The sequence below is a fragment of the Pseudochaenichthys georgianus genome, chromosome 4 (genome assembly GCF_902827115.2).
Source record: "Pseudochaenichthys georgianus chromosome 4, fPseGeo1.2, whole genome shotgun sequence".
Taxonomy (NCBI): Eukaryota; Metazoa; Chordata; class Actinopteri; order Perciformes; family Channichthyidae; genus Pseudochaenichthys; species Pseudochaenichthys georgianus.
Genome location: NC_047506.1, coordinates 13828580 through 13899477, shown reverse-complemented (window position 1 = coordinate 13899477; position 70898 = coordinate 13828580). Strand labels below are relative to the sequence as shown.

At 40.8% G+C, this 70898-nt stretch overlaps 2 protein-coding genes across 4 annotated transcripts; both read right to left on the bottom strand.

The window, feature by feature from the left end:
• Positions 1 to 55435: 55435 nt before the first annotated feature.
• On the bottom strand, positions 55436 to 61930 carry ptger3 (prostaglandin E receptor 3 (subtype EP3)). 2 transcript variants are annotated; one of them, XM_034081677.2, is made up of 2 exons: positions 60890 to 61930; positions 55436 to 60136 (listed from the first exon to the last, which is right to left on the bottom strand). In XM_034081677.2, exons 1-2 carry the CDS (start codon positions 61892 to 61894, stop codon positions 59792 to 59794), a joined length of 1350 nt encoding a protein of 449 aa, XP_033937568.1. In that variant the 5' UTR covers positions 61895 to 61930; the 3' UTR covers positions 55436 to 59791. The 2 variants fall into 2 exon arrangements, with proteins under 2 accessions (XP_033937568.1, XP_033937570.1); XM_034081679.2 differs by having other exon boundaries at positions 61577 to 61930.
• A 965-nt stretch (positions 61931 to 62895) lies between these two features.
• zranb2 (zinc finger, RAN-binding domain containing 2) lies at positions 62896 to 67467 on the bottom strand. Of its 2 annotated transcripts, XM_034081676.2 has the most exons (10): positions 67139 to 67462; positions 66411 to 66463; positions 66203 to 66311; positions 65902 to 65984; positions 65747 to 65823; positions 65481 to 65636; positions 65183 to 65379; positions 64643 to 64702; positions 64070 to 64219; positions 62896 to 63844 (listed from the first exon to the last, which is right to left on the bottom strand). In XM_034081676.2, the coding sequence occupies exons 1-10, from the start codon at positions 67192 to 67194 to the stop codon at positions 63787 to 63789; spliced, it is 999 nt and encodes a 332-aa protein (XP_033937567.1). In that variant the 5' UTR covers positions 67195 to 67462; the 3' UTR covers positions 62896 to 63786. The 2 variants fall into 2 exon arrangements, with proteins under 2 accessions (XP_033937567.1, XP_033937566.1); XM_034081675.2 differs by having other exon boundaries at positions 62896 to 64219; positions 67139 to 67467.
• Between the last annotated feature and the right edge of the window lie 3431 nt (positions 67468 to 70898).

Below are 70898 nucleotides of genomic sequence, written 5' to 3'. Positions count from 1 at the left end.
TGGGCAGATCAGTCAAGTGAACGGTAGCTGTGAAATAACTGTTCCTTTTAACTACCATCCATCTACTTAATTCAATACATATGCTACTTCCACTGCTATTATGGCACCATGCACCCAAACCACATAGAACACAGATTTATATTCCCACATGTTTATGTGATTAAGGCTTCAGTTTATGATTATCTTTTCAGTATTGTTAATACATTTTATTGTTTGGTCTATACAATGTCAAAAACAAAGTTTCACAGCTTCACAGACAAAATAACTAGAAGTTATTATTTAATACATTAAGACATGAAAAACATACAAGTACAAATTATATAACGCAATTTAGATGGTGGATATAAAGAACAGATAAGCAGCACACTCTCACTGGAGAACTGACTAGAATGTAACTGAAGCGATTATTGAAAATTGCTGATTCATTTTCTATCGATTGAGTAATCGAAGCATCTCTCATGCCAATAGGGACTAAAAGTGATTTTAAGATCTAAGAGGAGAGATTTGCTTTCCAGCAGGGTTCTGAAATAATCCATTTACCTTTTGTGGTACCACTTTACAATAAGACTAGCCTCATAAAGGATTCATAAAGGGTTTATAATTAGGTTATGAATTAGGTTGTAAACACTTTATTAATCATTAAGAACCATTTATAAACCAGTTCTAACATAGTTTTCATACATCAACACAGGCTCACTATTTGGCAAGAGGAATAAGCCTTATATTGGCTACTTAGCGAGAATCAAATGAGTAACAGATACCAAGGATGCTGGCTGATGAAGAAGACGAAGTGAGCTAAGTAGCCAATATAAGACTAGCAGTAGATAAATGTGGGCTCACTATTTGGCAAGCAAACGGTCACAGTTGCCCTGTTTATCTCATGTCTTATAAAAGCTTATTAATGATTTATAAAGTCTTCACAACCTAATTAATAAAGGAATTACAAACTATTCGTAAACCCTTTATAAGGGTAGTCTTATTGTAAAGTGGTACCCATTTTGTTTCGCCAATAGAACTAAGGGAAATTACGTGTTCAACATAAATCAATAAGGGCATGACTTCTTTTCGCTTTTCTGGGGACATTATCATTTTGGACATGCTTTTAAATCAGGCCTTGTGTCCTGTTTATCCCAAATGTCATAAATTATGAGATAGTAAAAAACGCCAATTTTACGACAGAGGGAACAGTTGGGAGCAGAGCTAGATACATGAGTATGTATCACTTTGGTAATGGTACTTAATAGAACTCTGGTATTGTAAAAGTACTCAGTAAGCCTGGAGAAACTGTACACACACACTCCTAACGGCAGTTTCATATCAATACAAACCTTATTGCCTTCATCATGGACGTTCCAATCCATATTTCCATAATGAAAGCAGCCCTTTATTGTGGAATATGCAATTATCTGATTTTGCTGGCATGTGCAAGCTAAAGCAATTATCCTCCATTTGGTCCAGGATAGGCTCATTGCAATTCAGTTCAGGCTCAGGTCAGGAGCATGAGACCCTGTAAATTGAGAGAAAGCAAAATGCCTTGAAATATTTAGAGGTATGAGCAATGAGGTCAGAGGATATTTTTTTCTAGTTTATTTTTTGTTGTGGAATATTAATGGATGAATGTACAATGTGTTGGTCTTAATGTTTTTTGAGTTGAGGCTAAAATGTTCTTATTTATTGTCCCATGCCATACTATTGCTTGTTTATTTATTTATTTTTCGTATTTATTTATTTATGTTGCATAAACTCGCTTAGTATTGATTTTAGCTTTCATGCAACTACAGTACAGTGACAGGGTCTGACATGATGAGATTGCTGAGGCTGGAGCACAGTAGTCCACCACTAATGGTAACACAATAACCAAAGCCAATGGCCTCAAAGCACCAAGCCAGCCGTCTCTTTTAATGTAATTGGTTTATGATTTACTGAAACACACGAGTCACCAACAACCTTATACCTAACGCGCTGTAATGGAAAAACTAGCCCTCTGTTCAGAACTGCGGTCAACTTTGATGAGTCCAAAGCAAATGTATTACCACCTGGGTTCATATTCTATACCGGCTTTCATTGATTTATCCCTTCTGCTGTTTCATTTCATTTCAACTCCATCTGAAAAGCCAGCACCCATCCCTTTGTGCTTGGACAACCTGCAAAGTGTTTAGCATCTTGAAGGCTGAACTGTGTCCTCAAACATTTGTTGCCAGGGCAAACAGAGTTGCTATGCAGGGCTCAAGTCCAACAAAGTACAAACATCCTTCGTTTCGACAAACAGTCAGGGTGAGCTCAGGATGGTATCTATTGAGTGTGTGGATGAATGTCAGTCAACGGTACTACAATGCTTATCCTACTGCAGTAAATGGGAACATTCAGTCAGATTTTCCTGCTCTGGGTAATATCAAACATCTTGTAAATGTCAAACGTTTCAACGTAACCAGACTTTTCCTCACTGTTAAAAGAACCACATAGGCTAAAGCTTAATCTGAAGATATGGATTCTCTTTACAATGATCCATTCAGTGCATTCGGGAAAAAGAACACGCTTGAAATAGCACTGATGCAGCTGCTTTGTCAGAAATACCCTGGGTGAGCAGAGACGATAATGGTATCCTTATATGCTTAAACCAAATGCTTCTCATTTCCTGAGATGTGTTTTTTTTCTTCTATCTACTCTACTTGGGGTTTATTCCCAAGCGCTTCAAGGCCACAGAGCTGCTTTGGCTACTGGGTTGAGACTCACACACAGTCACACAAGAACTTCCCTACTCTGAGAACCGTTATGCTATCTACAGCTCAAGGACAGATGTCTAATAACAATGTGACCGTGTGAAGACAGATTTCTAACTTTCCCACTCCTTCTCTATATAAGCTTTGCTAACATATTGTATGGCGCACACTCACGCAGACTATTCTATGCTCTGTGAGACCTGTGTCTATTTTTATTGTATCTTATGTATTTGAAGCTTCAAATAAATAACTAGAAAGACAGCTCTGTCTGATTCACCATTTATTTGTTTTGATCACTTTGACTTGTACTCTCCACGGTGTTGGGTCCTAGATTTCCATAACAAGTGGCGTTGTCGGCAGGATCTCTGCAAGTTCGATTGGGGACACCTACGGACGCTGGTGGTTGCTAGCTCCAGGATCCTCGGATCCTCCTCTACCTCGACAGAAACCGTACGGGACGAGAGGACCAGCGCCGGGGGTGGAACCGATTGACTTCACGAGATCCAACGAACTCAAAAGGCTTTCAATACTCGGTGATGTATAGTGTCTAAATTGTTTAAAGTTAAACGTAATTAAACTCCATGACATTTATGAGAGGGACTGCTTGAAAGTAGGATATTTGGGATATCCGTATCATCGACGGATGAAAAAAATAGTGTTTTGGTAACACGGGTGTTTTGGTAACACTTAAAGACTTTGTTATGGGAGCAAAGCAGGGTAGGGGGTTTGTACACCCTCCTGAGGGTCCGATTGTGGATGTCATGCGAGAAAAATATGGTGAGGACAGTCTGTCTAAATTAAATATATGGACGGAAATGTTCGGATTTCCTAAGGGAGGTTCTTTGAGTAAATTAAAAATCAAAAACCTGGGAGATAAATTAGAAGAGTATGAAGATGGAATGAAGGGTACAAATAAAGTTAAAGTAAAAGACTTATAGAAAACTGGACACTCACAGAAAGTGTTTATAATACTGGGGAGTAAAAAAAGGCAGTTGGCCTTGGGCATTACATAAAATATTAATGTTGAAGATGAATGTGAAGAAAAGAAGGAAAATACATTATTTCCAAAACCATGTAAACCCCAGACATCTCTGTGTCCTTCCATTGCAGGCCTGAATGACCTCTCCTCGACTGGGTATCCTTCCCTCCTCTGGCGTACAACCCTGGCAATCCGGTTGGCACACCTCAACCACCTCCACCGCCACTACAAGCCCCAGCCATGCAGTCAGCGTCAACTCCAAGCTCGCCACCCCCATCAGGCCCAAGTAGATGGGGACAACAGCGGGATAAACAAACCCGATGCCCTAGGAGACCAAGCAGGTGTTTGGGAGACACACCTCAGTAATGCCTTTCTCAACGGACTCACAGACACAGCGCAAGCTACGCAAAATGCTGGCCGCTCACAATACCGAGGGAGAGGCAGAGGAGGTTTTCTGAGGCAGAGGACGAGAAGCAAGACCTTCATTTGACGAAAGATGTTTCAAGTGTGGCAGTGTTGAACATTGGATTATGGGACTGCTCACAGAACACTGGCAGTGGAGGCAGAGGGTGACAGCAAGGACGGGGCCACCATTCACAAAGACTGACCTACGATGGGGAGGAAGGGGCCCAATCGAGCGAGACGGAAATTCAGCCAGCAGCATCTAACCAGGGAAGTCACACACACACACACACACACACACACACACACACACACACACACACACACACACACACACACACACACACACACACACACACACACACACACACACACACACACACACACACACACACACACACACACACACACACACACACACACACACACACACACACACACACACACACACACACACACACACACACACACACACACACACACACACACACACACACACACACACCATGCTATTGAGTAATTGGAAAATGTAGAAGACATGTCTGTGGTTAAAGAGGGTACATATTTGAAATATGACAGTGAATGTTTCCATTAAGAAATGTCCCACACTGACTTTGGCTGTCATGGGTGTTGATGTTACATTTTTGGTTGATTCTGGGGCTACACATTCTGTGGAAAAAAGGGCAGATTTGCCTGAATGCAAATTTAGTGGTAGATGTATTCACTCAATAGGAGCTGCTGGGTAACTGTAAAGGAGAAGTTCCTGTACCACTTCAGAGTAAAGATAACAGTGATGACAGTCATCCATTTCCCACATCAGTAAAAAACAGTTATTTTATCATTTGTTTGCCCAATACATTTACTGGGCAGAGATCTGATTCTCCGGTTCGGCTTGGACCTCATTTTTCCACAAATGAGGGTCTTAAAGTCCGACAGCCATCTCCTACGATGGTTAAAATAATTTTTTTTTAAAAAGTGTCATTTGATGATAAAGAACTGGTGAATGTGTATCAATGGTAATGGTTGCTGACATATCCTGATTCTCAGGCGTTGTTGCGTTTGACTGATCAACGTGTTTTTCCACCTGCTGTGTGGAGGCTTCTCATTTGCATTGTACTGCTAACGTGGTTGAAGGATCCGTGTAAATGCTATGATGAGAGTTTTTCTGTTAGAATGTGTGAATGATGAGCTCATGTTTAAAACTATGTATTGGAGTTTGCTGGTTCTGTTACACCCACACAACACAAACCGTGTCAAATCCCAGGGGCGGTCCACACATTTCACTAGCCAGGGGCCCCACTGATAGATGGAGGGATTTGGGTCCAATCGTTAAAGATTGGGAGTCAGTCACTGATTGGGCACCTACACACACAGAATATGTCATGTACTCTATGTCACGTGACGTGTATCAAATGAAAATGTGCACGAACGTAGCCGTTCTGCGCACATTGCTGTTGGTTGAGGATGATGAGGTAATTCTCATATCTCTGAGCTTCCTGCCGCGCTTTCAGATGTGCCATACTCACTCTGGGCAGCTCACAGATATGACGTAGGTTTAATGTCCACGTTCCGTCCCGTACCCATTGAAACGTGAAGCTGTTGATGGCATTCGGCCAGTGTTTACCTCTCCGCTTAAACAAGGGGTCATTATTCCGTGTAACAATTCCCCGGTCCGCACTCCAGTGTTTCCTGTCAAAAAGATCAGAGACAAACCTCCTGACGAATGGAGATTTGTCCAGGATTTACGAGCTGTAAATGCAGCTGTGCATGCACGCTCGTCCCGAATCCTTATCTGATTATTTCCCAAGTTCCTGCCTCTGCAACATTTTTTACTGCCATAGATGTCTCAAATGCATTTTTCAGTGTTCCGGTACACAAAGACAGTCAATTTTTGTTCACATTTGAATATAATGGTAAATGGTAAAAAACTCCAATATGTACAAAGAACAGTTACATTTTTGGGTCATGTCATTTCAGGAGAGGGGAAGCGCTTTCAGATAAGCGTATTGCATCATTGGCTGCTCTGCCAAAACCTGTCACTAAGCGACAGATGATGTCATTCTTGCGTATGTGTTCATAACACACGGCTGTTGTTATGCTTGCTGTGATGTTACATTAGTCCGTTCTCTGCTTGTAATTATGCCGTTACAAGCTTCAAAGTTGTATTTATCATCTGAATTTGCCGAAACAAGTTTAATATTCTGAAAGCCAATACTTTGTTTATTCGAAAACAGATGAAAACAAACTGTCTTTTATACAACATGGAAGTATTATACAAGAAAAACTACACGTTGCTTTAATCCCATGTAATTGTAGAATGAACACAAGTCAGGTGTCTTGAGTAGTCAAAATTACCTACAAATCATTGTACACATTAGTACATATTATTTTACACTTGTTACCATTGTGTGTCTATTTTTATGCAGCTCTGTGTGATTTTGTGGCTACAATTCAGACTAATACACTACCAGAAGTGGAATAAGTACTCAGATATTGTACTTGAGTAAAGGAATAAGTACTCAGATCTTGTAGTGAAATTATAAGTACTCAGATCTTGTACTTGAGTAAAAGTAGAAGTACCAGAGTGTTACAGTAACAGTCCTGCATTCAAAATGTTCCTCAAGTAAAAGTAGAAAAGTATTCTCATCAAAATATAGTGAAAGTAGCGACAGTAAAAGTAGTCGTTGTGCAGATTGGTCCATTTCAGAATAATATATATGATATATTTTATAATGATTGATCATGAAAGTGTTCTCAAAGCTGGTAAAGGTGTAGCTAGTTTGAATGGCTTTGTATACTGCAGGGTAGCTTGTGGATTTACTCCAGGTGGAACTACAGTCTGATTTAACACTTAATTATATTTCACATCATTCATCCACATCTGTGAAGTAACTAAAGGGATTAAATACATGTAGTGAAGGAAAAGTACACCATTTACCTCTGACTTATGTTCACTGCCAACCTAAAAGTACCTCAAAAATAGTAATCAATAATGTATTGAAAAGTTATTTGCTGGTTTTTATATCGGCTCAGCCAGGTTATATGGGAGGCCCAGTCTACGTACACTCTAAAAACAAATTGGCTTGGCTTAACAAAGAAAATCAAGGCAATAGGTTGCATCGATGTTTATTGAGTTAAGACAACTTCTAATGAAATTGTGATAAAGCAACAAAGTTATTTGGGTTAGGGGAGAAGGCTTTTCCTCTACAATCAGAGGTGTTTTCAATTACCACTTACTTAATAATTGGTAGCATAAACACAAGTTTTTAAGTTGATTACTCCAAAAGTTCCAACTTGTTTTACCGTATGATTTAAATTTAATCTTAAGTTGTATGTACTTAATTACCACATGTTGAACATGAACACATGTTTTTAAGTTGACAACCATTTATAAATTAAGTTGCTCCAAATAATATTGTATTCAATAGGGTTTTTCTCTTAGCTTTTTCATGTTTTTGCCTTTAAAGAAATTAATTAATTGATTCCACAACAAAAATATTAGGCAATTCACTTTTTATTTTTGAACTGCAGGTGTTTATTTCAACACATGATGTTTCAAAAGGAGAGACTTCATTTAGTTTGAACATTGCCTGAAGACGGTTGACGAACTTCTCATGGTGTGCACACCTAGACCGGACTTAAAAGACGTTCCTCTGACCAACGCTGACCTCATTTTGTATGTTGATGGGTCTGCCTCTCGCGACCAAGGGGGCACTAATCGGGTGGGTTTTTCTGTTGTTTCAGATTCTGCTGTACTCCGTTCTGGATCACTTCCATGTCACCTCTCAGCACAAGCAGCAGAGCTCATCGCACTAACTGAAGCCTGCACGTTTGCAGAAGGCAAAACCGTGACTATTTACACGGACTCACGATATGCTTTCGGGGTAGTACACGATTTTGGGGCTATTTGGAAGTGTAGACAATTTCTGAAATCTGATGGCAAACCAGTACTTAACCATGTACTGGTTGCAGGCTTACTAGACGCCATTCTGCTCCCATCTGAGGTTGCAGTCTGTAAATGTGCCGCACACGCAAGCAGTACAGACCCAGTTTCCCTAGGAAATGCGTCTGCTGACTCAGCCGCAAAGGCAGCTGCTCTGATTCCTCTCGCACCTCACGCACACTCAGTTGTTAAAATCCCTGTCTCCTCCTTCACTGACAAAATGTCATCACTGACTTCCATGCAGCAGCTAGCTACGCCAGTTGAGAAGGCTCAATGGAAGGCTGCTGGGGCTGTTTTTGACCCAACCTCCAGCATCTGGGTTGGTCCAAATTCCAATCCATGTCTTCCAAGACATTTTTTCCCTCATTTCGCTAAGTTGACACATGGGTTGGATCATGTGTCAAAAGGAAAAAAAAAAGTTCATAAGGGGGTTCACAGTAACAGCTCAAAAGCACTGTGAAGCATGCCTAATTTGCATTATGCAAAATTCTGGTAGACCAATAAAGGTTACAGGACCCGGAGCACATCCACCTCCCACCAGGCCATTTGAGCACCTAATGCTGGATTTCATTGAGCTTAGCCCATCAGAGGGTAAGAAGCACTGTCTGGTGGTGGTCGACATGTGGTCCAAATGGGTTGAAGCTTTCCCAGTAAAAGCACAGACAGCAAATGCTGTGGCAAAGGCACTACTGAGGGAAATCATTCCTAGATGGGGACTACCAGACAAAATTTCTAGCGACAGCGGTTCACATTTTGCTAATGAGGCCATTACGCAGATAGGAGAATACATGGGCATGGACATCAGAAAGCATTGTGCTTATCATCCACAGAGTGGGGGTGGGGTGGAAAGAGAGAACGGCACAATAAAAAACAAACTAGCAAAATGCTGTGCAGACACAGGTCTGTCATGGACACAAGCTCTGCCCATTGTGCTGATGTACACGCGGATGCGGAAAAGAACACGGAGTCAACTCAGCCCATTTGAAATCCTTTTTGGGGCTCCTCCACAGATTGGACTCAAGGCTCCAGGATGTCCTCTTCCCTCCACAACTTTGTGTGAGGATGCTATGTTGTCATATTGTGTTAACCTATCATCCACTTTAGCAGACATCCGACGTCAGGTATCCGCAGCCTTGCCTACCCCTGCCACTGGTCCGCTTCACCGCCTGTTTCCATAGAAACCGGAGCACAACAAACTACTTTCAGTCCTATACCCAAACTGATTTGCTAACAAGAACTGAGCCCTTAAGGTGGCCTCGGCTGGCTGTGGACCATGACTCCTCTCTGTGAAGCAATTAGAAAGCAGTCTGTCACTTTGTGACATCAGGGCATTTGTGGCATGCAGACATTTACATGTCCAATAAAAGGTTTGGACTCAATTGGACCATAAAAACTGATGCCAGCGGTAAAATTGTTTGATTACTTTATTGAACCACATGCCCAAATAGACCAACATTCTTTTGTGACTGAGTATGAATTACAAATATTTGACAGTTTAAACTCTTTTAACCAGTCAAAGGTTATAGAAGTGTGTGTACGCTACTGGAATATTTATTATTTCAATCCCCATGCTGGCTTGAAAAGTGAATAAGTAACATTTCCTTACTGCTGAACAACCTTCAGGACTTGTCAATCTGAAGCTGGTTTGTTCTCGGCAGCTGGGAATGCTGTGTAGCGTCTCAATATGAAGCACTGCTGAGAAAGAACATACAAGGCCTGCAAACAGTGTGTCATGGAAAAACAAAGAATATATGATCCGTTGGAAATTCCTGGAACAGATATTCTCTTTACTCCTGTCAGTCGTAAGCCATAACCCCCTGGTTTCAGTGTTTCTGTAAATAATGCCAGACCAGGAGCACCAGCTGTTCAAATTAAGCCTTGTTATAATGATTTAATGTTAAGTGTCTACTAAGTGGATGTTGACACATAAAGATTTAACTTTACATTTCACCAATTACCCCAATAAAATCTTAAAAAGTTCTAAAGACTAAAAATGACCAAAGAAATTGGCTAGGTTAGAACAAACTAAAAAACCCCAATCACTTTAAATATTTACACTTACACACTAGCAACTATTGGGTCGATTTTAAACGTGTTAACATACTTCATTTGATGACAAAATGCTTGCAAAACTGACACGCAAAGCTATGGCGGTAAACATGGTTAAGGTGACAGCTGCTTTATATTAGTCAGTGTTTACATTTGCAGCATATATGAATACACGAAGAGATGGTACAACAAACATCTATCTGGTAACAGCTAGTCTTGAACATGGATGTTTGAATAACTGGAAATCTCATTTCTCATCCGTCTGCACAAAGCTTTAAACCAAAAATGGAAACAAGAGTTATTGTTTTTTTAGTGCTTAAAATATTTTCCAAATTGATGACAGGCGATTTGCTCGTCTAAAAGCTTGTCAGTTGCATGAAGGATGAGTTATCATGTTTACACATCTGGTTTCTCTAAACTGTCCATCTGCGCTGTCACAGACATCTCGATATATTTCACATTGGAAAGCCAGCACCTTTGTGTTTTCTTCAAGACTGTTTTTCTTAAGTGCAGGTTCAGAGAACATTTGATGTTTTTCTCACATTTCATAACAAAATCAGCGTGCTGTCGGGAGAGAACAAGCTGTTCAAAGTAATTCATTGTTTGAACAGTTGCCAACATTCTTCCCTGACTGCAGAGAGGAGAGGAAAGCAGTTCAACAAACCTTCAACAACAGCAGCAGGGTTCAAGCCCCGACAGCAAACACCCACCCTCTTTAAGTGAGAGGTTTTACTCTGTGGGTGAATGTTGTTTTTCAGAACTAACATGTTGTGTGATCATAGTTAACAAACGTTAATTAAGTAGCAACTTGAAGTGTGCCTGTGTAGGTGGACCGGAGCAAATCGGCCTCACAATGACAATATTTTTAGATATAACAAATGGGATGGAAAAACAAGATTGGCTTCTGAAAAAAAGCTAAACTTAGGTTCCAGGAAAGGATTATCAGTATAATTATCTGTATTGGAGTTTTCCTTACATACACTGCAAAGGACATTTTAGACATTTCATGATTAGAGGGGAAATAATATCACATCTTCTATAAGAAACTTTGGAAATAATTGGGCCATGAAGGTCAAGTTAAGCACCTGAGCTGCTGAGAAACATAAAAAAGGAACTACAGAGTAAAACATCTCATTAAAGTCTAAAGATTATAGTGATAAAAGTGACACATACTATTATTGAATAGAGAGAATTACAATTTAGATTAAACATATACCATTAAAGAAGTAGCTTGAATCGACATAGAAAAAGAATGAATGCAGATATTTATCTTTATAAATTTAAAACTCACCCTAATCAAGTTGGATTTAGTCAATACAAGCATTCAATTGATTTGGATTAATTTTGGTTATTTCACATTTTTAATCTGTATAAGTAAAATCAATAACAGTCAGTCCTTTTGTGTCCCTTATCGTATTAGTTCAAGTTTACTCGATACCATTTGTCCTCATTGCCCAGAATCACACTAGTTGTGTCAACAGCTCAACACTAGGAAACCTTATCAATGGTGCGTCCCAGCTCAAGCATTTCTTTTTTACAACTATTAATGATCTAAGTCCAAAGTGCCAAAATAAGAAAGGCGCTCTCCATGGTCCTGCAGAGCGGGAGCTGTCCAAGTTACTGACCCTGGTTCATTAAAGGGTAATAACACGTTTAACTGGGACGTTCCGGGTTAATGATGGGTCTGTCTCATTACTGTTTGTGTGGTTGGACAAATATAGAGCCTGAACTCTCTTTGCTGTCTCCTGTGTTCTTACTCAGTACTGGTTTTTGTTGTTGTTTTCTGTGTTTACCTCTCTCCTTGTCTAAGACCCTAGATATGGTGTAATTAAAGTTTGCTTTTAGTTTCAGGGCCGGTTAAGATTGGTTTTACTGCTGTTAAACACACTTGATTAGAGGTGAGTGTTTGTCCCTTCTGTGTTTTGTTTGTGGCTCATTCAGAGAAATTGGGTCCTCTTTTTACCACAAAATGATTTTATATTTTATATGTGTGCTTAGTTAGTTTTTGTTCAGGAACCTCCTGTACATCTTGTTTCCCTTACCAGGCATTTTCTTAAAGAAAAACCAGTGTGAAACCACTGTGTTGGTTTACAGAAGTGATGTTACTGTTGTAACTGTATACCAAATGTGATAGACCAATCTTGTAATAATGCTATACTTTCATTCACTGAGCCTTCTCAGATTTTTTTATGGAGGCCCACATCCCACTGTTCAGTCCTCTGAGTAAGACTACATACCAGACTGCTTTGTTATAGTTTGTTTGCAACAATATCAGCAGGTAGTAGCGCACTTTGCTTTTAAAACAAAAAACAGTGCCACTAGAAGAAATGTTGTTTTTCTACATGTTTCCATGATAATGCATATTGAACAAGTGTATTGGTCAGGGTTCGTACGGTCATTGAAAACCTGGAAAAGTCATGGAAATTCAAAATGCAAATTCCAGGCCCTGGAAAAGTTATGGAAAACAATATTTTTCCCAAAGTTTTGGAAAAGTAATGGAAATGTAACTAAAGTTGCGTCAAATATAATTTACATTTTATCTAATCGCCGAAATAATCTGCGGTCGCGAGCTGTTATGTGCCATCATGATGCGCATGGTGTTATTTTTTAATATATGAAGCGCGTGCTGTGTGCTCGATTATTCCTGCCTGTCGGGCCGGCTGAACTCTGCTGCTCCGGGATGAGGGTCAGCTACATTATCTACGGTGCGTTCGTTAACTATGCGGAGTCACTGTGGCACAGACTGCACCGCTGGTGAACAGCTGTTAGAACGGCCGTTCAGGTGTTCAGGGCAGAGCGGCAGAGCGGCAGAGAGGCAGAGCGGCAGAGCGTGATGTGAACTGAACAGTTTTTCTGTCGCAATATTATTTAAAACCTGTTAAACCCCAAGTTTGTTTTTTTCACGACACTGTGTCTCAGGGGATCTTAATATTTAAGAACCTATTCATATGTTATACCAGATTAACGGGAATAATCTCAGCTAACTGACGATACAAACCATTTTTACCAAAACAAAACACAAGTCTCATAAGAAGCATCTAAATGACCCCTTAGCGAAAAATGCTAACGGACATTGGCACAGAACTCAAGATAAAAGTACCCTTATTACTTATCGTAGCTGCACATACAAGATATCCGATTAAAGCTGAGGTTCCACAGATTATTTAGGTATATAGTATCATCACTGAGTGATCCGGACTCGCGACAGGGGAAGCAAACACAGACATCACAACACGTACCTTTACGGAGCTTCTAGGGAGATCGTCTCACCGTAGCTGTCAATCTGATCAAAATACGTGTTCAATGGCATTAAAACCAGAAAAAACGCGGCTGAATCGGTTAATCCATAGGTTTTTAACGTCACTGTATAAAAAAATGATCTAAATCTGTCTAAAAAGGTCAAATATCACTGGTTTTGCATCAATCTTGATACAGGGTACTTATTATATGTTGTACTTTGGATTCCTAAAGCTTTTAGTCTAACCCATCATCCAAGGTTAGTTTTCACTATAAGTACAACATATTTTTTGGACGGACACTATAATTTACAGTTTTTTACCATGTTCAATCTGAATTTTCTTTAAAATAAAAAACATCTATGTTGAATCTGACTTTTCTACATCCAACTCACAGGTTTATCATTACTTTGAGAAAAAATATTATTAATTTAACCCTTTTAGAAGGGAAGATATGGTCATTTGTTCTGGGAATGTCATTTTCGAGCCTGAAACCTGAAAAACAGGCTCTGGGTTTAACAGGAATCGTTGAGCTAGCTAGCTAGCATACATTGTCACAGTGTCAGTGATCTGCTAACGTTAGCTTTAGCCTTCGTTTTCTAATAGTTTTTTTCAGAGGTGGTATAAGTATAGATCTTGTACTTAATAAAAGTATAGTAGCCTACTCAGATCTTGTACTTGAGTAAAAGTAGAAGTACTCAGGTATTGTACTTGAGTAAAAGTAGAAGTACCAGAGTGTAGGAATACTCTATCACAGTAAAAGTCCTGCATTCAAGTAATACTTGTTCCTCAAGTAAAAGTAGAAAGTATTCTCATCAAAATATAGTGAAAGTAGCGACAGTAAAAGTAGTCATTGTGCAGATTGGTCCATTTCAGAATAATATATATGATATGTTTTATATAATGATTGATCATTCAAGTGTTCTCAAAGCTGGTAAAGGTGCAGCTAGTTTAAATGACTTTGTATACTGCAGGGTAGCTTGTGAATTTACTCCAGGTGGAACTAAAGTCTGATTTAACACTTGATTATATTTCACATCATTCATCCAGATTTGTGAAGTAACTAAAGGTATTAAATACATGTAGTGGAGTAGAAATACACCATGTACCTCTGAACTGTAGAGGAGAAGTGTAAGGATTTGCAGTACTCCCTCCTTCTGCTTCCCTTTTTGTTTGTTTGTCTGTGTTTGTCTCCCGGGCTGGGCGTGGCTGACCTACTTCTGGTTCCTGCCAATTCATCTCCGCAGCTGCTTCTCATTCATCCTGATCATCTACTCACCCACACCTGCTTATTAACCCGGTCTCCTCATCCAGTCGTCACCAGTTCGTCGTCAAGATTACACTGGTAAACGTATAGAGAACCGCAGTGATGCGTCGTAAAACCCGGAAGTAAGTTAGCATTTTTAGCACTTCCGGTTCCTTCGTCAAAAAAGCAATGCATTTTCTCCATAGGGTTTTGGAAAATAGCTCGAAATAAGGTCTGTGGTTGACACAAATTTAAGAGATAAATCACGTTTTGTTCTACGACAGTAGATACATCAGCAGTGACCCCACTGGTGATTTTTGAAGAGTTTACGTGTCTGAAAAACGATGGTTGTTACCGAGTGGCTGAATAGGACTACAGAAATTGTCGAGGCCGTTGTACGTCATTACGCCTACACACGTAAACACTCGCGCTAAGTTTGTTTTCCCCTGTGCCACCTGAATTGCCCTCTGTTGCTCCTCAGACTATGCCATGCTTGCCACAATTGCCTCAGGTCCCTGATGCCCAACAGATTTGAGAATTTCAGGAACAGTAAGTGTTTCCAAGCTGTAGTGTTCCTCTTCTGGCTCGGGGGAGAGAAGCCAAGACATTCCTGAGAACCTGCCCCCGAGTCTGTCCCTCAGCCAGTCACGATCTTCGGAGGTGGGCTCTCTTGTCAGCGGGTTGAATGAGTTATTGGTTGGAGGAAATAGCTCCTCCACTGAATGCATACGTTTAGCTGCTTTTGGCTTCTTCCACTGACAGCCAGTTAGTGCAGCTGAAACTGTGGATGGCAAAGATGGCTAATGCAACTGCATGACTGCATTTCCATTCTCCACGTGGGCATTCACATTTTGTGGAGAGAATTCCCTCTTCTCCTGTAGATACTTGTAGTGGTGGGATTGTTTTATTATTTAAAATATATTTATATTTGTAATGCCTTCCCAATTATCCCTTTAATTGTTTATAGCCTACTGTATGTTTATTTCATGGATATTTCTGTGTTTTCTGGTGTGTAATATTTGTAATCTTGGGGCCTCTTCTTTTTAACATCTACATGCTACCACTGGCTCAGATAATGAAGAACAACTAAATCAGTTACCATAGCTATGCAGATGACACACACATTTACGTAACCATTTCACCAGGAGACTATGCTCCATTTCAAACACTGAGTAAGTGCATTGAACAAATCAATGACTGGATGTGTCACAACTTTCTCCAATTAAACAAAGATAAAACTGAGGTAATGGTTTTTGGAGCCAAGGCAGAACGTATAAAAGTTAGCGCTGAGCTTCAGCCTGCAATGTTCAAAACAACAGATAAAGCCAGAAATCTAGGTGTAGTCATGGACTCTGACCTGAGTTTCAACAGTCACATTAAAACAGTTACTAAATCAGCCTACTATCACCTAAAGAACATATCTAGGATTACAAGACTAATGTCACAGCAGGATTTGGAAAAACTTGTCCATGCTTTTATCTTCAGTAGACTGGACTACTGCAATGGTGTCTTCACAGGTCTCACTAAAAAATCTATTAGAAAGCTGCAGCTGATTCAGAACGCCGCTGCTCGAGTCCTCACTAACACTAAGAAAGTGGATCACATCACTCCTGTTCTGAAGTCTTTACACTGGCTTCCTGTGTGTCAAATAATAGATTTCAAAATACTGCTGCTGGTTTATAAAGCACTGAATGGTTTAGGCCCAAAATACATTTCTGACCTCCTGCTAAATTAGGAACCATCCAGATCTCTCAGGTCTTCAGGGACTGGTCAGCTTTCTGTCCCCAGAGTCAGAACTAAACATGGAGAAGCAGCGTTCAGTTATTATGCTCCAAACATCTGGAACAAACTCCCAGAAACCTGCAGGTCCGCTGCAACTCTGACTACTTTTAAATCCAGACTGAAGACTTTTCTTTTTGCCACTGCTTTTAATTGAACTATTCATATCTTAAACTGCACTGTAACTTTTATCCATGTATTTTTTCTTTTAATGTTTATTTTATTAGCTTTTCTTTTTAATGACTGGTTTTAAATGCCATTTCTTAATGTCTTTCATTTTTTGTAAAGCACTTTGAATTGCCATGTGTTGAAAAGTGCTATATAAATAAACTTGCCTTGCCTAATAAAGATTTCATGTGACACATAAAATGGATTTGTTGATGGGAATTAATGTGAATAAACTCTAGGTTAACGGTACTCTTGCTATAACTACTCACCGACACTCGATAAACCTTCTCCCTCATGCTAGCCCTGACAACACCGGTAAGCACACCTTCATCTAGGCTGCACTGTTTTACGTGTCCTGACTTGTAGTGGTTCTCTCCTCTATCTACACTCTTCTTGTCATCTTTGTAAAACGATTTCAGACTGGTAATTGACGCAGCCATGACTTCTAGTTAAATTCAGTGTGGCTAAAATGAAAAGCTTTGTTAAAATATGTCAAAAAGGGCCTAGATAAACGGGGTATACAGTTTAAAAATGTTAATATATTTAACGTGTTCAAAGTGCAGTTTCAGTGCAAGTCAGTTGAAACGATCTTAAGTTGGCGTGACGTTGAAGTCGTGCGACCCTGCTGCTGTACTGGCTTGTAGTTCGTTTATAGCATAACGTTAGCATTTCGCTTTTGGCGACTAGATTTATGATTCAAAAATTATAAAAGTAGGGGAGACATGTGGAGATTATCCGGCTGAACAAAACGTGATCCCTCTCTTAAATGTGTGTCAACCACAGACCTTATTTCGAGCTATTTTCCAAAATCTTATGGAGAAATTGCATTGCGTTTTTGACGAAGGAACCGGAAGAAGTTTACATCCGGGTTTTAGGACGCGTCACTGCGGTTCTCTATTGCTTTCGAGCTTTGCCTGACACAACTCGGGAATCAGTTTTTGTCTCTCTATCCAGAACCCATCATCACCTCCTCCGCTAGCCACGTCCAGCCACTTCCTCGTCGGATTCATCCGCTCTCCACGCTACCAGCTCCAGCCTGCTCGCTCCCCTCGGCTCTGAAACCCCTGCTCGCCACACTCCTGTCTGGTAGGACAAACACCTCCTACTCCAACCTACTCGCTCTCGGGAGCGTACAGACTCAGGCTCTAGCCACCTCTCATCTGCCTGGCGATATCCCCAGCTCACTCCGGAGCCTCGGCTGAGGATCTCCATTCCCTAGTTTTTTTATCCCCTTTCCTGGACTATATTAACACAGTTAGTATCCCCTGTCACGATTAGAAATAAAACCTTTTGCTACAAACTCCTGTTTTTCTGTCCGTGTTTGTATTGTGGGTTCAGTCCTGAAAAGCGATCACGGAGCTTAAGAAGAAGAACAAAGTAGCAAAATATTGAATATTGAAAATATATTTCTATTAGATGTAACTCTTTGGCGTTTCTGTTATTATTACCTGCTGCTTTAGTTGTTCTGACTGCTAAAATCCTGTTATTCCTCATTTTAAAGCCGATATTCCGTGGGGTTGGGGGGCTCGGCGGACTGGCCATCGGGACGAATCCCGATGGGCCGGTACCGAAGTGGGCCGGTCGGATAAGTAACTAGCACATCCCCCATAGGCGGCGCGTGAGGCTCAGGTTTGAGAAGGCTAAATAACTTATTTTACCTGACGCTGCCCGCCTCCGGCGTCTATAGAAAAGAGATCAACTCAGTGTGCGGAGTTTAAATCTCTCAAGTCATATTACAGGATAAAGAAAATACAGTTTAAACTGCCGTATGCAGAGAAGACGCCGACGTGTCGCACTTATCATTCATATTACATCATCAATCAGATCATCGATCATATAATATCATAATATATCATATATTTCCTTATCTGAGTCAGCTTCTCCAGCCTCATCTGGCCGTGCAACACTCAGTGTCACAGACTCAGGGGCGGATCTACCGGGTGGCATGGGGTGGCAACTGCCACCCTAAACAATAGCCTTGCCACCCCAGCTGCCACCCCAGTTGGCATCTTTGTTTTGAAAGAAAAGTTGTGGCTCATCGGACATTTATGAGCGAAAGTCTCTAATGTCCGAGTGCAAGTGAATGCACCACAAGATGCACCTCATGTAACCCCTCCCCCGGTCCTGGCGCGAGAGTGGAAATATGATTGGTGGCGAATTCACTTGAACGTGGGACGGCGCAAAACGAGAAGCCTTTCGTTCGGACCCAAGCACTGAAGGAATGAGGTAGTTGCGGTCTACAATGACAGAGAAGAGAATGTCAAGTTTGGCTGTACTCAGCATTGAATCAAAACGCACTACAGCTGTTGATCTTAATAAGTTTGTGAGGCGTTTTGCTGAACAAAATAGTAATCGCCGCATTCAGCTGTAATAGACATGCCAACTTGATGCTCTGCTCACGGATGACTCGATGAGAATAACAAACTATTAAGATGATGACCTTGTATGCGTGTATATATTTTTTTCTTTGAGGGGGTCTGCCCCCAAAAAACAGTTTTAAGTCCTGAGAAAGTAAAATAAGACGGTGTGTAAAACTACACTGCCCAGCCAACAGAAAGTAACCACTTTGATGTAACTAGGCCAGCAGGTAAGGACCTTCCTGGATAATAACTGCAGCGATGTATTTGTTTTAGCTGAATACACGTTTTTTAACCCTAACTGATGCAGTTAGTCACTTCTTTAATGTTTGTTCTTTCTGATGTAAAGTCAAGGTTGTGACTGTATATCAATAATGATATAATTACTTGTTTTTAAAATTTGAAGGTGGGTGAGCAAGCATCTTGATGAACATTCATCATTAACTCCTCCAAAAAATATAGTTTATTCAATAATAAATGAATATGTGAATCATAACAGTTCTTCACTATATCTGTAAAGCGTCTTTGAGCACCTGTAAAAACGCTAACAAATTAAATCTATTATTATTATTATTATTATTATTTATTAACAGTGATTGACAGCTGATAGGAATAATATGATTGTTAATAGTATCATATTCATTCAGACAAACATCGATGAGACAGTTAATGAATACTTATTGCAGCAGTCTGCATAGATTTGGTTCCCCTGCTGGTCTAAGAGTGAGACAAACTCATTCAGTTATTGTTCAGTAAAAATTCATTAAATTACGTCTGCCACCTTATATGTAAGGCTTTACTGATGTGCCACAATAATAATAATATCACCTATGTGATTGAGTTACATGCTAGTGGGAGTTGGGTTTTCACTTCAGTCTTTTTTCTTTTGATACCGGTGATATTCACATTCGGGTGATGCCAGCTGCGTAACCAATGTTAGTTGAACAATGCCGACAAACAACTTTGGTTCGGTCCACCTGTCTTTGTCCGTCATCCTTGTACGTAACTGCGAAACCAAAATGTTCCCAAACCGGAGACTTCAATGATGCTGGAGGATTTTCAGCTCAACTTTATCTGCGTTCGCCATTTCGACAGTTCCTCAAATTACTGCTACATTTGAACGCATCCCTGTGACCAGCTCTCATAGTATGCCTCTCGTCCAATGAAATTACTTGGTCGCTCTATGATATAGATTACTTCCAGAAAGTTGTTCATGTTCTCAATTTTTTACATTTAACGCTATATTCGTTCAGTACACACGTATACCGAACCGAAGGGCCCGTACCGAATAATTTCAGTACGGGTACGTGTACCGTTACACCCCTAATTGATTGATATGATTGCGATTTAAATCAGCATATACTTCTGTCACGGGATGCCACCCCTCAAAATCTCCTGCCACCCTCTTGCCACCCCATGAATATTTGTCTAGATCCGCCCCTGCACAGACTGGATGCAGAAGTATTATTTAACACATTATGTTGACGAAACACTCGAGACAAATGTAATTAAAGTCAGATCCACTCGTGTCTTAGACGTGAACACGCTCTCAGCTGGAGAGAGAAACCCTGGCTTGATTTACCGAGTTGATAACCAGCGTCGTAGGACCGCTTAGCGATATCTTGTTTGTTAGTTTTTTGTTGTTAGTTTGTTTGTTACTCAAACATATCCAGGGTCTGTTGAACTGGCTTCGTAGTACAGGGCACAGGTGGCGAGCAGCGCTAATGTCAAAGACACAGACATTATACATTATATTTGTATTTTACCAGGATGCAGTGACACAAATATTTACATATTTACATTTACTATCTACAGCACCCTGACATCCCCCACTCCCCCCGTTGACAATTTACTAGCGGTACCGAAGTGGGCCGGTCGAGAGTCCCGGGATGATTTTTAGTCCCATTCCACCACTGGCTACATGACCATATGATCGCCCATATTGACGCACCTCATTCCTAAACTTCTAACAGATACAACATAAACCGATCCTTCAGCCTCATATGAGCTCTCAGACACGTTCAACATTAACCTGTCATCGCTGTCTGAGCTTGCTGCTGTGTGCGCCATCGTGCGTTTACATCTGACTGTATATATATAAAGGTTTACATGCAGATGCTGGGATCCTGGACGGTGCAGCTGGAGCGCTGTGCCCGCAATGACGTCACCCATCATTTGGCGGGACTTGAAGAATCCGCGAGAAGATCCAGAAAATTGTCAACATTGAAGGCAGATTAATGGTTATCAAAGTACAAATATCCAAAATCAGTTCAGTAACGGTTTTCAATGGGACAATATGTACTCCAAATTGATGGGTTTGGATGATGGGGGAAACCCGTGTCACAGGCTCTTTAAGCCTGCTTTAGATGCTGTGTCAAGTTTGGGATCTAAATAGTTTGCTCAAAGCTGCCTTACAGCTGAACCCCAGGAATCAATCAATCAAGGAATGACTTGAGCCTCTGGTTTGTGTCACTGCTGACGCTTGCTGACAGCTTTTTGGCGTCACTCATTGACTGCCAGCACACACTGGGCCTGAGGAGATAACAAGCTGCAGGGCCCTCAATGGTCTGAACTCCTCAATGGGCCATTGAGCTGACAACATGGTGGACTGTGACAAGTTTTTCTACTCCTTCTGAAAATCCCACCTGCTCTGGTGTGAGACTTTCATTAAAGGATTAGAGGAATTTACGAAGCCAGCCATCCCAGCTGACGAGTGAAGCAAAGGAATTATTCTACTTTTATAGTCTGTCAGACATGAAAAAGTAGTGAATTAAAAATAAAAAGGCTCTAGGTAGAGTGCCAACTTCTGCCAACCCTAGAATTGTAAAACGATCAGAAAAGCAGGCGCTAAACAGCTGCTTCATTTATCATTATTATGGTTACAGCTGCAGAAATATAAACTATTTAGTTCAGCTGCAGGAATCCTGGACCCACACCCACACATTTTTTTTCTAAAATGACCTTTAAATGATAGTTTAATTAAAATGCTAATTTCACATTGCAGACATATTAATAATGTGATAAATATAAAGCATGACTAGGGCAGCTCTGAGGGAATGTGATAAGCAGATGTTAGCATGCTAACACACTAGATGGAAAACATAGTGAGTTAGCATGCTAACATCTGCTAATGAACACAATTTACGGTTGAGAGTGATGAATGCCAAGAATCTGTGTGAATTCTCCAGGGTCATGCATCAATCCATCTTCTCCGTGCCCCTCCTGACAAATCTGTACTTTCTGCAGTGATAATTATAGCATATCCAGATGCTCCAGGGGGACTCCAAGGAGACTAAAGTGGCCCTGTGCCATTTCAATCATCCTCATGTCGTAATTGCAGACTGGAAATGCTTTCTCATCTATTACACTTTAATACATACTAATGGATTCCAAGCTTTCTGATCATCATTCAGAATTGGCGCAGAGGGCACTGAGTCTTCAAGATGTTTTTAGACAAATGTAAAGCTTAAAACGATAAGTTGTAATTGGATGAGGGGTTATTTAACTGAGTCATGGTGTGTATACTAGCTGGAAAAAGTGTTATGGTTTATTTGAGTACAACTATTTGATAGTTTATTTTGACAATTACAGTATGAGCTGACCACTGCTGTGTTTATGTGAATGTTTAATACTAACACGCCGACTTTACAGAGAGTTTTCTAATCAAATTCGAACTATTTTGCAAAGCAGAAACCTCTAGATAAAATGATTTTGGAAAAAAATGTTGGTCCATAAATACCTAATACAAATGTTCTCATTTAGCATTCTAGAGAAGTAACTGCTGATGAGAAGTAAACAGAAATGTGCAAGGCAGTATATTCATATTTCTCGGGTAAATAGAATGTGCCTGCAACACAAGACTGTAACATATGTTACGATATCCTGATGTATGCTTCACTTACTGCATAACAAAATGTAGGGGAGCAGCTGAACCAGTGGAGGACTAAGGGATGGAAGCCTTTAAAGTAAGGTGAATGAATTAAAGTGGTACTCCTCTTCTAACGGATTGCCTTTTGTCTGCAACAAGACATTGCAAGCCCGAAGCCAGTAAAGTTTCATCCTGTCCTCCCTTTGATTTATTACTATACCCCTGGCGGTAATGAACCTCTGAGAAGTTCATCAAATGGTCCACTGAAAACTATTGGTGCACAATTACTTTATTCCATCTGTGAAAACCCTCTTTTATTGGGCCGAAGCATCGGCTTCTTGAGCTTCATGGGAATTAGGAATGTAATGATCCATTTATATGAATTGCAACTCTAATCTGACAATATTAAATTGCAAAATCTACTGGTGCCAGGAAACTAGGAACATTATGTAGAATAGAGAAATTACAATCAGCAAATGGACAACATGTAGGATCTTGTCTCCCACAGACTACTAACATAATGTTAATGTCATTCCAGAGGTCATCTGTCAATCAAACAGTGTGGACAGTATAGAGGTGTTTTGTATTTCTTTAGTTGTTCTGTATATTAAAGAAACCCATATCTCTGTCTGCTGATTCATGGCAGGGTTAACAGTTTTGTTTTAGTACTGTGCGTTTACAATACTATTAATGTGGATTTAACAGTGCTTACGGCCCTTTTCATCTTGTAATTATTCCATAAATCCATCGTTCTATGCTAGTTATGAGTAAAAAACACATGGCACAAGTTTTAATGCCATGTGTTTGAACCACAAATCAGTACAGAAGCAAAACATATTTATAAATTGCAAATAGGAAAGATTTATTCTGATAAAAATGGAAATTGCGTTCCATCGACAGATGATAAAATGTGTCACTTCTGTCACACACTGCTCTTGAATCTTGTTTCTTTCCTGCTGCTGGTACTGGCAGCCCTACACAGTGTGATTTATGATTTCTGCGTCACTTGATTGAACTGCTTTAGATACATAAGTGTCACATAATAAAGGTCTTCAAACACAGTCTAGCATCTGGCTTGACTTCTGTGTTTTTTGTAGAAATAAATGAATCACAGACACTGTCATCAACTATTTTAATAAACCACTAGCATACAAATATAAAGATACAAACATTGACTGTAAGATATTCTTGAACAGGTGTATGGATAAAATATATATCTATATATATCTTCTTCTTATTATTATAATAAGAAAGCGTATTCAGAGGAGCTCAACCCCGACGCAGGGAGCAGGGAAAAGCAGCAGAATGGTATATATATAATGACACCACAAAGCATTCAAAGTAATGATAAAAAGACCAGTAATCACTTAGCTTATCAATGCTCCCTCTTTGATTCAACTCAGCTTGTGGTGTTATTATTAAACAGGAGTGTATTACATTGTGTATTGATCGGTAATATGTTACGTCCTCAGCTCGCTTAGGGTAAAAGGGAAGCAACACGAAACCAGGTGTTCTTGGTAAGAGGTTGATTTTAATAATAAACTCAAAATAAAGATGATATAACCAAAAATACAGGCTCGTAAAACCAGCTATCTGTTCACAATAACGCTACACAAAACGAAGGCTACAGATTATCACAATCATAGCACACTATGGGCACTTAAAGAGCCTGTGACACGGTTTTCCCCCATCATCCAAACCCATCAATTTGAGTACATATTGTCCCATTGAAAACCGTTACTGAACTGATTTTGGATATTTGTACTTTGATAACCATTAATCTGCCTTCAATGTTGACAATTTTCTGGATCTTCTTGCGGATTCTTCAAGTCCCGCCAAATGATGGGTGACGTCATTGCGGGCACAGCGCTCCAGCTGCACCGTCCAGGATCCCAGCATCTGCATGTAAACGCACGATGGTGCACACAGCAGCAAGCTCAGACAGCGATGACAGGTTAATGTTGAACGTGTCTGAGAGCTCATATGAGGTTGAAGGATCGGTTTATGTTGTATCTGTTAGAAGTTTAGGAATGAGGTGCGTCAATATGGGCGATCATATGGTCATGTAGCCAGTGGGACTGGGACTGGGACTAAAAATCATCCCGGGACTCTCGACCGGCCCACTTCGGTACCGCTAGTAAATTGTCAACGGGGGGAGTGGGGGATCAGGGTGCTGTAGATAATAAATGTAAATATGTAAATATTTGTGTCACTGCATCCTGGTAAAATACAAATATAATGTATAATGTCTGTGTCTTTGACATTAGCGCTGCTCGCCACCTGTGCCCTGTACTACGAAGCCAGTTCAACAGACCCTGGATATGTTTGAGTAACAAACAAACTAACAACAACAAACTAACAAACGAGATCTCGCTAAGCGGTACGACGCTGGTTATCAACTCGGTAAATCAAGCCAGGGTTTCTCTCTCCAGCTGAGAGCGCGTTCACGTCTAAGACACGAGTGGATCTGACTTTAATTACATTTGTCTCGAGTGTTTCGTCAACATAATGTGTTAAATAATACTTCTGCATCCAGTCTGTGACACTGAGTGTTGCACGGCCAGATGAGGCTGGAGAAGCTGACTCAGATAAGGAAATATATGATATATTATGATATTATATGATCGATGATCTGATTGATGATGTAATATGAATGATAAGTGCGACACGTCGGTGTCTTCTCTGCATGGCAGTTTAAACTGTATTTCCTTTATCCTGTAATATGACTTGAGAGATTTAAACTCCGCACACTGAGTTGATCTCTTTTCTATAGACGCCGGAGGCGGGCAGCGTCAGGTAAAATAAGTTATTTAGCCTTCTCAAACCTGAGCCTCACGCGCCGCCTATGGGGGATGTGCTAGTTACTTATCCGACCGGCCCACTTCGGTACCGGCCGATCGGGATTCGTCCCGATGGCAAGTCCGCCACTGCACCCAGCCCACGTAAATTGTCAACGGGGGGAGCCTCGCTGCGGGGAAACGGTGGACCTAGTGTCCCGATCGGAGTGGGAATAATAATAATAATCCGTGCATTTTATCCATTAATTTCCCCAACATTGTGGTAAAAAAAACACACGTTTAATCCATGTTGTTGGTGTACTACAACTACAAAAAGCATCGGTTTGTTTTCTCATCAGGAAATGCAGACCGGCTCAAACAAACGATTTTTAATCATCATCCTCACGATCATTTAATGTGTTCATATGTTCGCCGAATTGACATGAAAGCACTAATAAATGTAGTTTCATCCACTTGAGTTTATAACCACAAAAATAATCGATTTGTTTTTATATCACATCCGACGGGAGGAAATTCAGCAGCTCTCACTCCCGATTTTTAATCCTAATGTAATCATCATCTTCACCACGATCATTTATGTTTATGTCGCCGAATTGACATGAAAGCACTGACAAATATGAATATACTGTAGTCAACTTCATTAAAACGTTATTAACGTGCCTAATCTCAGTAATTCACCATTTCTACTCATGACAACACACTTTGTCCGTGTTTGGCTCTCGAAGCGTTCCCGCATTGACGTCACTTCCGGCTTCCCCCAAAACTTCAAAATGAGTCAAGGAATTTCCCCGCGATGTTCGAAATTATTGATATTTAACGGAACGGTATCGCTTTTTCTTTTTTAAACTGACGGTTCGAGATTACTAGTAGCCCAATATTTCATTGCACAACAGTTGTTGGGATGGTGTCACAGGCTCTTTAAGGCTAAAATAGTGAGGCGTCTCGCACAAGTTCGACGCCGTCACAAATCACAGAATACACACAAAACACACTTAAGCACACACCCTAACTAACCACTGTAGCAGAACTAGCACAGAGCTACACAGAACTCAGCGAGACACCCGCTGAGAAGCCAACTCTGGTTATTGGTAGCTCTATTATGAGACACGTGAATTTAGAGACCGAAGCCTCCACAGTCACATGCATTCCGGGGCCCAGAGCGGGCGACGTTGAGTCGCATCTTAAACGCATCTTAAACTGCTGGTGGAGACCAGCGTGGAGACCAGCGTGGAGACCAGCGTGGAGACCAGCGTGTCAGTGGACAGCGTGGAGACCAGCGTGGAGACCAGCGTGGAGACCAGCGTGGAGACCAGCGTGGAGACCAGCGTGGAGACCAGCGTGTCAGTGGACAGCGTGGAGACCAGCGTGGAGACCAGCGTGTCAGTGGACAGCCAGTGGGTTGGTCCCTGCAGAGTACTGGAGAGGGTGGGGGGAGTGTTTGTGCTGTGTTTTATTTGTTCCTCGTGTGCGAGGAACTTTGTAGTGGGGGGGTAGTGTAGCGATCCTGCATAGGATGTTCAGGGTGTCACTCAGGCATCCCCCGTCTCTCTGCCAATCATAGAGCTGCACAGTGATGCTGGTTGAGGTGCGGGCCTGTGGTTGGGGGAGCGGACGGGGGAGGGCGGGGAATTGTGACGTAGATATATATGTGTAGGGGTAGGAGTTAAGTCAGTGTGGGAAGTGTGAGGTAGAACCCCCACAATGTACATGTACCTGTGATCATCTGTAAAGAACATCTGTTATTAAAGTCTAATAACGAGAAGCCTGTTTCCGACTCACCTTGTGAACGTTACAATACAGTAGGATTGTTATTCACGTCGGTGGTAATGATGTTCGTTCGTTTATGCCAATCAGAATGCACCAAACTTAATGTGGAGTCGATGTGTAGTTATGCTAAAACAATGTCGGACACCGTAATCTTCTCTGGTCCCCTCCCCAATCTGATCAATAATGACATGTATAGCCGCATGTCATCATTTCAGCGCTGGTTGTCTTGGTGGTGCCCAGCAAACAATGTGGGCTTCGTAAATAATTGGACAGCCTTCTGGGGAAAACCTGGTCTGATTAAGAGAGACGGCATTCCTCCTACTTTGGAAGGTGCAGATCTCATTTCGGCAAACATTTCAGGGCTTTGTGGACTTAATCCATGACAAACTGGAGTTGAGACCAGGAGGCGGAGTCGCAGTCTTACACGCTTCTCTGCGCTCTCTCCTAGGCAGTCACCCATAGGAATCCCGAACCCAATAAAATACCCAATATTAACGGTGTGTGTGTCTGCCCAAGGACAATTTAAGGTAAAACCTAATAGAGGTGTCAACGTCAGGGGAAATCACCGCCTATAAGTAGCCTGCGCCACGACGCATGCGTCATTCAAAATAAGCACCTCTTCTCGCTTCACCATAGCAAGGAGGGCCGTCTGGTGAGACATCTCACTTCATGTTACTCTGAGACTGGGGTTACGTAAGTAACCTATAGTTCTCATTCATAACACTCCGTTCGATGTCTCACTATGGGATATTGTAGCTCCCGTATTGCCAGACGAGCTTATCTCGAAGATCACCGATCAACCAGAAGTTAACAGGTGGAGTCCCGACTCAACAAGGTGCCCAGCACTGCTCGGGCCACGCTTGGAGCGGAGACGTCCAGCCTGTAAAAGCGGACAAAAGTGAGTGGCGAAGACCAGCTTGCCGCCGCACAGATATCCTGGATGGAAACACCCTTGAACAAAGCCCAGGATGTAGCCAGGCCCCGAGTGGAGTGAGCCTGCAGACCCAAAGGTGCTTGCAGCTTCTGACTCGTATAGGCCAAAGCAATCGCCTCCACGATCCAGTGGGATAGTCGTTGCTTAGTAACAGGCTTACCCTTGTGAGGTTTAGCCCAGGACACAAAGAGTTGGTCATTAAGACGAAGCTCTTTTGATCTGTCCACATATGTGTGCAAAGCCCGGACTGGACACAATATATCCTGCTGCTGCTCCCCGGAGGAAACCAGTTGCGGAGGAAATGCCTCAATGTCAATCGGGGTACATGAACCAACCACCTTTGATGTAAAGGCAGGGTTGGGTTTCAACAACACTCTCGTTTGCCCTGGGGCGAACTGAGTGCATGAGGGATGTACAGACAGTGCATGGATATCACTGACCCGTTTAGCAGATGCCAGGGCCAGTAACAGCACTGTCTTGAGTGACAGATGTTTCATGTCAGCTCCCTCCAGGGGTTCAAATGGGGTCATTTTGAGCCCATTTAAAACCACTGCCAGGTCCCATAAGGGCACCAGCGACCTGGAGACAGGGAGGAGCCTGCGCGCTCTCTTCATAAAACGGCAAACCAAAGGATGTTGGCTAGCCGTCTTACCCTCAAAGCCCACATGGCATGCAGCAATAGCAGCCAGGTACACCTTGATCGTGGAAAAAGCTCTGTGTTTATCGATCAAGTCCTGTAGAAATGATAAAATCACCCCGACAGGACATTGAAAAGAGATGTGCCCTTCTTGAAGGCACCACTCCTCAAACACCCTCCACTTACAGTCGTAAAGAGACCTGGTGGAGGAAGCTCTCGCACTCTGAATAGTATTTATCACCTTCTGAGGGAGTCCCACTGTATTCAGATTGTACCACTCACGGGTCGCACTGCCCGCACAACCGCTGATATATCCCCGCCAGCCCGTATATTGCGGGCTAGGGTGGAAACATCAGAGTACGTGTGTGGCGTTGCTCTTTCACTCTGGCCAGAGTTAAGGGGAACAGAACCAGGGGTGGGAACGTGTACAGAGGACCCGGAGGTCAATCGTGTACGAGTGCGTCCCCGCCTAACGGTGCGTTTAAATCGTGCATTAAAGAGAACAGCTGTCATTGAGCATTTTCTCCCCTTGCGAACAGATTTAACGTGGCTCCGCCGTAACGCACCCACAGCGGACTCTCGATCCTTGGATGAGGAGTCCAGTCTGCATAGAGTAGTGCACCTTTTGACAGTAATTCTGTCCCTAGGTGCATAACACCCGGTACTTGTGTCGTTCTCAGAGAGAGGAGACGTCTGCCGCTCCAAAGGATCAGTTTGTGTGCCAGTGTGTGTGACTGGAGACAACGCAAACTCCCCTGGCGGTTCATCCACGATATCGTGTTGTCTATCCTCACGGGGACATGAAGTCCTCTGAGAGAAGGCAGGAAGCATTTTTGGGTGGGGAACACCGCTAAAAGCTCCGGGTAATTTACGCGTGCCCGCTGGAAGTCTCTGTTCTAGAGACCTCTCACCGGGCGACCTTCGTAAGTCCCCTGTCAGCCCGTCTGACCTGCGTCCGTGGTGACCACCTTCCGTGAAAGGACTGCACCCGTAGGCGCGTCCCGCACTGGAAAAGTCGGGTGTAGTGCCACTACGCATTTCATAATCACCAAAACTCTCCGTAAGCCGTGGCGTTCGGGGTTTAGTTTTATTATGAGGCCCATGTTGAGCGGGTGCTTTACGAGGACATTCTCCTCCGTAATCTGACTCCGCTCGGTGGGCCTTATAGATAAAACCCTTCTTTCTGGGAGAGAGAGAACTCTTCTCTCCAGAATGTGGGTTGACTCTCACTGGGTTTGTGAAAACAGATAAATTATAACTGTTTTGAGAAGCCCAGGCAGACATAGTGAGTATCTCCTGCTGTATGCTCCTTAGAGCCAGCTGGGATGTCACTCTTATGGCTCCGACCGGCACTGCGCATGTGCGTGACGGAGGTGCCTTTTCAGCTCCAGCCGGTACTGCGCATGTGTGTGCCGGTGGTGCCCTCACGGCTCCAGTCGGCACTGCGCCTGCGCGTGCCGGTGGTGCCCTTAAAGCCCTGGCCGGCACTGCGCATGTGTGTGGCGGTGGCTTCACGGACCCGTCAATAATCCGTCCTTTGAGAGATGCCGTAGCTGCTCTTGAAAGGGGAAGGATTGACGGGCCGTTCTTTACAGCTCTAGCCGGCACTGCATACGCACGTGGCGGTAGAGCCCTTACAGCCCCAACCGGCACTGCGCATGCGCGTGGCGGTGGTGCCTTCACAGACCCGTTTATTATCTGCCTTTTGAGAGAGGCCGTAGCTGCTCTCAGAAGGGGATTTATGGTTAACGGACTGTTTATTGTCTTTCTTTTCATTTTTTTGGGCTGCGCCCTTGGCCGGAGCCTGGATGCGTCAGCGGAAAATGGTTTATTCAGACAATAACGATGTGACATGTGTCTTGTGCGGACTTGAGGATGGCGTTGAGGCATCTCTCGAGGCGGCGGGGACACATTTAGAGCCGGGGAAGGAACTTCCAGCTCCGTCACGGAGGGGAGAAGGACCCGAAGTTCTGGGTCGGCTGTGCCTGGGCTACAGCCGGAACCGGAGATTTTTTAGGCCAACTCGCCCTCGTCTCTTGCCTGGGCTGGGGACTCGGGGCGGGCTGCGCCCTCTGCTGTCCTGGTACTTTGAACCCAGCAGAGAGTGGTGCAGCGTGGGCGAAGGGCCGCCGTTGCAAAGGGCCGCCGTTGCAAAGGCCGCGGCTGGACCCTTCGAGGGAGACAAAGGTGGAGAGCCTCGTCTTCCTTCTTTTTCGACTCGCACCTCCTCTGCATGGAAGCGAGAGCGGAGCCGAAAATCCCCTCGGGAACGATGGGCATGTCAAGCACATCTTCCTTTTCCCGGTCTGGGAGGTTGGTGAGGTTGAGCCATCTAGCTCTTTCCTGCACCACCATGATCCCCATTACCTTGCTCGTGGCCTGGACGGCGCAGCGTTGGACACGGAGACAAATGTCTGTGACCGCGGCTATCTCGTCCAGAGTGGCCGGTCCAGGATTGCTCGACATATCCTCACAGAGCTCCGCTTGGTATGCGGTTAGCATCAAGGAAACGTTCAGAGCCCTGGCGGACAATGCTGCGGCTCTGTAGGCCCGTTCCGTCATGGTAGACTGGAATCGGTCCGTTTTCGCTGGCAGCGTGGGGTTCCTGCTTGGCGGCTGGCCCATCCTCGGTAGGAGGTGGGCTGCCACCAGCGGTTCCATAGGTGGTATGTGGAGCAGGCCAAGCCTCTCCATACCGTCACAGTCAAGGGAGTGGGCACCCTGGATTGGGGCCTTGTTGCTAAAGGGCCGGTCTCTCCACGAGACCGACACCTCATCCAACATCTCCGGGAAGACCGGGAGGAGTTGCCTCTTTGCCCTCGTTGTTTGGGAAAAAAGTTTTCCCTCGTAGCGGGACCTGGAGGTCTCCTTGGCCACTTCGGGCCATGGGATGTCTAGTTTGGCCGCAGCGCGCTGACACACGGCTTGTAGGTCCATACTGAGACAGGGCGAAGCTGGTGTGCTGTCGCCCGGGGGAGCAGCCATCGCTCCCGGCTTTGCAGCCTGAGTCGATGACATGAAGATGTCGTCTTCCTGCTCATCCGAGTCAGACAGGAGGAACTCAGAGGTGTACTCTTCGTCCTCCATGCAGTCTAACTCCAGGACATCTTCCGCGGGTGAAACCGTGGTGAGGTCCAGTCAGGAGCCACAGCTTGGTATAGCGTGGGGCCCCGTTCCCGCATTTCTTGCCGCCACCGGATCTCGGCCTGATATGGCGCGGGATTCCGGTTCTGCGGGTGCCGCTGTCGGTGAGCCCCAGACCGCAATGAGGGGCTCCATCTCTGCGGCAGACGTCCCCGTGTCTTGATTGCCGGTCGGCGGATCAGTGGACATGAGGGGGTCCCGTCCCGACAGGTTAACTTGTTGCGCTAACCTTCGGTGGAGGCTCTTCACGGTGAGGCGGGCACAATGTCCGCACGAGCCGGGGTTGTCGATGGCCTCCTGGGCGTGTTCCAGCCCGAGGCAGGACGAACAGATCTGGTGTGAGTCTGTGCCTGACACTTTCAACCCGCAACCGCAGCGCCGAGCTTCCGAGTTCCTGACTCCTCTGGTGTGAGGGGGAGAGGCATCCATCTCGTTCGCCGTGAGGCGTGGAGAGGGTCCGCTCATGACAGGTACGTTCGAGAAAAAAATGTTTACCGATCTGTCTTTAATCCGGGGGAAAAAGGACAGCGTGGGTCTTTTTTCTCTCAAGGATATTACCTGGTATGGTAATATTCCTGTAATCCTTTTCTCCTCCGTGGAAGAGAGAAGAAAAAAGTGTCCTCGCTACCGTGGTGTCGGTAGTGAGGGAAAAAACACAAGTTAGCAACTGGTGTGTTGCTAACTTGAAGTCAAAACCTTACCTTACTCCAGAGGAAGAACGGCGAGGTTGACTATAATACTCTTCTGTGAGAGAATCGGGTAGCCGGCTAACGCCCGTCGACCGAAAATTAGCTTGGGTTCAGTCTGTGGACTGTTAAGCTAGCCCGGCTACCGTTCGAGATGTGCTCTGAAGCGAGAAGAGGTGTTTGAATGACGCATGCGTCGTGGCGCAGGCTACTTATAGAGGGTGATTTCCCCGGCCAATCAGGATTGGCGTAATGAGATTGATGCTTCTGTTTGCTCCGCGATGAGGCGCATCCCATAGTGAGACATCGAACGGAGTGTTATGAATGAGAACAGGAAGATTAAATATGGTCTCTTAAACATAAGATCTCTAGCATCTAAAGCAATATTGGTAAATGATTTAATATCAGATTATAATATTGATATATGCTGTCTCACTGAAACTTGGTTGAGACATGAAGAATATGTCAGCATAAATGAGGCCACTCCACCCAGCCATAATCCTGATTTATCCGACCATTTCTTAGTAACTTTTGAAGTACTATTACGAGACTACAAAGCATTAGTCAAAAGCTCTTGCAGCAGAAACCTATCTGTTAGTGCTATAGCCAAATTTAAGGAAGAGATTCCACCAATACTTAACTCGATAGCATGTCTGCATGTAAGGGAGGAAACTTATACAAAATGTACACCACCCCAAATTGATCATGTTGTTGATAGTGCTACAGATGCGCTGCGAATAAAATTAGACTCTGTTGCTCCTTTGAAAAAGAAGAAAATAAAACAACATAGATTAGCTCCATGGCATAATGCCGAAACCCGCAAAAGTCGAGACAACTTGAAAGGATATGGCGTTCCACTAAACTTGAAGAATCTCGTTTAATTTGACATATTACTCTCAATGAATATAAGAAAGCACTGCGTAAAGCGAGGGCAGCCTACTACTCTTCATTAATAGATGAGAATAAGAATAATGCAAGATTTCTTTTCAGCACTGTAGCCAGGCTGACAGAGAGCCACAGCTCGATTGAGCCTTCTATTCCCATAGCACTCAGTAGTAATGATTTTATGTGCTTTTTTAACGATAGAATTGTTACTCTTAGAAACTAAATTAATGACCTCATGCCTTTGACCAGTATAGTGTTATCAACAGCTCCCGGAAACGTAAGTTCTAATATTACACTAGATAGTAAACTAGAATGCTTTTCAGCCATAAACCTTGAACAATTACATTCAATGATTCTCTCTTCTAAACCATCAACGTGCATGTTAGACCCAATTCCAACTAAGCTGTTGAAGGAAGTTTTCCCATTAATTAGCACTTCTTTATTAAATATTATGAATATATTTTTATTATCAGGCTATGTTCCACAATCATTCAAAGTAGCAGTGATAAAACCGTTTCTTAAAAAGCACAACCTCGATCCAGAGGTTTTAGCCAACTATAGACCCATTTCTAATCTTCCGTTCCTCTCAAAAATTCTTGAGAAAGCGGTCGCAAAACAGCTGTGTGATTACTTAAAAAACAATGATTTATTTGAAGATTTTCAGTCTGGCTTTAGAACACATCATAGCACAGAGACAGCTCTGGTTAAAGTCACAAATGACATTCTAATAGCCTCAGACAAGGGACTTGTCTCTATTCTTGTTTTGCTCGATCTCAGTGCTGCATTTGATACTATCGACCATGATATCCTAATGCAAAGACTAGAGCACTTAGTTGGCATACAGGGAACTGCTTTAGGCTGGTTTAGGTCCTATCTATCTGAACGCTCTCAGTTTGTACGTGTTAACGATGAATCTTCCACGCAAACCAAAGTTAGCCATAGAGTGCCACAGGGCTCAGTGCTCGGACCTATTTTGTTCACATTATATATGCTTCTGTTAGGCAATATTATAAGGAATCATTCTGTAAACTTTGATTGTTATGCGGATGATACTCAACTATATTTATCAATCAAGCATGATGAAATGAATCATCTAAATAAAATGCAAGACTGCCTTAAGGACTTAAAAAACGTGGATGACCTTAAACTTTTTGATGTTAAACACGACCAAAACTGAAGTTATTGTACTTGGCCTGAAGAATCTACGAAACAAACTATCTAAAAGATATATTAACTATGGATGGCATTAATTTGGCCTCCAGTGAGACTGTAAGGAATCTTGGTGTTATATTTGATCAGGATTTATCCTTTAACGCCCACATCAAATCAATTTCAAGGACCGCCTACTTCCATCTACGTAACATTGCAAAAATCAGGCATATCTTGCCTCAAAACGATGCAGAGAAACTAGTCCATGCATTTGTTACTTCTAGGCTGGATTATTGTAACTCTTTATTATCAGGGAGTACCAAGAAGTCAGTCAAGTTGCTTCAGCTGATTCAAAATGCTGCAGCTCGTGTACTAACCAGAGTTAGGAAAAGGGACCACATTACTCCTGTTCTGGCTTCCTTACACTGGCTCCCTATAGAACACAGGATAGAATTTCAAATTCTTCTTCTCGCCTACAAAGCCCTTAATGGGCAGGCGCCATCTTACCTTAAAGAACTCATTATACCCTACTGTCCTACTAGGGCATTGCGTTCCAAGAATGCAGGGTTGTTGGTTGTTCCTATGAGTCTCTAAAAGTACAATGGGAGCCAGAGCCTTTTCTTATCAAGCTCCACATTTGTGGAATCAGCTTCCAGTTTGTGTTCGGGCGGCAGACACCCTATCCGTTTTTAAGAGTGCGCTTAAGACCTTCCTTTTTGATAAAGCTTATAGTTAGGGCTGATTAGATTCAGCCCCTATAGTTTTGCTGAAATACGCTTAGTTTGTCGGGGGACATCTTACTACTTCCTTCTCTCTGTCTATACCTGTGTACTCTCATGCTTCCCCAAATGTCTTTCTTTTTGGTGTCTATATACGCCGGGATCCGGAGTCATGGATGATCCTGCGGTCCTGTGTCCTGGATCGCGAGCCCTGGATCGCGAGTCGTGGCTGTGGTCCTGGATCATCGGTCCTGGATGGATATCCTCGTGGATTCATCTTCCTATTATACACACATGCATTTCCAAACATTTGGACTACCTATGTTGCAAATGTATTATCTTTTCAATTTACACACGGCATCTATTGCACGTCTGTCCGTCCTGGGAGAGGGATCCCTCCTCTGTTGCTCTCCCTGAGGTTTCTCCCATTTTCCCCTTTAAACTGGGTTTTCTCCGGAAGTTTTTCCTTGTACGATGTGAGGGTCTAAGGACAGAGGGTGTCGTATTGTCATACTGATATTCTGCACAAACTGTGAAGACCACTGAGACAAATGTAACATTTGTGATATTGGGCTATATAAATAAACATTGATTGATTGATTGATTGAGAACTGACACAGAACGTAAGGAGAGCACCGAGAGCCGTCTGCCACAGATTCAGACCTCTCCTGTCTAACTGAGATGCACACACTCTTGTAAGAGTCCCCGGAAGGTGTGGGCAGGGATTGGTGAGTCGGGCCCGACCTGCTCCAATCCAGATCTTCGGTCACGCCTACCAGAGGAGGGACAGGAAACTGGCATCCAATGGCGTCCGGGCAACGGCACATCTCATATACATATAACATACATGATACACAGCTGAAAACAATCCCAGACAGGTTACCGAGCAGACAGCAGCAGCAGCCGTGACACCACCCCTCCCTTAAGACACAAACTCACAGTTTTGTTAACCATGCCTACTACCAAACCTACCTAATCATTCTGAAGGACTCTACACACAATACACATAACGACCAGGGTCGTAACAATATTATAAATAAAAGATCTTGGGATGCCATGACTGTAAAATCCTACCTGGTTCTGCAGTTTCAAACCAGAGCGCACAGACTGGAAAATATGTCCTGCAGGCCGGGAGCCTCAGCCCATTGTAAAATAATTGCTGAGCCATTGGTTTTGATCAATAATCCTGTCAGACCCCAACAGATATATTGTGTCTTTTTGATATATTTCAATAAAAGCGTTCTTTATAAAGTACATGGTCAAGTATGCCTATTCATGTATTTCATCTTTTGCAGGAAGAAATCTTTTTTAAAGCTTTCATTTCTGACAATGCACATTACTACAAAATAATTGATTGAAAGAGCGAGTTTAGGAGAAGTGGGTCATCATACTTTGGTACTGGCCTCCGTTGACCATCAAATGTCAAAAACTTCCACTAATTATTCAGTTGAGCTATATGAAGGATAATACAAGTGATCAGGAAGGATTTGACCAAATATTTCACTTGAAATTGCAGAGTCTTGTTACTGTCATCCTTGAATGGCATTGTTACTCAGCTTTAAAATAAACTAAACTCACATTATAAATGTAATCACACAATCCGCCCTTAAATAGAATGATTAGAATCTGCATCCATGAGAGCATGGGAATGTCAGGAACAATTGCTCCTGGGAGCCATTATGCCTTCTTGGCAGGGGATAAATGCAATAAGACAAGTGGGCTACTGACTTTGCTGCAGACTGCCAGACAGAACTTAACTTTGATGCTTGAGATTCAACTGATGCCTTGGTCAATGAGGAATATAGATATGAAATTGCCATTTACAGGGCGTGGTAGGCATCTTAAAAGGAATGGTATGCTCATGACACTCATTTTTAAATAATTATCATCCGATAAAACAGACCAGTCTCTGCCAGTCTCTCTCTTTTTTTTTTTAATCCGATGACATTATCAGTGATTTTAAACTGATTATATACCGAAATAACATCAACACTGTGGGCGCCGCCATTTTCCGGACGTGACGTAAACCATGCGTTTGGTTTTCGAAGACACGTTGATCTCCATGTTATTTACTGTAGTTTCTCTCTTCAAATATGCCTCACTGTATCGCGAAATATTGCCACAATTCTGATAGGAACAATCCACGGAATGCTCGGTTCCATCTGTTGCCAAAAGGTAAGCGTAAGAAGTACATTCGGAGGCAGTGGCTAGCGAAATGTGGCCAGCCCGAACCGAAAGATTCACAGGCTCATGTATGCAGCGAACATTTCAAATTTCCGGACGACTACTCTGAGAGTATGATAAAACATAACATGGGATTTATGGAACAACCATTACTTAATGGAGATGCAGTACCATCGGTCTTTCTGGTGTCATCACCGACCAGGACACCAGTTCGGCCAGTAGAGAAATCGCCCTCTGCAAGTGTGAAGCGACGGAGGAGCAGAAGTAGTGCTCGGAGTAAGAATAAGGTATGTTATAGCGCATTTCCATTGCAGCGGCTAGCCCCATTTTAACGTCCTTTAGCGTCCAGGCCAGGACAGTTTTTGGTGGCCTTTCCATATAGCGTAGTACCGGCTAGTGTGTATTTTACCCCAGTTTTTCCGGCCCCATAAAATCGTGATTCTATGGCCAGGGACAACGAAGCTGAGTATGCTAAACTAGAGAGGGAATCGCTAGCAAGGGTGGTACTACATGCATACATATAGTATCTTATATCATCTTCCCATTATACACACATGCATTTCCAAACATTTGGACTACCTATGTTGCAAATGTATTATCTTTTCAATTTACACACGGCATCTATTGCACGTCTGTCCGTCCTGGGAGAGGGATCCCTCCTCTGTTGCTCTCCCTGAGGTTTCTCCCATGTTCCCTTTAAACTGTGGGTTTTCTTCGGAAGTTTTTCCTTGTACGATGTGAGGGTCTTAGGACAGAGGGTGTCGTATTGTCATACTGATATGTATGGCTGAATTCCCCCATCCAATCTCTTCACATTGGTCAAAACTTGTTCCTCTGCTGACGAGTCCGAACTGAAATACTCCACCATGTTTCCGTGTGTTGACAAAGTGAACGCATGGATGACGTCACGACCATCACGTGACTACTGAAAATGGCAAACATGGCGGCGGCCAGACGGAATATACAGGTCTTGATAAAAAAAGAGCTATAAAATCATTATTTACCGGGGAATATCGCTGATTTCTTCAGGGTATGGTTTAAACATAACGTTTCACTAAATACTGAAGTTTTGATTAATTATCTAATGAGTGGACCATTCCTTTAAGTAGAACAATTTAAGTGACTCCGCCATCTGCAGTGGGTGGGACCAATCCAAAAGAAAACAGGATGTAAAGCTTTTGTTGGATAGGAGTCCAGACAGAAATCATCGACAAAATGTTCTTTCTTTGGAAATGTGTTTTATTGTTGGGAGTTGGTGCTGATGTCGTCAGAATATCAATAACAAAAACCAGTCTGTTAATGCGAAAGTACCGAGAGCAAGTAGAGTGTAGGCAGGGTTAAATGAAACGCTGGTGGTTTTTGCTCTATGGACCGGGCCCCATGGAAGCGATCACTCACCTTATGTCCCACTGAGCAACTTTCATAGAAATGAACAGTCCCGCCTGCAACGTTGTGTGGAGTTCTTTTATATTTCCATGGCTCAACCTCCCGGAAAGAGCATTTCAGATGCTCCGTTCAAATAACTCCTGTTCACCTGCATATCTTTATTATTTTCTTAGTTTGATGGCACCAATCATTTATTTTTTCTTAGAAATGCATAAATCAACGTGGAAACCTATAAGCCAAAAAATATTACTGGATCAATAAACCTCTGCACACTATTTGTTATACTTGATTAGCATGAAGGCGTTTAAAAGTCGTTGCTTATGCTCCAGAACAAGGCATCCAAATACAGATGGTAAAAAGGTTGGTTTGTTGTCAGAGAACATCGGCTCTTTTTGATCCCATGCCTTTAATTTGATACGTCTGTGAAGCAAAAACATTCACAGAGAAGATCAATTTTCCTTTTCCCCCTTCTGAAATAATGGTCAGGTAATTTATTTATCAAAATGAAAATCCATTTGTAACAGCAGCAGAAAACAAGGTACACAATGGACAACTGAAACTGGGCAAACCTGACAGAAACTCGATGTCTACAACTACTGGGCTAGTTTATGCAAAAACAATCCATCTAAACAGAAGAGTGCTGAACAGCAGCAAACATAAGCAGGATCATGGAAGTATCAAAAATGTATCTATGAAGACATTTTAAATGAAGACATGTACAAAGATGGTTTTGTAGGACAATTACAGATTCCACCAAGGCACTTGATCTGTCAATTTACAAGTAAAGCCTGCAGAAGGAGGAGGTCAGAGAAACTGAAAAAGTTTTGAATTTAAAAGTAGGAGACTAATGTTTGTTTCCTGTGTCCTGCATTCAATGTTGGTTTCTATGAGCTGTGCCCTTGATCTTTCATAAACTTAACAAAACAGCCGACTACTTTTATCCGTCCAGCCAACTGCTATGTAATATTTTATTTTGATTCCATGATTAACAAGTCGCAATTCTCGATGAGTTTGTATTTCGCGACCACCAGCCTCCCTTTTAAAAAGGGGCGAGCATGATGATAGAGAAATGGGTTTATCTGTTTGTATCAGTGCTTTAAAAAGCGGAATCTTTTCATCAGATAAAAATTCCACTTTTCACAGGGTCTTTGTCATTTCACTGCTGCAACATTTTACAGTCACTGCCAGTCACATTAAACCCTGGGGGTAACAAGTCTAGACCCTGACTTCCCAGGAAATCCTCCTTTAAACTTGCACATCCCTCTGTGACGCTGGAATGTCAACAGAGAATTGTAGACTGACCAAAACTGCAGGAAAGTTGGACATGAAGTCAGCGAGAGACCTTGTAGGAAGGCACAAATTGGCAGTAGACTCAAAGACCTTGAGCGCTTGGAAATCACATGCGGCTAAAAATGCAGATGAGGCTCGACCATGGCCTTGTATCCAAAGACTTGTTCATGATGGGGGACGCTAATGTCAGTCTGTTTCAATAAATGGTCACTAAGCTCGAGGTCAAAGCAACCCCCCTACACACACACATGTTAATGAACATACACTTTTATTTTACACACTTGCATAACCTGCATTAAATGTGACCTTATTCGCATGTACTTTTCCCCTTACATAAGCACACTGTGCAAGACAAAGCAGTGAAAACGGTTAGCATGGTAATATCGAAATTATCACAGAACACATCTTTTTATATTTTTAAGACCTGGTAATACATAAATTATACAAACGTATATGCAACATTGAATTTAAACCAATGATCTTCTTTGGGAAGCATTCATTCATTCTCTTGAAAGGATGCTATACCAACACTTACCAAGTTAATCATAAAATAAAGACATTTAGGTACTGCAACAAACATCAGGATGAGTTTTCTAAATGTGTTTTTTTGTTAAATGATGTTAGCAGTCAAGCCTGATGTTTCTTTACAAATAAAATAATGATCCCAGTCAGTTCCACACATACAGTTGCACTATTTTTTTATTTAGAGCCTAGGACTTAATTAACACTTTTCATTGCCAAAACTACACTTTAGCTATTGTGCATAGGACAATAAAGCATTTTTTTTTTTAATCTTTGAGGTTTAAACTGCCTGGACCGATGGCGCCCTAAAGTATGCCCTTCATTTGAATAAAGTCACATGTTTTATTGTGAAGTATTGTCTGGGGCCAAAATCAACAAACTGATGAGACTCAGATAAAGAAGATTCTTGACACGGGCTAAATTAGATAAATGTTTTCATCGGAAGAAAAACAAATTAACATCCTGCCAGTAAGTCAAGCGGACCGGATGTGAGACATAAGGCTTCACGTCACATTCTCCATGGGAGAGATGAACAATGACTGATAGTCATTAGGAAGAAGAGGTGACGAAGAAGACGAGTGTTGTGGATGGATGAGACATCAATTGATTCAGAGTAAAGGGATGTAATGGAACATGAATAATCTGATCAGCAGTGCTACAGCTTCTTTAACAAGTGAGGCTGTCAGATCACACAGTGTGAGTGCGAGTGCGATATTTCTGTCAATCTGGGACAGTGTGTATATGTAGGTGTTAATCTGTTAACTGGGGTGTATCATTTTGTTCTTGCAGTCTTCCTCATTTATTTTCTCTTACTTATTTTCTCACAAGTGAAGAGCTGACACTTGTCTTTACACTCTCACCCAGCCCAGAATTACCCAGGGTGTCGAAAGTTAGTTGAATATTTTAGATTTATTTTCCTCGCTCCATCTATTTAGTTGCTGGTGGTAGGATTATGTCAGAGTTGAGGAGATGAACTGTCTGTTAAAGTCATTATTTTTCAGCAAAAACATATAAACCACTTGCTAATATTTAAATGAAATAGAAAATCTTTAGGTTTTTATTAATGTTGGTCGGACAAAACAATAATTTTACCTTATCACATCTGAGTCAGGAAGTTGTTTAAGGCATTTAAAAAATAAATAAATAATGTTTTCTGACCAAATTATGAACTAATTGAGAAAACAATGGCAGAATTACCTCTAGTAAAAATATGATTAGTCATAGCAAAGAAGCACCTAAACAATCTACATATTTTTTATATATGGGCGGTGGTGGCGAAGTCCATAGGGACTTGGCTTGGCAACTGGAAGGTCACCAGTTCAAGTCCCGGAAAGACCAAGTGCTACCGAGGTGTCCCTGAGCAAGTCACTGTTCCCTACACGGCTCCCCGGGCGCCGTACATAATGGCAGCACACTGCTCCTAACACTAGGATGGGTCAAATGCAGAGAAACCGTTTCGTTACATAGTACCTGTACTACGTAATGACAATAAGTTGAATCTATCTATCTATCTATATAAAAAAGAGCTAAAGAAAACTGCTATCCTTTTCCACCCTTCAATTATTCAATGTCAAACTATTACTGCCATAGTCCTTGTGGCCATCTTTGTGTGAATGTTGCTATAAAACATATAGTATACAACAGTATACAAAAACGACTCACAAGAGCTTGTTGAAGTAGATCTTTTGATCTTTTGCTACCTTGAGAGTATTTGTAGTTAAATGAAAGAGTTTCAAACATCTGCAAAACACATTTAGCATGTGTATGTGGATTATATAATTTATACAGCATCAGGCAGGCATATCAAACCACTGGCATATTTGTTTAACAAATTACACAAATAAGCAAAAACTGTTAAAAAGCACTTCCATATACTTCAGTTTTGTATTATTAAGGCAATAAAAGTTAGATTCTGAGCTGTACTAACCCCCTAGCCGTGCTGAATACTAAGAGGCAAGAATGTAATTAAATGGAAAAAATTATGACATTCATCAAGAAGCACAAATATTGAAATGAAAGGCTCTTCCTATAGTTTATGCCTCACGATACAAATTGTGTATTATTGCGAGATGGATCGTCTTACCCTGCTCTCCCAACTTACTTATCTCAAGAGAATTCAATTAAAATCGACTGTTTTTCATTTACAGCTGCTACTTCATTTGCAACCTACTGAACAAGCATCTCTGTGACCAGCAGTGTTTGTACTGAGCAGTCATGAATAACACTTATCTAAGTCACTTTGGACAGGGAGTAAAGCAGTAAAGCAGTGTGTAAATGGCATTTATGTTTGACAAAAAAACTAAGATACTTAGATACAGTTAGGACTGTCACGACTGAACAATTTATTTTGCAATTAGTTTTGTTGATACCGGCCCTTAATGAGTTTTCTCTTAGTTCAAGGGTGCACAAAACTATCATGATATTTAATGAACTAGCACTTAAGCATTCAGTTGTTCAGTGATTTGTTTTGTTAATTAAACTGTTTAAAGTGTATTTTCTCCTAGAATTTCAGCTACAATTGAGTCAACACAGTTACTCTAAAGAACAAATAAACGATTATGGATTTGAGTGCTCGTTCATTAGTTTCCAAAGACTGATTTAGTGCGTTCTCTTTCACACATTTACATTACAACACATCTAATAATATAGCTCAAAATATAAGAAAAATATATATAAAATATAATTGTAAAGGAATTTATGGTATGTTAGCATTGGTCTATGATGTTGTTCCTTTTTTCAGGTAAGTTTATTACTAATAGTCCAAATCAAAAAATGCATTACCAAAGGATGCATAGAAGAAATACTTATTAGTTGTCTGTCATTAAAAAAGAAAAAATCCAATAAAGATAAATATAGCACTTAATCTTTTTTGAATAAAGCTTTTTTCTTCCACGAAACCCGAGTCAAACCCTATACTGCATACACGCCATGACAGACACACAGTTGTGTTTGTGACAAACACACACATTGTCCAGAGTCAGACTGGACCAGTCCCAGCAGTGAATGTGGATAAGAAGCGTTATCCTCTAACAACACCTTCATCTGAGACACAGAGGGAAGATAATTGAATAGGAGCAAGATCTATAAGACAATATAGTTTGAGTGTCCTCAGAGGTTTTCTCCAAGAGATTGTTATGAGGTTTGGAGTTTTATGAGTCCTATGATTGAATGTGAGCGGCTGGTTGTCATGACGCTACCAACCTTTCTCTTCAAGTGAGTCCTTTTATATCAGCAGCTCAATGATAAGCAGAGGTAGTCAATGTGTAATCGCAAACACAATTTCATGTAATTGCTGGACAATCATACAGTAGGTAGGACGATATTTCTGGAAAAAAATCAATTTGTGTTTCAACCAGATTAAAACCCTGTTCGTTGAGTTCCACCTCCTGCCTCCCGTTTTGTTGCCTGAACCGAACTGCTGCTGCATGGTTTTAAATATATTGGCTTTATCTTTCTGGCAGTTGTTCGTATTGCTTTAGCGATAACAAAGAACCTCCTGTTCTCGCACTTACAACTTCAAAACATACAGTATGGAAAGAAAGAGCAGAGTATTAACTGCAAACTCCCATGGGAAAAACACCAAGAGTGGTGTTGTTGCTAAGGCTCAGCAAGGATGTTTGCCTCTTGTGAGACCATGTTTGTAATATTGGAAAACCCATTTCATCTCAAGGAAAACTGAATTATAGATCAATCGATATATATTATGGAAAACAAACAGAACTGTTTTAAAAAAACAAGTTAATGGGCCATTTCAAATATGAATAAACCACGAACCATAAATCAGCTGCTATGTGATCTCTCTACTTTGTTTGTGAGCCCGGATAAGTTAATGTTTCTGCTGTATTAGCACTTCATCAGTGCCATGTCCTTCAAGAGTAATTGTTGTTTGTAGGAATATTTAACTACACCCTATATTAATATGGATTTGCAGTGAGTGCAGTCTGTCAGTTGATCCAACAGCGGGTTTAATCAACATGTTGCCAGTGAAACAATCAGGCAAACATTTATACGAGTGCATAATGAAGCAAAATAATGTGTTTGGTTTTACATAGAAATTAAGACTTGATTCTATTCAAAAGCTTTTCATTAGCACAGACGAGAATAGAAGCTTTATAAATCTTTAACATGACGATTTACAAGGCTCCAGGAAATTATAGTTTGTTTTATCTTCTTCTCTTGATTTGCAAGAGAAGTGTATTGATGGGATTATTAAAGAAGTAAGGTAGTTGTCTCGCAAAGTCAGAATAAGTGGACGCTTTTCAAGACAGGTAATCTTTTAAAGGTGCAAATAATTTATTTAGAGCACTATGCCTTGGAAGATGATGGTTCAAGTGAAAATGAAATGATGCACATAATGAAGATATGAGTTGAACTACTACTACTACTACTACTACTACTACTACTACTACTACTACTACTACTACTACTACTACTACTACCTTTTCCTTTCTACCCATCTAACCAATAGGCTGCTACAGTTTACCACAAGCCACACATCATCCGTTTACAAATTACATCTGAATCTATATCAAATAAACTGCCTTCCAATGTATTTCATACGACAATATTTTTAACCAATTTTACAACACAAGTTGAGAGGAAAACTAGACTAGCAAAATTCTCACAAGACGCCACTAGGCTTTAAAAGTGACCTGACAAATAATTATGTTAAATTGGGGGATTTCAGATGTTTCCAAAGCCCTGGCAGGCCCTGTCATTGGTGCTCAGTGTGTGAGTGGACAGTGTGTGTGTGTGTGTGTGTGTGTGTGTGTGTGTGTGTGTGTGTGTGTGTGTGTGTGTTTGTGTGCGCCTCTTGCCAGCGATTCTCTCTGACCAATCAGCAGTTGAGAGTGTTTACGTCACTAGTTTAGCATATGTTAAGGCCAGAAAAAAGGTTCAGCCCTGAGCCGGAACTACCCCTAGTGGAAAAGCAAAAAAAAAGAACCTGGCCCGCTTAAACTGTGCTACGTGCTGCAGTGGAAAAGCGCCATTCGTCACCAGAAAAGCCAGAGAGAGCAAAGATAGAGGAGGAGGTTGTGATAGACTCACCTAACATCTTTGATATCATCTGTCATGGAGGCCACGTTTTCAATTATCATGTCAGCTCTTCACATCAAAAGTCACTGATATTTTAAGTGTCCAACTCTCTCTTTGACTTGGTCTCTTGAGGTCCACTTCAAACATTTAGTAGATTTCATTCCAAATAGTCCTGGAATATCGTAGCTCCATCACTGCTAGCTAGCTTACTAGTTAACAACAGCTAACTTGCTTACAAATTAACAACTTGCTAATGTTAACGGGCTAACACAAACACGGATCCCGATTATATTGACAACAATGGAAAACGTAATAACTCTCCGGTTAGTTTCTTTGAATAACGTTGTTGCTAACCTTTCATGGTTTGATATGCGTGAAACTACAGTTCTATCTTGAGTTCTTCCATTAACAACTTTACGTTAAGTAGGCTACTTCACCTGGCTTCTACCTCACTGACTAACTGACATGTATAAGTCAAATGTCGAAGGGTCGCTGTTTCGCTGCATTTAAAAACTAATTTAGTGCATAGCAGCATACTAATCTAAGCAGGCTACAGGTGTAATAACTACTTTTACATAAGCAGTGTTGGGTGTAACGCGTTACAAATGTAACGGAGTTACAGTAATATATTGCTTTTTGCTGTAACGAAGTAATGTAACGCATTCCTAATGAAATGTGGGTAATATATTACCCGTTACAATGCTCAGTAACGCAGTTACAACACATTTTAACCCGAAATTAAATGGTGTTTTGTTTTTTAAGAATGTACTAACATAGAGACATTCCGACACCAGACAAATTGTGCGGGTAGTAGATTAGTAAACCTGGTGTTTACCCTTCAGGCTTCGCGTCGGGATCTTCGGGGCAGTTGAATGTTATGCACCCGCCTCTATTCAAAAAAGAGAACGGAGCGAAAAATACAAACAACAAATTGTGTCAGGTGCGCGTGACCTGCTCCGCTGCGCGTGCATCATTTTCAAAGTGCTTCCACAGCAGTGACACACATCTGTGGATAATCATTTATACGAAAATGGTTAAAGCAACCATCACTAAACGCCAGCAACACTGCATCTACTGCAGACAGTAGCAACGGGTCAGATGGGGACATCACGTGACCCTCCGTTGTGGACACTTAACGGCCCCTACACACGGCGGCGCCTGACTCGCCGTCCTCGCCCCCGGAGCAGCAGTCTTCGTCGCCCGAAACACCGCCGCCCCTCTGCAGCCCGCAGGTGCCAGGAGACCACGGCAAAACAGAGCCTGCCCAGGTAGATATAAACAAGTACCCGCCTGTACAGTGGGGTTAGGCGGTCATTTTGCAGCTCGTGGTATACAAATAGACAATGGAATATTCATGTGAAAATAGATTCATATTCTGCCATGCCTGTAGAAATGTTGGGTCAAACATAATGCATACAATAGCACAGATGCCTTCACCACGAATGGCTACAAAACTATCTCATATCCCAAGCTTATCAACAAGCTGATGTTGCAGCTGAAATGTTCTCCAGGTCACAAAGTCAACCTCACATGATGATGAGATCCAGTTTTCAAGCACAGTAAATATTCTCTTCCCAGAGTATATGATGGGACCAAGGTGATGATTTAGTATGGTTTTAATAATACTTTTGCTTTTCAATGTTTGCCATTTCAAACCATGAGCTGGTTCAAATAACATGTGCCTTGATTTACAATATAATATGTTCTCATTTGTTTTATCAGTACAGCTTTGTACTTTTCTTTGCCACAGTCCACTTTGGACTGTATGAGATATTTCAGGATTGCACTTTTAACTCACTTGAAATGTTCTCACTTGCTTGGTTTCAAAACATAACAAAGGCCATAATATGTTCATTGGGACCATCAATGCTATTTGTCATTGCTGTTGCCGGCCACTACTGCTGCGCCCCCTGTAACCTCAGAGGCACCCTGAGTCATTTTGTTCTGGAACCGGGCCTGCACACGGCCATATACTAAACACACAACAGAGCCCATTCCGTGTCCTGTTATTGTTTACTTCCTGTCTGCCTTCTTCTGGTGATTTATCTGACGTCCAGCGCTCCGTCTTTTAACCTCTTTTCCTTTCTCTTTCTTGATCCTCCTTAGCAACCTTCATTATAGTCCTTAACAGTGGTCTGTACTACTGTATTAACAACGAGTCACATGTTAAGAAGTTACAATCAGAATTGAGTATTCAACTAAGCCGTGTAATACAAGTTGTTAGTAGCCTTAAGGGCCTACACAGTTGTTATGCTACCACATTGCCCTTCACTGGATGTATAATGAGCTGCACTAAACTACATTTCAGCATTTAAAATAACTAGCTCTTTTGAGGTTATTTTGATGAAAGTAACTAAAAAGTAGTGTAACTCATTACATTTCAGAGACAGTGATATTGTAATGTAACTTATTACTTTCAAAAGACAGTAATAAGTAATATGTAATATATTACATTTTGGAAGTAACTTGCCCAACACTGTACATAAGTAACAGTAGCAATACTACAGTGTAAGCATAGTATTACAAGTAAAAGTCCTGAATCAAAACATACTTCTAGTAGCTACAAATAAAAAAATTAAATCTCTGTATTATAAATCCTTACCTGCAAAGTTACTAGTAACTAAATTAGAAACAGAAAATGTAGTGGATAAAAAGTAAATAATTGCCTAAAATGTAGTAGGCCTACAGTAAAAGTATAAAGTAGCATAACATGAATATACTCAAGTGAAGTACAAGTACCTCAATATTTTACAGTAGGCCTACTTGAGAAAAGGTACTTAGTTACATTCCAACACTGGTAGGCTAGTTAATTATATTATTAAGTAAGTACATTTCCTTAAAAGTAGCTTATGCTTCGGAATTATCATCAGCAAAATGTAGCCGAAGCCAAAGCATTGCTAATAATACTCATTATGAAGAATGACTCCTAATATAGAAGAGACTGAGTAGGCTACTTCTTCTAACACATCATTAACTGACAGCTGTTGTCATAAGCTACTTTTTCAGACTAATATTTAACATTTTGACAATTTTAAGTCTTTTAAAAGTATGTGCTTTTTTTTATAAATGTTTACATGGACTGCCCTTAGGGGAATTCATCCACAAAAAAGACACTGGACGCTGCACTAGGTCAGAAACCAGAGGAGACTGTGAAGTCCACCGTAGACGGACCACTTTTGGACAAAATGTACTTCCCATTAAAGGCAGCCCAACTGAGATACGGGATTGTCCGACTCTCAATAGTTTTAAAGGCCAACTCAAAGAATGGTTGAGAAACAAACAGACGTGCAATCACCGCTAAATGCACTTTAACACAGGGGTATCTCCTCTTGCACTTTATGTAGCTCTTGTATCTTCTCTTGCACTTTATACGTCGTAGCTGCTATATTGTACTGCCATGTGGTAAATACTTGTGTATACTGCTCTTGCTCTTTTTGCATATCATGTATTTGTTTTTGCTATGTTTATAAATGTCATGTTCTTAAATGTTGTATGTGAGGGACTGGAAATTACACTGTAGCTAAAAAATTAGCTCAAATTAGCTCAAAGCTAAAATCCGGCATATTTACACTTGACGTATTATTTGTTTAAGTGTTCATTAATGTGCATTGTCCCTGTCAAATAAACGATTAAATGAAATGAAAATAATAAAGCTTATATAATCAATTTATAAAATATGATACTTCTTTAACTCTAGTACTCTAAACTATTTAACTGTGTTTGTTACTTCAGTAAAAGGTGTGAATACTCAAACCACTGCTGTCAGCACAGAGCTGACACTGTGTTTACTTCATTTCACCATGATTTGCCGTTCATCCAAATGGGCTTGAACAGAGAACAAATGATGAAATCCAATGTGTCAGGAACCCATTTAAAAAGAAAAGAACCAATACATTATTGATTTTGAATAATTTCCTTTTTGGTTTCTGTTCTGTGGTGAGCACAACCGAAACTGAACATCTAATATGTGCAGTATGGGAGCGGAGTAGCAGACTAGGTGGAAGCAGGGCAGAGTGCTATTATGAAGATGGATTTGGCTGGATTCGATCCGATAGTGCTCAGGCACTGCCATGCAGAGTAAAGGATGCAAAGCATATAGTTTCACTGCAGCCAGTCACATGGAAAAACCACAAATATTCTCCCAATATAAACATCTAGCAGATTAAAATAAGAGGAAATGTTAAGTGTTTTTCGTTTGCTGGAGCAGAGCTGGCGGGCCCAAGAGAGCAAAAATAATCTCACCCTGTTGGAGTTGCAATTTAGCACTGAATCGTATTTGTTTTACAATTGTATTACTGTCTTTAATCTAGTGGTGCCTTGCAGAATATAGTATTACAATTCAGTCATGATTAGTCTATTATGTTGCTTTATTTTACTGCATTTGTATATAATGGTCAACAGGGAGCTAGTATCACAATGTGTAATGAGGTTTCCATGTGTTTTATTACTGAATTGAAAAAAGATTTCCCCCAGGTAAACATACAGCAGCAGTGTGTTCATGGGCTTACAACAGCTTTTACAGTACTTGAACACATTGCACTCATTTGTTTTGTAATTCAGTAACAAATTGCTTCATCATGAACATGCAAATGTAGTTCAGGAGGGCTATTATTGACCACAAACAATGTTAAGTCCATGCATCAATCAAGGGAGGTGAAAGAATATTGAATGCTTATTCATTAATATACAGTATGTTGTCGGCCACAGAAGACGGTGTACCACAGTTATGTACAGTTCTCATGTACAGCTCTCATGTACGGTACATACATTTTTCTTTTCCACTTATGATATACTATGTCATCTTCTACCAGAGAGATTGACGCAAATGTCTATACAAATGTATGACTCTCAGAGGAAGAGTATAATATTTGTATTGATCCATAAGGTGACCACCACAATGTACATTTTTTTGCAAAAATTCTTTTTTGTGAACCTTACTCCAAAACAATTGTATGGTTTGCCATAACATGTTTTATAACCACCTTAATAGGTATTTTGGTGATCCCTTTTCATAATACCCTCATTACGTCCAAATTTGTGTTTGTCTAATACTCAATATTTTCTTTTCAATATTTGTAATCATTGTTTTTTTTAATATTCCCCACCTTTGTTTTGATTAAAAGAGATTCAAGGTTCACGATTCAAACAAAGGCTTTATTGTCAAATGCACAGTAGTTACAGTGTAGAAATAGCAATGAAAATATTAAGTCACAAGCTCCTCCAACCCAGTCTCATAAAAAAACGTGTAATAACTACGTTGGTCCACAACGTAGGACGTAGTATTTCTACAAAAACGCCTCTGAAATTGTAGGATCCCTACGTTTTTTTTCACCATTCATTCTAATGGCTGGCGTCTATGTCACGTGATCTTCACATTTCTCCCTGCAGAAAAAAAAAACATGGCCGAACTTCGTTTAATTCTCGGTGTAAAATGCCTGTCAATAAGCCTCACCTTCTTGGCAAAAACTGTATTGTTTTTGAAGCGGTGGAGAGAAAATGCACAGTCTCTCTGTCCCAGCAACATCAGTACCAAGCAAGAGAGTTTTTTCCACAGCAGGGGATATTGTAAACGCCCAAACATCTCAGCTTCTACCTGGAAATGTGGACATGCTCATATTCCTAAAAGATAACCTTGATGATGCTGAGTGAGTGAGTTAGTGAGTTAGAGTTGAGTTACTTGAAAAACTAAAGTGAAACTTTATTTATTCTATTGCAGGGTCTGGTTGTTATATTGTTGACACTTTAAAATACTACTATCCTACTAAAATGCTGTACAAATCAGATTCATTATTTAATAAAGAAATTATCGTAATAAATATAAAATACGATAAATATCGTACCGTGGACTTTTTATCGCGATATTATCGTACCGTGAGTTTTTGGTATTGTTACATCCCTAGTATTTAATCATTGACAATTTGACTTCACCAGGAGCAGTTACCCACATCATCAAGCAACAATGTTACCATAGCAACAAATCAGCACTGTGGATTTGATGCTGTCTTTTTGCTGAGCGCTGCAGAGCGAGGATGTTTACTCTCTACTGATTCTATCAGTTACCACGCTGACAAATAACATTGAGATAATGAACTAAATCCCCTTTGTGTCGTGTCTTCATTCCAGGTTTGCTTGGTGTCGCTGTTATCATGATGTTAAATGACACAAGGTCATAAAAAGCTTTATAGACATGTTAATACAAAAAGACAAACAGGGCCTTTTATGCATAACCTTGCAGGGTGCACTCTTATGAACACACACACACACACACACACACACACACACACACACACACACACACACACACACACACACACACACACACACACACACACACACACACACACACACACACACACACACACACACACACACACACACACCCTGATTCAGTCCACAGAGGAAGTGTATCCCTGGTTACCAATTATTGTTGTCCTAAACACTGATCCCTTTATTTATCCTTCAGATCAAAACATCTTATTTTAATTGTAGTGTTCTTCCATTCAAAATAACCTCCACTAACAACAACACATGTTCCTTTACATTATAAATACTCTGATTACATTTTGTGTTGTCTATATTCAGAAGACTGGGTTTTATTTCATCCATGTAAACACATACAGTATAAAACGGCATAAAATATACTATTGGTTTGCCAATTTATCAAAGAAATATAAGCTTTCTGGTGCTAAATGTATTCTCTGAATCAGTCTACTTACTGAAAATGAGTGTCACATTTATATAGCATATTCATGGTATATGGTAGTATAACAGTGTCTCCTCTGCTATATGAACAGGGGCTCAACAACATGCCACATATTTTTAATGATTCAAGCCTGACTGCAACGATGAGAGAACTGTTGACCATAGATGTTTTTGCTGGACTGGAAGTGCCAAGCAGGGGTGGGATGGATTAATGGCTTCATTAGTTTGTGTTTGAAAAGCAGAAAGCCACAGACTGGGGGGATAGAAACTGATAGGGGTCTCGCAAAGACTGACAACAACTCTTCCCATGTTACAGTAATAACACACATAAATCAGGTGAAAGATTAACCTAAAATCAATGAAATTGTGAATATTAATGAGACAGGCTATATCAAATCATGACAGTGTTGAGGTGATTTCAATTTGCTAAAATGATTTACAGCACCTGTTGACACTATTTGGACATTTGTGCATATGTGTTTGTTTCCACAGGATATCACATCTCTGTTCTCGGATGACTGAGTAAACATGATTTACATTTCCTTCAAATTCATCCTCATTGCCACTCAGTGGGAGCATGCACCAACATCACCATTATGCCATAATGGATAATCGCCTGAGGACAGACAGCCCAACCTTTTCCCCCAGCAGCACAGTAATTGTGTTTGGAGGCAAGGATGCTGCTTGATCTTCTCTGCAGCCAGCACACAACCCTTTGACTCTTCATGGTTGTTTCTCTGACCTTCGTCCTCACACAGAGCTCAGCAGCATCGTCTCACCCTGTTGCCTCAGCACAGTCCGTGAACAAAGACCTTGTCCATACATCTAAAGTATACATTAAAAGCATGTGCGAAGTTAAGTAGAAGCATACATCATCAACCTGATTAATTCAGTTAAAACCATGCCTCCGCTCCACCATGAGAGGCCCTTAAGGAGCTATTATGTAATTTAGAGCAAACACTCATTTATCTCTATAGCATAATGGTCTATAGAAGAAGATCAATATCTCTAAAGACATCATTTAAGGCCCTAGTGCAAAAAAGAAAAGTGTTGTAATGTATTACCTTTAAATTAATGACTCGTTGAGTGAGTGCTTTGCTGCTGAGAGACGTAAGACTTTATAAATAATTGAAAAAGTGCAACCTCACCGACTAGTTGTAATGCCTCTGAATATAGAATAACCTTCTTTTAAAACACTTAGGAGTAATAGATGAATTATTATGACAGACACTTCTGCATCACCAATAACAAGAATGGTGCACCTCACCAGCATGCTCATCTATCTATCTCTAATTAAGATGCATGTTGTGCTTTTAAGTGTAAACAATTGTTTTTCTTCTTATTTCTAGCACCTTTGCACACACTCTGCAGTGAGCTTTTTGTCTATAATTCATATTAATATACCAATATAGCACAATATATCTGCTACTAAAGTGCTTCTCTGTGCTTTCATACATCCTCAGTCTGTTGAGCTTAACAGCGATAACTAATAGTAGGAGGATAAAGCCTTTAATGCGCCAACTAGAATTTATCAGTTGCAGACAGTGCCCTTACTCAGCAATAAAATTACTACATGGTGCGGAGCCAAGACACTCAGCCAGGTGATTTACTCAATTCAAGATCAATTTAATTAAGGTCTCAACAAATATTCACAGATATAATGTATACCGCGATGGGAAAGCCTTTTACCTTTTATTTATGAAGGGTATATTCGATGAACACTTCAGGTTCACCACAGTCCGGAATGTTTGCAACTGATAAGATTACACATTGAGCACTTGGAGCTTTGTATAACCTTTTTAAGGTTATCTGAATATATTTAAAGTTACTGCACAGCTTGAATAATATCCTGGGAATCAAGTCTCAAGAAAGAAAACAAAATAGAGCTTATTTGTATCTGAACAAGTACTTTTAACAGTAAAAATAAGCTTGCTACACCAACATGGTCAAACACTTCACGACGTTACCATTTAACTGGCATTCAAGTTTTCACTTTAAAACTCTGAGGAAGTTTGTGAAGACTTTTGAGAAGATCACCACACAATTTTTTGGACTCTTTCTGAAACAAAATAATTATTTTGTAACCATGAAAACATTAAATAAATGCAAAGAGAATATGGTGGATCCTCATAAAAGTATAAATGATTATTTGTTTTAAGCACAAGGACGATGCAATCCTTCTGAGTGTAGTACTTGCTGATGCCTCGTTGGGTATCTCTCTCTTCAACAACATACTGTATAATATATGAAGGAATTATACGATCAATATACTTATATGAGTTGCACTATTAAACAGAAACAGCCAGCAACCATAATCTCATGCATCACAACTCTAGTTTAATATGTATGCAAGGATTAATGATCTTAAAAGTACTTCATACCCCATTGTTCAATTGATTGGCCCTTGGGAAACACATTGCACAAGGTCAACAAACAATAGAAGATTACACGTGCTTTAAAATGGCCAGCAGGTTTTAACATGATTCACAGTATTCAAAACATTCTCCACTGAAAAGCATCACTCGCAGTTAAATCATCATTGTCATACGGTTAGCAATTTCAACAAAGAAAGTTACACGTACGAGAAATACAAATAAAAGCCAACAAAGCCAACCAGCATAGATTCATGGTAACATGATCTGAGTCTGAGAGCATGCACCAGAGCGATCGAATTCCTCCGTTTTTTTAAATATGTTGTTTGGCTCAGCCTAAACAGAGTTATTTGAAGAGGAACACTGCTAAAACACTGTACCCTCGACTTTGGAGAGTATGAATATTTAATAAGAAAACATGCTTCAGCAGCCACAAATCCCAACACATATTGAAAACACAAGTTCATGTCCTTTAATGGAATTACATCATTGCACCACCACATAGCCAAGAACACAGCTGCAAAATGAATAAAAAGTGCATGTTGAACTGATTCAATTCAAGTAGAGGTCAAACTCATAAAACACCAAAAGGACACTTTAATCGGCAGGTAGTGTTCTCAGTTTTTTTTCAGCTCATCAACATGGTTCATACAGTTTGTACTTGAGGGAAAATAATACAAAGGGTTGCAAACATGTACAGCATTCCTCATCTGAATACAGTGTGAAAGGATAAAGAACACTGACAAAGAAATGGTAGCCATGTGAAAGTGTGTAGATAGCCCTCATCTGACTCTGAGAATCTAGTCTCAGAGTTTGGAGACACTTCAGTGTAAATAACTATTGTTGAACATTCAAACGCAGAGGCGTAAAGGGAACAACATATAAGAAAATGGACATTGATAGACATCCGGTATGTATTTACATTCATTAGTGGAGCCGTGGCTGCTGGGCCAAACCTGTTTCCATTGTACTTTCACATGCTGTTTAGAAATACTTTAGAGATTCTTTCCTTGTAAAACCTGCCAGGTCAGCACGAAATTACAACAAAGTGCCATCATGTCTGTATCAGTCGTTTACTCCACAAGTGGCCGTATAAAATTACAAGAATTAGATGCTTTTCAGTTTTTCTACCACACTTCAGGTTGATAGAGGGCAATATTAGTGTTATATGTTACAGAGACAGTCAAAAAAAATAATTCTCGCAGATGTTTTTCAAAGGGTCATAAAGTATCCTGCATCGTGCTGCAGGATTTTTAAAGAAGTTAGAGAAAGCCTTGTTCCCTTTGGTGCGTAAAACAAAATTATAAACCACATGAGAATTGAGCTTAATTTAAAGATATCAAGTGATGATGAACAATCGTTCTTGTCTTGAAATCTCAAGACATCTAGTGACTCCTGAGCACTTGAGAACATCAGAAAAGCACTTTCATACATTGGTTACATGAGTGAATTATGTAATTGAAAGCTCTATTCGATGCTAGTGCAGAACTCTAATTGCGTAATTACATTCCGAAAGGACCAATTCCTGCTGCAAATGATCATCATCCAAGCACGCTATCAAAACATCACACTCAGCACAATTGAAGCTTGAGAATTAAATGCAGATGTTTGTTTGTAGCAGAGAGAAAATTAAATCCTGACACCTCAAGGATATCTTGAGTCATCGAAGATAAACCAGTGTGGATCCATAAACTGGAGTTTGCATGATCATATCCCAGTGTATCTCTCCTGCACTGCAGAAACACAGAATGCTCTCCTTGTTCCTTCACTGTGTCCAGAGTGGTGTAATGTTTTCAATTTAGAAGTAATGACAATTCAGTCTGCCATTTTCCTTTCCACTGCAGGGTTTGGCGGGATGCAACGCCATGGAAAATCAACAATCAAATGCAAGGCCAGTTAACCTTAAGGGAATAGTACTTTGTGTACTTGTTCTTTATTTACCTAAGACCAGGAAGCTTCAATGTTTCCTGGATGGAGAACCCAGATAATTACATGACGCAGATTCACATGGAAGCTAATTGAGTCAATCGTAAACCCATATCCCACTGCAACCTGCGAACAAATGTAATCATTGTTTTAAATGCCTGACTTAAATCCCAGATGCTTCTGGTAAAGTGATTATTGAACTGCACCAGATGAACATATGCATGGAATAAATACTCATCATGCAGATTCACAACCTCAATTATTGAAGCATTCATTAGAATGAACAATCAAGTTAGTGTAATAGCACTTAATGAAACTGAATACTTGTTGAGGAACATATTAGTGTTTTTTGCACATTCATAGCTAGCAATGAGCTTCAGAACAATCGTGAATATTGACAAATATTGTGCAATATACCCCATGAACAAATGCTTTGATTTCCTCTATATTTTTGTGTCCCCTCAACAAACAACATTTATATTTCAAGTTGATCAGATTCACAATCATCTAAGATGAATTCTATATCTGTAAATAGAAAATGCTATTTCTTTACATGGATTTCACAGAAAATAGTTTCCTATAATGTCATTATCACTGAGCTTGTATGAACTCGCCCTTTCAAGAGGCAAAGGCAAGACCTGGCAAAGCAGAATCCACATATATCTAATCTTGTTGGCTGATGTGTAAGTGTGACAAAGGGTCCCCATAACCTGGAGGTTATCATGAAATAAAAAAAACGTGTCCATTCTTGAGATGTCTTTGCCTAAGATGCTGGACCTCTATGAATATATTTACAGCGCTATACATGACGACGTAGCCCAAAAAGATCACATTTTCATGACTCTAACGGAATTGATTGCCATTTCCTGCCAACAGCACTCATACTTATATTGGCACTAAGAACAAAGATTAAAAAGAACCTTCATTTTATCTCAGACCTATGGTGATTTCCACTGTACACGTTTAAGGAAAATGAGCATATATTTATATTGAGAGGTAGCATTAAGGTACGCATGAATTCTTGAATCTGAGTAATTAAAGCATATGTTTCAAGAGTGCCAAAATAGCTTTTCATGTTTAAGATGTTTTATGCTGTGTATTATTTGGACACAGCTTCTGTTATTTCATTATTTTCCTGTTTTTCATACTTGTATCCAAACAGCACCTTTGTCTCTACTTATATGAACATATTGTCCTTTTGTTCCATTATGAACTTGCAGAACAAGGATTTCTCAGTGAGACATTGACAGCCATGTAACTACATTACTAACACTAAGAAAGTGGATCACATCACTCCTGTTCTGAAGTCTTTACACTGGCTTCCTGTGTGTCAAAGAATTGATTTCAAAATATTGCTGCTGGTTTATAAAGCACTGAATGGTTTAGGCCCAAAATACATTTCTGACCTCCTGCTAAATTATGAACCATCCAGATCTCTCAGGTCTTCAGGGACTGGTCAGCTTTCTGTCCCCAGAGTCAGAACTAAACATGGTAAAGCAGAGTTCAGTTATTATGCTCCAAATATCTGGAACAAACTCCCAGAAACCTGCAGGTCCGCTGCAACTCTGACTACTTTTAAATCCAGACTGAAGACTTTTCTTTTTGCCGCTGCTTTTAATTGAAACTGAGCGGTTGTGTTTCGTTTTTGGTTAATGAACATTTGGGGCTAGTAACCCCAGGGAATCAGTGTCTGGGGACTTTGTCCTGGCTGGTTTTCTCTGTGTATGCTGCTCGGGACGTATGTGCCATACAAGCGTACACAGCTCATATGCGGAGAAACCTTAAAGAAATTAAGGCATCAGTAAAATGGAACTTCTGTGTGAACTATTCATATCTTAAATTGCACTGTAACTTTTTATTCATGTATTTTTTTTTCTTTCTTTATCTTTTCTTTTTAATGACGGCTTTTAAATGCCTTTGTCTGAATGTCTTTCATTTTTGTAAAGCACCTTAAATTGCCTTGTGTTGAAAGGTGCTATATAAATACACTTGCCTTGCCTTGCCTACATTATAATAATGCCCCCCTGCCATCCATAATGCTGAAAAACACACATTTACAGTTATTTGCCACATATAATTGGTTCAAAAGAGTGGAATGAAGCTATTCTGAAAAGAACATTGCTGAGAAAAATACATGTAATTGCACAAAAAACATACCAGTGCATTCATATTCAAGGGCGAACAGGGCATAAAACTAAAAGCTTCATGTCATTCTTTTGGCTGCTAGCCCGAGCAAAACAACTTACATTATACTATACAATTTACAACAACCGATACCAAGCAGGTAGCATGATTCAGCGCAGAAGTCACTATAACACCAGACACTAATAAATAATCTGACAATCAACAATCGGCTCCAGTTTAGGATTGTATTTTTTTCAGAACAACCTCTATGGCTACATTTAATGTAAGATATGGCAGTCCTAGTTACATCTTAATATATGCAAATGTGCAGTTTCCATCTTAATTTTTAGACATACGGAAAATCCATTAGTCCTTTAGCAGGTTTATGGCTTCAATTTGGCTAAAGCAATTTGCAAGAGCACAAGATGGATTACTTCCATAAAAGTCCATTTAGAGTCCCCCATCAGGTCTTGAGCCTGGGAGATGCTGTTATCAAAACAGAAAACTTGCCGCACTGCAGCCAAATGTAACGCTTGACGAGGTCATGCTTCCACATGCTGGTTTGGTGACTTCGGATGGAATGTGTTTTAAACAAAACAAAGCACCCCGAGCAGACTTGGCTTGTTCATATTAAGACTGCAACTGAGACCACTGTACAATATCCTTCTGTCCAGAACATGGAGAGACCCTTTGTTAACATGATGTTAGGACACATGAAAATCGTGTTTCCATATTCTCTTCCATCCAATCTGTCTGAATTTAAAGCCATGATATAATTCCTGTCAAATGTTGACATCCTTGCTACCTTGTGGTTTATCAAGGTTGTTGCTGTCTTGATGGTTCTGCTTATTGAGGGCGTCCAATGCCGTCTGGGTCTCCTTCGGTTCCTCTATGGAGCAGTTGGACACTGCATTAGCCACTAAGCAGAACTTGCGTAGGAGGATCTCTCTGAGGAGCAAATAGACCCATGGGTCCAGGATCTGGTTGAGGGAGGCCAAGCGGATTGCTGTGAGGAAAAAGTTACAGTCTAACTGGACGTCCCGGCTAGAGTTACGACTGGAGGTCACTGCTGTTGAGTTGCACTCGTGGGAAGATACCTGGTGGGAGATCATCCTCAGCATCAGCACCTGAAAGGGGAGGCAGGCACATGTTGTTTGTACCACTAGAGAATAATAAGGACAAACTATCTTCTTCACTCAAAATGTAACATTGAGAAAGCCTTTCAAATGGTTATGCACACTTGATTACTGAAATAATACTTCTTATATATTAAATGTCTCAAATCTCACCACAGCCATGAGCAGCTCTACTGAATCAAACTAGGAAAGCATGATGTTCACGCTCCAGGTGCTCATGCTCTGTCATCACTGTCGCTTCTAAAAATATCTTTGGGGCTATTAAACATGTGCCTGACAATGCATGACCTCATAACAGACTGAGCAGACCCCCAACCAGGACTCAGATAAGTGGAATTTCCCCTTAATGGAAAATGTCAGCAGCATTTAAAAGGATCATACATGACAGCATTTATGTAAGTGGCAAGTGTGGTTTGTGTGTGTGCGAGATAAGAGTAAAATAGTGTGAGATAGTGAATATATTTTTAAGGAGAAAATATAAGGATGTGCACCGTTTGCTCTTGCTTTCTGTCGAAACATTTCCACATATAAAGATCTGCAAGTGACAATAAAATTAATTGATCTGTGAATAAAGGCACTGGGAAATTTACTATAAAAGCTTTTACTGTATGAAAAGAAACAAGCATCTTTAGAAAATATACTGTATGTTAAATCTTTCTTATATCCTCAATTTCATTTGGCCATAGGAACTAGTGAATGCATGCTGTAAGAAAGTTAAAGGCTGAGTCGCCTATAAAAACATACCAGCAGAGGAGACCAGCATATAAGAAGGACGCACATAATCCCTAACAGCTGAACGACGGTCTCCGTGGTGAGCCGTTCCCACTGCTTTGAAGACTGAGAAGTGCCAGACTTTGTTTTACACCGGATAATTAAGCCACGGATTGTCACTACATTGCAGGAAAGTGTAACAAGCAGAGAGAAAATCCCAAGTACAGCAAAAGTGATGGCGAAAAACATATTGCCCGGGACTTCCCTGTCCCCCGTGCTGATAAAGCACCAGGTGCCCGGCCACTGGCGCGTATATTCCCCGACCCCTGCAATGGGCAGCAGCGCAAAGAGCAACACAAGACACCAGATGACAGCCAAAGTCTGCTTTGTCACACTTGTCTTCATGTGATTGGAGTACCAGTGTGGATTTGTTATCGCCAGAGCCCTTTCAATTGCCATGGCGCTGGCCAAGAAGAGAGAGCACAGGCCAAAAGTTGTCATGCACACACCGAAAAAACCGCATAATTTGCCCGATGAGTCGATGCGCTCCCACTTCAGGTCCGCCCTGTAAACTGATATCACTATTGGACTTGTCAAAAGCTGTCCAAACAAGTCAGTTAACGCCAGTGATCCAATGCAAAGCAAGAAAGATTTTTTCCTTTTATTTTCCTTCTTTTTGTAAGATACATACACCAGAATAAGAGCTAGTGTGTTGCCCACCATGCCAGTGATCATCATGGCTATAGGGAAACCAACTGAGACAGATCCACAACTGGAGTTTTTGGTGGCATTGCTTTCGCGCAATGACCTGGAGACGTTGAAGTCCAGCATCTCTCCAATCAAGTTTTTCAACCCCCCTACAGAATCACAGCCGCCCTTGTACATAGTTTCGGAAAGGGTAAGCCTGTACGCAGCAGATAACACAGGTATGTGTCCGGCATCCTCTTGCGCTCCAGCTGAATGAAGTGCGTAAAAGCGCGTCGGCTCCTTTTTACGCGCTGGAGGCGGGACTACCCAGAAAATCAAACAGAGGCACATAGTTTAAAATACACTTTCTAAACTGTACAGCACTTTTATGAAAACCTTGTGTGATGTCTGTGAAGGTGAAATCCTTATACGTTCCATTTATAAATAGGCTCCAGGCACTTTAGGTGCAACCCTATGCTGCTTCGGTGCTCGACAAACTAAAGTCATGATGCTGGAGATGATCACATCTTGGTGGTGAGCATATGGGAAGACTTGTCGGATAAATTAGGTAACAATAAACCTGCTCTGCGCCTCTTCGAGACAAATGGCACTAAAAAGACATCTCCTAAATCTAGGCTACATCTGGTTGATGATCATGGGGACATTTGCTTTAAGGGATAAGAAGGTAGGCTATTAATGGTTTCTTATACAAATAGTTTATGTAGGCTACTTGATGTGAATTTAGATTTGAGCATGAACACATTTCACTACTAGCCTACTCAGATGATACACTAACAGCACGTTGCTTTCACGGTTCCACTGTCAGCAGCTTCTAATATTTCCAACCTACAAACACTTGTTAACCAACTTTAAATGCAGTCCGGGACATGTATCAGACACCGATACTCGAACTCATTTATCACTACGTTATGCACCCCAATGTACCCATCCCTGTTAAACTCAGGACGTTAACAGCAGTGCCACCTGCTGACCACAATGAGAACGACAACACAAGTCTAAAGCCCATTCAAAATTCAACTAGACAGGAGTATTTATTCATTTAATGGTTTACCTTATAATAAAAAAGAGCTAGTTTTTAAATATGAGCTGTTACACATTTTTTTAAACACTGTTGTCTTTATTTCTCCCCTATTTTTAAAATCAGATCTGTATTGTGAACTTGTTTGAAACTCATGATTGATTTTTGCCATTTGTGTGCAATAACAAAACATCATTAGCTATCAAAAGCCTCCATAGCTACACAACTAACTTTGCTGGTAGTGAAACTGTGATTATGTATACACATCTGCAAAAATAAGCTAATCTTGGCTAAATCAAACGCAACAACAAAGTAACAGTCGACAGGATTTTATTTACACGTGTACATTTCAGTTGTTTCACCATTAAAGACTGTATTGCCACTTTCTACCATGAATCAGGATATACTGTATGGTGTTTGTTATTCTGGAAGTACTAATCTTAAGTACGAATATTAATATTATTAATTAATAATTTTTTTAATGTTTTAGTTTCCCAGGTGACAAATGAGAAGGTATAACTTTAAATTGTAACGTGTGACAATTGTGTAAAGAAAAAAAAAGAGAAATACAACACTAAACACCTAAACCAAAGAATGTGGAATTTACAGCCATTTAGTTAAAACACGCAATATCAAAAAGTAAAATACTTACCTTGACAGAAAGCAAAAAAATATTTTTAAGGAAATAAAAACAAAAATACCAATATGAATTGCTATATCTGTTATAACAAGTTGGTGCTTAAGTACTTCATATTTTATTAAAAAAAAAATGAAAGTATTTAAAAAAATAAATAAAAGTACCAAAATATCAGATATTTCTAGGGCCACGGAAAAAATATTATCAAAAATGATCACTTCAATTTCCCCACAGAGGCGTGGAGTAAAATGTACTGCTACAAAGATATGCGTTTTTAAGTGGCCTACTGCCTTTTTACAGTACATCTGATTTTCATATGGGACTAAACACTTGTGTTTATTGGACACCTGCAGTTACAGACACTTGTCACAGTTTGGGGTGTAGGTGGTTTTAAAAAAGGGATGATGTGCAACGGCAGAGGGAGTCATGTTGCCACTCTGTTTTTGAAGAAAATAAGACTTTTTTTATGAAAATGGACATCATACTGAAATGATGTGGTTGTTTTGCTTCCAACGCAACATGCACTTTTCTACTAAGGTTCCTTTTCTTGTTTTTAAGGCGTTAAAGTTATTTCTTTTTTGAACTGGAGCCAGAATGGGAGGATCCAGGGGACTGCCCACGGCACCTGAAATCACACAAACACCACGGGAAGAAAGACAAGGTCAGCCGGCTCAGATGTTAACATTCACCTATGCATTCTTGAAACAACAACATGGTTAACAAATGTATGTAAAAACAATATAACAAGGCAAATTGTGAGGATATTTCTATAAATCTGAACTCCCATAAGCGAGGCGACAGATGGCTAATAAGAATCAGTGCCATTGTGGTATTCCACAGAAACCCAAACCTTTCGGACGAACGTGATCTAGAGCGCCTCCGCTTTTTCTCTCCAGATGAGGACCTGGAGCGACTGCGCTTCTGTCCCCTCTCAGGTGAGGAGGAGGGGGAGCGGGACCTCTTCCGGGGAGAGGAGCCCTTTCCAGACTTGGAACTGGATCTTTTGGAGGAATAAACCAAGCACTAGGGTCAGTAAGGTTAAGACACAGTCCCATCAGCGTCGGTTTTTATCAAGTTTAAGAGCACTTAAATATAGGTCATCCCAAGATGCTGAAGAAAATGTTTAGCATCAAGTCAATATAATTAAAGCACTCCTATTGAGAGTGTGAGATTAAAACCCAAGCTTTAGACGTTTTAGCTTTGGTAAAATTAAATCTCAGTTCAGATAGTTAAACTGTGTACCATTTATACTCCCAGTCCTAAATTAAAATGTGAAAAAACCCTACATCAAATTATTTGAAAGCGTCAAGGCAGATTGTGAATTCAGTCTTTGTTCAAATGTTAGCTGGGGAGTAGGATTGCTCTGGAGCTTTGCCCTGTACATACACTCTCCTAGGGAGAGAGTGCATGTCACCTCATTCACCTGGAGTGGGACCTGGAGCGAGATCCAGACCTGGAACTTGATGAGCTTCTAGAGTGGGACCTGAAAGACAAAAAAACAAAACCTTTCCAATATTTTCTGAACAAGACAAATACCTGGACGGGTCACACAGGATTGTACAAACAGTTGGACAGTATTTCAGTTAGACTATTCCTTACAGTACAGCTTAACTGAGTACATGTTTAGACTAACAAAAGATGCTTTTGTGGGTTTGGTGAAATAACCAAGTAAATAGAAAGACAACAAAAACAGGTAAAATCTGCAAACAGATATTCAAGGTGCATTTCAAGTCTAGAATATCAACAATGCATTTGTTCTAATAAAAGTCAGGCGTTTCAAAACATAAAGCGACATCTAGAAACTTCTGCACATCAAGGTTCTAACACCACAGTAGGGGAGGGGTTGAGAAAACAACAAATCGGCAGAACAAGACATGTATTAATGTGGATCAGTAATTCAGAAGGAAGATTGAGCTGATACTGACATTTTGCCCGGAGTTACCCTTGACCTGTACCCTTTTACCTGGACCTCGACCGTGAACTGGAGCTGGAGGAGCGCGAGGAGGAGCCGGAGCGGGACGAACCCGAACGGCTGCCCTTTTTCTGAGCTGGCTTGTCCTTGTCCTTGTCTTTGTCCTTGTCCTTGTCCTTGTCCTCATCCTCACTAGCATCCAGGTCGTACTTTGAAAGGTCTCCATCTTCGTCATCGTCTTCATCATCCTTGAGAAGACGTGTTGGTTATAACACAATCATTGTATAGTATTTTAATTTAAACTAAATGTTTTCTTTTGAATTTAAAAGGATCCAGCAACCAATCTTACATCTAATTTGTATTTGGAAAGGTCACCCTCTTCCTCTTCCTCATCCTCTTCATCTTCCTCGTCGTCGGGAGCTTGAACTTTAATTGGTACTACTACCTTCTTCTCAGGTTCGCTCTTTTCATCTTTTCCACGAAACTTTTTCTTTTTCCTACCAAACTGTGACATAAGAAAGCAGTTTAGAAATGAAGATTTCAGATGCCACTTGTGTACATGGCAGGAAGTCAACCGAAATGATGAACCAGAAAACATTACAAGTTACAACTCACTTCATCATATTCACCGTCAGAATCCTCTCTTTCAATGTATTCCACGTTTTCTCTTTCATTGAAACCTCCACCGTAACCTGAATGGCGAAAATAGGCTTTAGAAACTCGTTTTCAAACACACCAAGACTTGCCAAAATACACATTTGTTGACATACCGGTTCTCTCCTCGAGCTTGGCATATTTTGGGGTGTTACACATGTTGCACTCTGACCTCCTGGCCCAATTGACATTTCCGCATCTGTACGAGAGTAGAAGAGTAAAATAAGAATCTGTAAGAACTCAACACATTTAAAAATAGAAATAGGAAAGTAAATGTTTCAGCTAATTTGGAAACAAAAAGGTTATTGTGTATTCATAACCATGTGTGTGTATACAGTAAACTATTTAGTTAATTTGCTCAATTGAGTGGATAATCAAACATTTTGGTAGTTCGTTATAATTTACAATACACCTTACGTTTTGCATTGCCAATCGTTTGCACTGAAGAGGCCTCTACTCTTCTCAGCCAGAGTTTTTCCAATCTCTGTCCCTCCAGCTTTCATCATTTTGGCCTCTGTGGTTTTCTCTGAGGAAGCATAACAATGTTGTTTCAGTACAGCAGCCTTTTGACAGAATGTATGAAGCCTGAATCTAGATTTAACAATATGCATAACGAAGGACTCACCGCTGCCACATCTGTTGCAACTTGTCCTTCGAGCAAAATTTACATTTCCACACCTACAAAAGGATAAAGATGAATACATAGTAGCCACAGATACAACATTGGCCTTGTTACTTCACAATACAGGCGTAAACTGAGTAGGCTTCACGCAAAAGTAGTGGTGTATGTTTATTTATCTCTCATGTGTAACATCATTAGCTTGTAGTCTTGCTTGGGAAAGCCTGTGTGAAAGGCCTGCACAACTGCAGCTGGCTTGTCTGTCACTCAAGACGTTTCTAATGCAGCTCATGTGCAAACTGATACTGCTGACTACACAAGTTACCTAAGATAGACTCCACACTAACGACAACTTGGCTTTTTCAACATTGTAAACACTACCCTCAGTAGTAAGTGTGGACTCTCAATTAACCCAATTAGGCTAACGATAGCTAGCTTGCTATATAATAAGTCTGCGCACACTGACATAAAGACACACTGTCACATCCAAAACACGTCCCCACCCTCGAATGAACACATTGTGTTACTTGTTATTGTGTAGATGATGAATGTAAAGAGGTTGAAATAAGTTACAAGTGAACAACTCAGCTAGTCAACAAGCTAGCCTTTTAGCATGCAATGCTAAAGGCCTACGCTAACTTGCACGACCAGCATATTTGACAAATATATGGTGCTATTTTCCATCATAATGTAGGTAAAATGAGCATTTTTTTATTAATGTGGGAAGCACTTACTTTTTATCTGGACAAATCCAGTCCCCGTCGCTAACTCGAAAACTCTTCCCCGACATGTTTGTGGTGTTAACACTGAGTGGCTCGCTGGCAGGGTGTGCTCACTGTTAGCCTCGCGCCTCCTGCTCCCTCCAACGATGCCTTCAGGGGTTTCCGGTAGCACTTTAAACTCACATTTCTCTGCTCGATTTCGATACACACAACAGCCCGGCATTGTGGTAAGTAGGCTTTGGGGTATAATGTAGAGATTCTTACGAGATGTAAGAAGAATACATGTATTTAATTGTTTTTACATAATCACAAGAAAAATATCACACTACTGTCATTTGCATTCCGTTTTCTAAATCAACTCAACACATAAAGCTACAAATTCGTCACAAAACTATTGTCTTTTATTTGTGACATTAGAGCTTAATATTACAGAAAACACGTGAATGCAACGATTTTTATACAGTATAGGACAACGTCTGCAAATGTGTTAGGATCGGATAATATAATTTACAAGAGTTCTGTTGATGTTCAATCAGAAGATAATAATACGTTTTAATTCAGGCAATTATGTGTATCCAGCGCCATATAGATGGAAGAGTTACGACACCGGAAGTCCAAAAACGGTTATCGTCACGTGGTTCATGTAGACGAGGATCGTTCCCCGGAAGTTCATGGCGGGCAATGTGAATGCATTGATAACAGGAGATAGAACTACGATTTTTGTTAATTATTAGTGAATAAAGGTTTTGATTTGCAATATTTATACAACAAATCGATATGTGTATGTATTTACATCAATAATGTTTTAAAAAATAAAATCGAATTTGCTAATATTAAGTGATAATATTAGGATTAGTGTGAACAACTAGTTTACATGTTACTAACAGTGCCTTGTTAAAGAGCCTGTTGCTGTTTATTTATAGCTTTGAATTCTTTCAAACCAATATTATCTTCTTAAACTTGTATGGTAGTCAGGAGCATCACTTTCTAATGTTTATTGATACATGTAGAGGGAGGGGATCTAAAGTAATGCTTTAAAATTCAGATTAGATTCATTTCTACCATTTTCTTAAATTCATGGTAGTTTCAGTAATCCCCTGGTAATTGAGGACACAAGTTATCGAAATGACTAATGTCATCTTTATGGCTTTCAGAAAGGACAGGAGACCGACAGGTGACTATCAAAGGACTAGCAGCAGCAGCAGGACTAGCAGCATATGATGATAATGATTATGTTAAATGTGTTGTTTTAGGAACATCCATTGCAAATACATGGAATTCAATAAACATTGAATAGCATATCATGCAGTTTGTCGGTGCCTTTTCCTCCGTGTTGTCCTGGTTTGCTGTGCTGCCTCCTAGTAGCCACCATGGTTTGATGTGCTGCCTGGGGATGCTCAAATCGCTCAGAGAAAGGAGTACGAATGTACGGCTTCCCCACTGACAGAGAGCAGAGGAAAAAATGGCTGGCTCAAGTCAGCAGGAGCAATTTCACGACCAACAGCAACACAATATGTGATGTAATTATATACAAACACTGCATTTGCACTTTTTCATAAAACGAAAACCACACCATTGGGAAAGCTTAATGTTTTGTTTAATACAAAAAAACAGGGAAAGGCTTGAAAAACACAGAGTTGAGACTCAGGGTGCAGGGTGAGGGTCTCAGTGCAGGTATTCAGGCTCCATTGAATCCCCCTCTGGTTCTTGTGCTGAAAGAGGGAGTAACAGACAGGAGAAAGGGTTATACACACACAGCACACCTATTGGATGGGAAATGCCTTGGGGAGATAAGGTGTTTACTTATATAAAACAGTAGTATTAAACGTACCTTGTGTTTTCACTCACTTAAGTCCCTCTCCCTTTGCCATCAATCCAGAATCAGCTGAGCTGCAACATTATACACACAGGTAATAATCAACAGAATCACAAGGACACAATATGGCTCTGCTAAAAACACTCACTCTTACACGCACCAAAGTTATATTTATCTAATATTTAACTCCCTCCACCCCCGCATACAATCCCGTTTAGAAGCCCCTCTTCTCTAATTCAACATGTTGGACGAAATGACATTAAGAGAACGGAATTTACAATTAAAAGGCTGTTCAACGTGTGTTGCTAACTTGCTTCGGTATGCTAGCTTAATCTGTTATCTGTAAACGTTCCCTAAATCTACTAATTTAGGGATAATCCACTGACATCCTTTAATACACATGTTCATTTGAATCAGATGTACTGATAATATCCGCAATATAAATCTTTAAACTTCTTCTTACCTTTAAAAGTCCGTCACGAACGGTGTATTCTTTCACACACAGTGACGTCACGAGCTACCCACAATGCAACGCGCGCCATAGATATATATATAAATCCGCCATTTTCCTGGAGGTGCTAATGTAAACAGCTAGCTAACGTAAACAGCTAGCTAACGTAGCCAGGCAGAGCACACTAGGTTTGTTTTCTGAATTAATAACCGAAGAAATCGCTGCATGTCTTCGGATTACATCTCTGGACTTGAGGGGTGTGCTCTAGGTCGTTACCAGGGTAACTAGAGCTGTGTGGGTTGTCCGATTGCCCTTACAGACTGCCTGCAGATGTATGGAAAAACGACCCTCGAAAGTGGCCTTCGGTCGATTTTGCCAGCATCTACGTCTATCTTCTGGAAACACCAGGTGAATACCCCACTTGTCACAATAATATCATCATGCCATTGCATATATGTGGTATTTTAGAGTTGACTAGATATTGATTAAGGCAATAGACTATGATATTCTGCTTGCACCTCGCGTGAAATGGCGCATACCGGAAATACGGTGTCGCCCTCGGCCCAAAACCCGTATGTGTGTGTGAAAGAATTATGCTGCAACTCCACAGCTCTGCCAGCCTTGGCGCTAACTTCCGGGGAACGATTGAGAGGCTCCACGATCCGCCATTGCTGTAAAAAAGTGGTCCATTGGAGTGAACGGAGATGTCGTAACTCTTCTATTAAATAGCTCTGTGTGTATCACAATAAATATATCTGCAAGTTCTTAGGAACCCAAAGATGGTTAAGGCCATAAACCTGCTATTATACACACTTTACACCCTTTTAGGTAGCCTATCACATTTATTTTTGATGAACCCTTTTCATCACAGTTTCCTTTAAAAGAGGAAATAAAGCCTCATAGAGGGTTAGTATTGTAGCTTAAAACTAAGCCAGTTTATACTTTGAGAATTTACAATGTTGAAACCTTTGAATACTAAGAGATGGAAGATACTTAGCCGGTGGATGTCTGATTGCGAGTTATTAAACTCACACCTGATTAAAGATCCGTTTGAAATAATATATATTATTGACTTTGAAACCCTTATCCTTCCCAAACCATGATTTCTTGCAAAATCAGTTCAAGCCACTAGATGGCAGTTAATGCCAAGGTTTATCAGCACACACAGTAGCCTACCTCCTGTTTAAAAAAAATAAAATCTAAATCAAGGCTCCTTAAATGTATGGAGTTGAACTTCAAGAGAACTAGTGTGTGCTTCCCTTCCATATACTCTGAACTACATGTGTCCAATGTATCTAATAATACATATATACCACAGTAGTCTTTTGAATAAAATAAACATTTCAAAGATCACAACAGTTTAATTGCAATGTAAATATATACATATCTATATATAAGAGATTCTCACCTCTTACTTCAAAAGATCTTTGATACAATGTGGCAGGTGAAAGTAAGATGATTTGCATTGTGACCTTTATATATACAGTCTATGGTTGTGACATCCT

Coding starts and splice junctions, on each gene's coding strand:
- zranb2 (XM_034081675.2), bottom strand. CDS start 67,194: ATGTCGGGGAAGAGTTTTCGAGTTAGCGACGGGGACTGGATTTGTCCA. Junction 64,703..65,182: donor AGTTCACGGTCGAGGTCCAG/GTAAAAGGGTAC, acceptor TTTGTCTTTCAG/GTCCCACTCTAGAAGCTCAT. Junction 64,220..64,642: donor CGCTCCAGGTCCCACTCCAG/GTGAATGAGGTG, acceptor TTCCTCCAAAAG/ATCCAGTTCCAAGTCTGGAA.
- ptger3 (XM_034081677.2), bottom strand. CDS start 61,894: ATGTGCCTCTGTTTGATTTTCTGGGTAGTCCCGCCTCCAGCGCGTAAA. Junction 60,137..60,889: donor TATGCTGGTCTCCTCTGCTG/GTATGTTTTTAT, acceptor CTCCCCTTTCAG/GTGCTGATGCTGAGGATGAT.